Source organism: Pseudorca crassidens, chromosome 9, assembly GCF_039906515.1.
Source record: "Pseudorca crassidens isolate mPseCra1 chromosome 9, mPseCra1.hap1, whole genome shotgun sequence".
NCBI classification, from domain to species: Eukaryota; Metazoa; Chordata; class Mammalia; order Artiodactyla; family Delphinidae; genus Pseudorca; species Pseudorca crassidens.
Window position 1 is genome coordinate 414,674 of NC_090304.1, and position 56,523 is coordinate 471,196.

General features: G+C 55.9%; 4 protein-coding genes across 4 annotated transcripts; 2 read left to right on the forward strand and 2 right to left on the reverse strand.

The window, feature by feature from the left end:
* The first annotated feature begins 1,280 nt into the window (after nucleotides 1-1,280).
* On the forward strand, nucleotides 1,281-10,615 carry NLRP6 (NLR family pyrin domain containing 6). The gene is given in 13 exon segments (XM_067750390.1): nucleotides 1,281-1,339; nucleotides 1,403-1,683; nucleotides 1,916-1,952; nucleotides 2,227-3,080; nucleotides 3,083-3,319; nucleotides 3,322-3,420; nucleotides 3,423-3,972; nucleotides 4,837-4,929; nucleotides 5,971-6,123; nucleotides 6,202-6,206; nucleotides 6,209-6,368; nucleotides 6,811-9,632; nucleotides 10,478-10,615. Coding segments are annotated over 12 exon segments (2,667 nt in total). The 3' UTR covers nucleotides 6,950-9,632; nucleotides 10,478-10,615.
* PGGHG (protein-glucosylgalactosylhydroxylysine glucosidase) lies at nucleotides 9,641-22,575 on the forward strand. The gene is given in 14 exon segments (XM_067747714.1): nucleotides 9,641-10,159; nucleotides 10,478-10,688; nucleotides 10,765-11,200; nucleotides 12,032-12,151; nucleotides 12,580-12,711; nucleotides 12,933-13,044; nucleotides 13,253-13,325; nucleotides 13,418-13,554; nucleotides 13,695-13,828; nucleotides 13,955-14,050; nucleotides 14,125-14,222; nucleotides 14,297-14,508; nucleotides 14,611-14,687; nucleotides 14,689-22,575. Coding segments are annotated over 14 exon segments (2,445 nt in total). The 5' UTR covers nucleotides 9,641-9,900; the 3' UTR covers nucleotides 15,037-22,575.
* IFITM5 (interferon induced transmembrane protein 5) lies at nucleotides 18,175-19,607 on the reverse strand. The gene is made up of 3 exons (XM_067747715.1): nucleotides 19,435-19,607; nucleotides 18,995-19,283; nucleotides 18,175-18,387 (listed from the first exon to the last, which is right to left on the reverse strand). The coding sequence occupies exons 1-3, from the start codon at nucleotides 19,605-19,607 to the stop codon at nucleotides 18,175-18,177; spliced, it is 675 nt and encodes a 224-aa protein (XP_067603816.1).
* A 15,477-nt stretch (nucleotides 22,576-38,052) lies between the features above and the next one.
* LOC137229779 (interferon-induced transmembrane protein 3-like) lies at nucleotides 38,053-39,286 on the reverse strand. The gene is made up of 2 exons (XM_067747716.1): nucleotides 38,932-39,286; nucleotides 38,053-38,337 (listed from the first exon to the last, which is right to left on the reverse strand). The coding sequence occupies exons 1-2, from the start codon at nucleotides 39,187-39,189 to the stop codon at nucleotides 38,146-38,148; spliced, it is 450 nt and encodes a 149-aa protein (XP_067603817.1). The 5' UTR covers nucleotides 39,190-39,286; the 3' UTR covers nucleotides 38,053-38,145.
* Nucleotides 39,287-56,523: the final 17,237 nt, after the last annotated feature.

Sequence of the window (56,523 nt, forward strand, 5' to 3'; positions counted from 1 at the left end):
CACACACCCACATTACACACAGGCAGACGCTGTCAGTAGAAACCCGCGTTCCTGGGGTCCCACGCGGTCACCCATCAGTCACACACATGCCTCACGTCCAAAGCTCTTCCCATCAGCCTGCTTAAGCCAGGTTTGGGAGGCCGCAGGGCACTTCCCTGTCCCATTTTCTCCTGGCTCCCGGGTGACAGCCTTCCTTTCCCCAGTGACACTGTGCATGTCCCTCCTTTGCCCCCTCTACCTAGGAAGCCCTCGCTCACCTCTGCCTTCAGAATTTAACCAATCTTGAGGCCTTAAAGTTTAAGGTCTTGTTCTGAGCCAGCCACCTCCTCCATACAGCCCACCTTGCTCTGCAGTTACCTCTCACAACCATGCCTCGCTGCCACACCCCATGGGTTCTTAGAGAACGTGAACTGAATAAAGGAACAGTAGAAAACCAAAGGTCACTGAGCAGAGCTCTTAAACACCGGTCGTGCGAAGGTGCCACGGTGCCTGAGTTTGGGAGCTTGGTGACTGTCGGACAGACATCTCAGTGTTGGCCAAGCTAGAGCACCTGGGTCTGGGGCATGGACGGGGCCAGACAATGCCCCCAGGCTATGGCTCCAGTCAGGCTAGGGAGGGGTCGCCTCTCTGATCCCCACCTCTGCCCCTGAGTGCTAGACCTCGGGGCCAGACTCTGGAGACCAGCCAGAGGCTCCCGCTCTGGGTGAGTGCGGCTGGCCTCAGCCCTCTGGGTCCTCCACCTCCCCCTGCTGCCTTCCTGGGGCTTCACGCCCCGTGTCCTTCACACATCCTTCCTCCGCCGACTCCATCCCCCCAGAGGGCATCTGTGGAGTCTGTCCTCCACCAGGGGCTCAGTCTCTGCCTCTGGTGCAAGGCCCTCAGGCTGGGCCTCACCAAAGGGTCCAGTGAGCACGGATGTCCTGGGCAATTCCGGAACACAGCCTGGACCAGGTGGTGAGTCCAGCTCCCTGCTGAGGCCAACTGCTCCGGGCTCCTGGGTAAGAGAACGGAGGGAAAGGAGGGAAAAGGAGGAAAGGGGAGAGCACAGGCCCTGGTAGACATCTTATCTTGGACGTTTGACCTGGATGCGTGGAAAAGAATGAGCAGAAAGGTAGGTGCGGAGCAGGAAGGCACCCCCTAACTCTGGGGTCAGAGGAGGCCAGTGCCCGCCCAAAGCTTTGGAACGCCTTGGAGCGAAGTCCTCCGTAGGGGTGCTGGGAGGAGAGGACGACCCTCCCGGTAGAGCGCTATCGAGCGTTGGCCTGGAGCCACCTGGATAGATGGGGGCCGCGTCTAAGCCCCTGCCGCTCGTGGGCGCCCGGGGCTGGGGTCCGGAGCGGCGGGGAGGGGCCGGGGTCACCGGGGCACGGCATGCGTGCTAACCCCGTGCGCCCGCCCTCAGCACGGAGGCCCGCGCTGCCGCCGCCCGGGAGGTGCTCCTGGCTGCGCTTGAAGACCTAAGCCAGGAGCGGTTGAAGCGCTTCCGCCACAAGCTGCGGGACGCGCCGCTGCACGGCCGCCGCAAACCGTGGGGGCGGCTGGAGGGCACGGACGCCGTGGACCTCGCGGAGCACCTGATCCATTTCGACGGGCCGGAGCGCGCGCTGGACGCGGCGCGAAAGACCCTGAAGAGGGCGGGCGTGCGTGATGTGGCGACGCTGCTCAAGGAGCAGCGGCTGCGGAGTGAGCGCGGGGTCCCCGCCCTCCGTTCCCTCCCGCCTGGGCAGAGTCCTGGCCACAGGCCCCCATCCTTCCACTTCCCCAGAAAAGCCCCGGAGCTCTTCCGGCCTGGGCGCGCTTCGTCCACAAGTTCGCGGGCCCCAGGGCTCCGATCCTGCGGGTGGCCCCGACCCCTGATTGCGCCCCTCCCCGCACCGCACAGTCGGCGGGGCCTCACAGCAGTCCTCCCTTCCAGGGCTCGGCCTCAGCTCCTAGGCGCTGCTCTCCGCGTCCGATAGGTCTCTCTCGGCGGGAGGCGCAGGCCCCGAGCTTTCCGGGCCTTGAGCCCTGGGTTTGGAGTACGAGTGTCCTCGAAGTCACTCGGAGGTTCCTGACAGCTGGTCCCAGGGAGGAGCGCGGATGGGAGGGGGACTGTGGCGCAACAGGGGAAACTGAGGTCTGAGCCCGGCGGGGAGGGAAACAGGCCCCTGAGAGTCGGCTGACACAGCCCGCCTCCTCCTCGACCCCCTGTTCCCCTCTCCTCTGTCCGGCCCTTCCCTGCCCCCAAGAGTACAAGAAGAAATACCGAGAGCACGTGCTGCGGCAGCACGCCAAGGTGAAGGAGAGGGACGCTCGCTCCGTGAAGATGAGCGAGCGCTTCACCAAACTGCTCATCGCGCCCGATAGCGCTGCCCTGGAGCACGAGGCTCCGGGGCCCGCGGAAGAGCCGGAGCCGGAGCGCGCTCGGCGATCCGACACCCACACCTTCAACCGCCTGCTCGGCCACGACGGGGAGGGCCAGGGACCGCCGACCGTGGTGCTGCAGGGCCCGGCGGGCATCGGCAAGACCATGGCGGCCAGGAAAATCCTGTACGACTGGGCGGCGGGCAAGGTGTACCACGGCCAGGTGGACTTCGCCTTCTTTGTGTCTTGCCGCGAGGTGCTGGAGCGACCGCGCACGTGCAGCCTGGCCGACCTGACCCTGGACCAGTATCCCGACCGCAACGCGCCGGTGCGGCAGATGCTAGCGCAGTCCACGCGGCTGCTGTCCATTCTGGACGGCGTGAACGAATTGCCGGCGCCAGGGCCCGCCGAGGCCGCGCCCTGCACAGACCCCCTTGAGGCCGCGAGCGGCGCGCGGATGCCGGGCGGCCTGCCGAGCAAGGCGCTGCTGCCCACGGCCCGCGTGCTGGTGACCGCGCGCGCCGCCGCCCCCGGGAGGCTGCAGAGCCGCCTGTGCTCCCCGCAGCGCGCCGAGGTGCGCGGCCCCTCCGACAAGGACAAGAAGAAGTACTTCTACAGGTTCTTCCAGGACGAGTGGAGGGCGGAGCGTGCCTGCCGCTGCGCGAAGGAGAATGAGACGCTGTTCTCGCTGTGCTTCGCCGTGTGCTGGACCGTGTGCCCCGTTCTGCGCCAGCTGCTCCAGGTCCTGACCTGTCGCGCACCTCCAAGACCACCACGTCCGTGTACCTGCTTTTCATCGGCAGCGTCCTGAGCTCGGCGCCCGCGGCCGACCGACCCCGCCTGCAGGAAGAGCTGCACAAGCTGTGCCGCCTGGCCTGCAAAGGCGTCCTCGGGGGCAGGGCGCAGGTCTCTGAGAAGGACCTGGAACGACTGGAGCTTTGCGGCTCCAAAGTCCAGGCGCAGTTTCTCAGCAAGAAGATGTGACAGGCGTGCTGGAAACCGAGGTCACCTACCGGTTCCTCGACCAGACCTTCCAGGAATTCTTAGCCGTGCTGTCCTACCTGCTGGAGGACGAAGGGCTCCCCAGACACCTGCTGGCGGCGTAGGGGCACTTCTGCGGGGGCACCCGGAGCTGCGTGGCCACCTCGCGCTCACTACGCGCTTCCTTTTCGGGCTACTGAACACAGAGAGGATGCGCGACATCGAGCACCACTTCAGCTGCGCGGTTTCAGAGCGCGGGAAGCAGGATGTCCTGAGGTGGGTGCAGGATCAGGGCCAGGGCTGCCCTAGGGTGGCACCAGAGGAGACCGAGGGGACCCAAGCGCTCCGGGGCGCTGGGGAGTCAGAGGAGGAGGAGGGCGAAGAGCTCAGCGACCTGCTGGAGCTGCTGTACTGCCGGTACGAGACGCAGGAGGGCGCCCTTGTGCACCAGGCCCTGCGCGGCCTTCCTGAGCTGGCACTGGAGTGAGTGCACTTCAGCAGAATGGACCTGGCCGTCCCGAGCTACTGCGTGTTGTGCTGCCCGGCGGGGCAGGCCCTGCAGCTGGTTAGCTGCAGACTGGCCACTGCCCAGGAGAAGAAAAAGAAGAGCCTGATGAAGTGGCTACAGGGCAGCCTGGGAGGCAGCTCGTGAGTCCCCAGAGCAGGGCGGCCCTCTCCTGCAGGCCCTCTGTGTGCGGCATATGTGCATCTTATGCACTGAAGTGTCCATCTGGGCCTGGGGAGTGTGTCCAGACCTGACACCTGCTCCCCAGAGGAGAGGCACGACTTCAGGCTGGTTTTCCCACCTCCTTGCAAGGCAGCTCCCAGGGTGTCCTCACCATGCCCCGCACCTCAGCACCCACATCCGAGGCAACCCTCCCAGCAGCCCCCCACCCACCACGATGCCTTCTCATAAGAAGTCCTGGCGTATACCACGCCCTCTGTGCCCTGAGCCTTTGCTTCTACTGTTCCCTCCACCCAGAATACTGTTCACTGCCTATCCTCAAAGCCTCTCCAAGCCATCCCAGCTGGCCTGAGACCATTTTGGCCTCAGAAATGCCCCACTGACCACCGTATGCCATGACATCTGCCCGTGCCCATCTCCTCCACCAGACCCTCTGCTCCTCCAGGGGCAAAGCTCGTGCCGTTGTTTCTGTGCAGTTAATTCCAACCCAGCACCTGACTCAGGTGCTCAGCATCTGTTGGGAGAATGAATGTCAGGACGTTGACAGGGGCTGGGGCTGCCCACTGCAGGTGCAAGGACAGGCCTACCTGGTGTGTGCAGGTGACATGCCTCCATGGGACTCACATAGACAGCTTCAGTGGGGAGGTACTTGTGGTCACAGTTGAGTGGTTTCACTCTGGGCTTGGGATGAAGAGGGAGGAGGGTCCTGGCCCAGCTTGTGGGTGAGGGCAGAAGCAGCTCCAATACCTCAGGACCATAGGAAGGAGTCCTTTGTGGGAGTGAGGGATTGGAAGGGGCTGGGGCCTTCACCTTCCTTTCTCTCTTAGTAGCTCTCGAACCACCATGAGAAAACTCCTGGGCTCCCCACTGCATCCACTCTGTGAGTGGACCGACCGACAGTGTGGTCTGAACACCCTGATGTGAGTGAACATGCCCCCAGCCCTTCCCCTGGAAGGGATGCAGAGCAGGACACCCTGGGCAGGGACAGAGGTGTGGCCCTGTCTGGGGATGGCTGAGAGGACAGGCTGAGAACCTGTGGCCTCTGGTGTCCCTTGCTGGGGTCGACAGGCTCTGCCCACACAGGACAGAGGAGGGAAGAGGGGATGGGGGCAGGGCTCCAGCACCAGCTTAGGTGCTAGTTAGGACAGAGGGCTTGGCCCCGGTCTGAGTGGGAAGCAGAGTCCAGCTGAGCATCCTGGGGGAGGGATAAAGGGGGCGAGACTGTATTTCCCTCCCCAAGGAAGGCTGCTCAGTGCTATTGTGAACTGCTGGGCGGTCCCTCTGGATTCTTACAAGCAGATATGGAAGGCGTTCAGGGCGCGGGCTCTGAGGCCTGTCCGCCGTCTGAGCTTCAGTTTCCTCCCCTGGGAAATGGAGCCAGTAGCTTCCACCTCAGAAGGTTGATGCGAGGATTAATGAGGCAGTACTTAGTACATAATCTTTCCAAGGACTGTTCACCACCACCAAGTAAGCAGAAAGTAAGAAAGGCTGTAGGAACTAGTACCGAAGGGGCATGTGGTGAAATAGGCACAGTCCTGTGTCAGTGGTGACACAGGGTAACTTAACTTGGCATAAACGTCAGGAGCCGAAACAGTGATCAGCTCACTTGGCCCATTAGTTCTGCTGCCCGGCTAAGTGCGTGAAGATGTTCCTCGCAGCATTGTTTATAATGCCCAGCTAACTAAATGAGCTCAGCCCACCTGCACTTGGTGGGTGACTATATGGAGTTAGACATATTAAGAACAAGGTCTCTTATTGGCTCATCCAGAAGCTGGTGGAGAATGCCCTGAGGGAAGAGGGGAGTGCAGTCCAGCAGGGACACACATGGTGACAAAGGGCAGGAGAAGCTCTGTGGGGCCCAGGGAGGCAGGTGTGCAGCCAGCACGCCTGCAGACTGAACCTCAGCCCCCAGGGAGTGGGCAGCTTGCACGGCTGGGGACCCATGTACCTCCTGACCACAGGCTGTCCCGCTGCAAACTGCCCGACTTGGTCTGCAGAGACCTCTCTGAGGCCCTGACGGAGCTGGGCCTCTTCCACAGCTGGCTCAGCGAGGCCGGCCTGCATGCTCTGAGTGAGGGCCTGGCCTGACCCCAGTGCCGGCTGCAGACACTCAGGTGAGGGCCGGCCTGGAAGGGACCAAGGGGGAGACGGGGGCTCCCATGGCAGCTCCTGCGGTCAGCACTGCCCGCGAGGGTGCAGCAGCTGGGCCTCCAGGAGGCTCCCAGTATGTGTTTGGCCTGCTCCAGCAGAGCCCAGCGCTGACTACCCTGGACCTCAGTGGCTGCCAGCTGTCGGGGACTATGGCGACCTAATTGTGTGCCGTCCTGCAGCTCCCAGGGTGCCGCCTGCAAAGCCTCAGGTGGGGGCAGCGCCGGGAAAGGTGCGGGAACACAGCCTCTCCACCCTGGCTTGGGGTGGGCGCCAGGGGCTTCCCCCAGACCTCACAGAGGAGTCCCGCCCAGGGCCCTCCCGAGGGACCCTGCTGAAACTCAGCCCCTGGAGACCCACCCCCTAAATCCCTGGCCCCAGCCCTGGGCTTCAACCACTCCGCCAGACCAAATGTCCATCTAGTGTCTGGTGCACATGGCCACAGTCTGGACCGGCACGCTTTCACTCCCCTGGAGGCTCTGGCCCCTAGGCCCTACCCGCTCCCCCAGCCTCTGACAGCCCCCTTAGTGGCTGCCTCCCGTCCCTGTGTGCCTTTGGCCTAACCCAGGTCAACAGCTCCCCATCGCTGCCTCCCCGAGCCCTGGCCTCCTTCCCCCACCAGCTCCACTGCCATCCTCTGCACACGGCTACAGTCTAACGTCCGTGGAGCTGAGCGAGCGGTCACTGCAGGAGCGGCGGGCCCTGGGGACAGCAAAGGCGGGACTGGCCGTCACCCACCCAGCATTGGACAGCGACCCCCAGCCTCACAAAGGGCTCGGCAGTGACCCCTGAGGCCCTGGGGGAGGGCTCTAGTCAGCCCTACGGAGTAGCCCTCCCCACTCCAAGGGCGAGAGGTTGGTGTTCTCTGCTGTGGGCAACTCTTGAGCCTGAGGGGCCCTGGACAGGCAGGTGGGAGACCCAGAGAGACACGGCCCCTTACCTGCTCCTGGACATCCCCCGAGACCTCCCCACACCCTGGGGACAGGTATGTCTCTGTCCTCCCCACCAGGAGGAGGGGGTCCCCTCCCCTAACCCCACTGCTGCCCCACCCACGTTCCTCTTCTGGGACCTCCAGCCCTCCCATTGCAGGCGCCCCTCAGCAACAAGGGTGACGCTGAGCGCCCCCGGGAATTGAGGACCTACAGTGTGTTGGCCTTTACCTGGTGCAGGATGACCCATTTGCTGATCCTGTGCCCATGCACAGTATGGGCACCCAGAGCCCGCTACTCGGCTCCAGCCATAGGGCATCAAGCAGGGGCTGACCCGTGGCTGAAGGTAGGTGGGTCACCGTCCCTCCTCAGGAATTTGGGTCTCAGCATTAGGAGTGAAGCCATCCCTGAGGCTGTGTGGTCTGAGCCCAGAGGTGTCCACTCGCTGTCTGAGGACTTCAGGAACAGGCCAGAGGAGAGTGGACAGGAGCAGTAGCCCCTGCTCCGGATGGGAGCTGTGATGGCGCATGTGGTGGGCAGCGCCCCCGTGCACTGATGATAAATTCTCCTTGGGATTTGTTTTTGTCGGTTTCTGTTGCCCTTAGCCAGGCATCCTAACAGGTGTTCATACTCTTTCCTTTGGTCCCCAGCCCATCTCAGTGGGACAGGGTTGTAGCCCCCGTTTCCTGGGTGAGCTCAGGGGAACACCCTGATGCAGGAAGCTCTGACGTGAGGCTTGGCCTCCATGGGCAGGGCCAGCGACTGACAGCCCCCGAATCCTGAAGTCTTCTCTGCTCAACCCTGCTGGACTTGGCCAGCTTCTGGGACCCCAGTCAGCCCCTCCACTTCCCCAAATTCCCTTCCATAATCCAGTTATTCATTCCACAGAACAGACCAAAAATCCCTGCCCTCCTGGAGCTGGTATTCTAGGGGGCTGGGGGGATGGAGCCCGTGGTTTCCTCTTACACGTAAGTAGTCTGGGAACATCTGGTTGTGGACGAGGCATTTGAAAACGGAAGGAAGGGAGGGACCAACCCTAAGGATGTCCTGAAGAAAAGGCAGTGGGATGGCAAGTGTAAAGGCCGCAAAGGGGCCTGTCTTGGTTGGCTGCTGCTGTAACAAAATACCATATACACCGGGTGGCTTGTCAGCAAGATAAGTTTATTTCTCGTAGCTCTGGAGGCTGGGATGCCCGAGGTTAGGATGCCAGTCAACTTGGTGTCTGGTGAGGAGCCTCTCCCTGCAGATGGCCGTCTTCTGGCTGTGTCCTCACGGGGTAGAGAGAGGGCGAGCTCTCGGGCCTCTTATACGGGCAGAAATCCCGTTCTTGACAGCTCGTGACCTAATTACGTCCCAAAGGCCCCACCTCCAAATACCATCACACTGGGGATTAGAATTCAACGGATGGGTTTGGGGGGATCACATTCAATCCATAACAAGGAGCGAGCTTGGTGCAGAGGCAGCAAGGAAGCCAGGGTGGCAGCAGCGGGATGGGGGAGGGGCTGAGGGCGGGGAGGCGGCCCTGGGTAGCTTGTCCTGCCGGTGAGGTGGGCACCACTGCAGGCTGTGAGAACTTGCCCACTCCTGGGGTAGATGTGGCTCTGGCTCTGCTGACAAGGGCTGTGGGGCCAGAGCAAGGACTGCACTAACCCAGGAGCACGGCCTGGTGAGAGCGGGCACGCCCTGGAAGGGGGACGCGCCGGTGGATGTAGGTGGGGGGACAGCGGGCCTGAGCAGCGGGATGGGTGAAGTCACCACGGCCTGTGCTGGGCAGGCCACGGCAAGGGCAGATTTCAGGGACACGTTGAATTCGAGTGTCTCTGGCTGGGCGAGTGGTCAGAGCACAGTCATTCGGGTCAGACCAGGGCCAGAGAGACGAGGTCCAGACAGCCCCAGGGCCTGGAGCCTCCAGCGGGGCAGGGGGCAAGTGGGTAGAGGCTGAGAGACGAGGCTGGGAAGAGCCAGAAAGTGGGGCGGGGACAAAGGAAGGCGGGGCTCCAGGAGGGGGACCTGCCTCACCCCTCCGGGGCGGACGGGGGTTCAGGGAGAGAGGCAGGACCCGGCGGCAAGAGAGGGGACACCTAAGCCGAAACCCCGCCCCTCTCAGTTCCACCCTTGGAGAAGACTCAAGGGAGAGTTGGAGCTGGGCTCCTCGCAGCCTCGCAGGCACGACTGGTCGAGGCAGCCCGCCCCACCCGCGCCCCGCCCGCCCCGGGGGTGGGGACGTTCCATCCGGCCCGCGCTGCGCGCCCTGGGGCGGGGACCGCGGGGCCTTCCGGTGACAAGGCCGCTCCTGGCTACTTCTCCCTCCGGTCCGGCGGCCACCCGCTGGAGCCGAGGGACGCTGCTGGGCTGCGGCGAGCCCCAGGGACGCGGCCGACGGCCCGCCTGCCCCCCAACCCCCAGCTGCTGCCGGCACCCCACCCCGTACCCAGCCGGCCTCCTGGAGGGTGAGGCCCGCCGGCTGAGGCCTCCTCCCTTCCCGCCAGCTGGACGGCTTCGAGGCAGTGCGCCCGGAGAGAGCTGGAAGGGACTGAGGCCCTAAGGTGGGAGTCCGGGGCCTCTGCTGTGTCCCTGGAGATCAGTATTGGGGGCGAGGGTCTCTGAGGGTTGAGGGTGTTTCCTGGGGTGGCTTGAGAGGGGGGTTCTGGACAGTCGGGGCTGCCCAGGTGGGTCACACACGTCCCTCCACCCGTGGGGGCATTAACCAGGTTCCAAGGCAAGCTTCGGGGTTTACAGAAAAGGGAGGCCCAACCAACGGTGGGGGCCTCTGACTCCCCCTTTTGCAGGCCCGTCCGCTGAGCCAACCTTGCCATGGAGGATGCTGGCAAGGACGCCACCAGATTCACTGCCCATTCTCTGCCCAGTGATCCCCGGCTCTTGGCCACCGTGACCAATGCCTACTTGGGCACACGCGTGTATCATGAGACACTGCATGTGAGCGGAGTGTACAATGGGGCTTGGGGGGATACGCACCGGGCCATTCTGCCCAGTCCCCTCAATGTCCAGCTGGAGGCCCCTGCAGGATCAGGAGAGCAGCTGACCAAGACCTTTGTCCTGGACACTAACACAGGTAGCCACTGCCTGACCTCCCCCTCCCCTCCGCCATTGTTCCAAGTGAGTGGGAGACCCGACAGAGGTTCCATCGAGAGGATGCCGACTCCCAAAGAAAAGGAAGCTCTGAGAGGCCACTTTGTGAGGCCTTCAGCCCGACGGGCCTCCTGGGCTGGCAGGAGCTGGCGGCGCCTGTGCAGCTGTCGCTTCCCAGACAGGGCATCTGGGGCTTGGAGGTGACTCCACTCCCCGCCGGCAGCTTTGGAACTGTCCTCGGCGGCCCTGAGTGGGGTGTGCGAGTTGTCCTGTCTTCCCCTCCCCACCCCCGCCCCGCCAGGCTCCTTTCTGCACACCCTGGAGGGCCCCAGCTTCCGGGCCTCCCAGCGCATCTATGCCCACCGCACGCTGCCTCACGTCCTGGCCTTCAGTGTGTCCATCACCCGCTTGGCCACAGGGAGCTGGCCCATCACCGTGCTGCTGCAGTCAACCTTCTCCCCAGAAAGCCCGGACCTGGACCTGCATCTGGGTCCTGACTTCCAGGGAGCCCGGTGAGGAGGGGGCGGGGGGCCGGCTGGGTAGCCCGAGGAGGGAGCCCGTCCCTGAGACACAGCCATCCTGTTGCAGGTACCTGTACGGCCACACACTCACCCCCGAGCAGCCTGGGGGGGCACAGCAGGAGGTGCACATGCTGTGGACGCCAGTGCCCCCAGCCTTGACCCTTGGGGAAGGGGAGGAGGATGGGACGTGGGAGTTCCTGACGGTGGTGGGTGGCAGCCAGGCCGAAGCCCAGGCCTGCCTCGCCGATGCCCTGCAGCTGCAGGCCAGGCGCACTCTCTACATGGCCCATGCACAGGCCTGGGCCCAGCTCTGGGCAGGCTGTGGCCTGGATGTGGAGGGGCCCCTGCGTCTGCGCCAGGCCCTGCGTGGAGCTCTCTACTACCTGCTCAGTGCCCTGCCCCAGCCCGGGGCCCCAGGATACGTCTGCCACGGCCTCAGCCCAGGCGGCCTCTCCAACGGGAGCCGTGAGGAATGCTACTGGGGCCACGTCTTCTGGGACCAGGTGCGCGCCACCCACCCTTAACGCACACCTGCTGCAGAGCCGGCTGTACACAGAGCTGCTGCCTCTATCCTGCATGGGGTGGGGCTGTGGTTGGGGAGGCCCAGGGACCGTGGCAGACGGAAGGCTTCCTGGAGGAAGTAGTGTCTCGGCTGAAGGCTGTGTAGGCATTTGGTGAAAACGAGTGATGTGATTCAGGCAAGGGGACCAGAAGGTTCAGAGGCCCAGAACTGAGCAGGTGCGGCATCTGTGCAGGGCATCTGTGCAGGGGGCCCTCACCGCTGCAGGGAGAGCGGTTGTAGAGGGGGCTGAGGAGACTTTAACTGGGGAAGGACATGGGCAGCCGTGGGCTCTGGGAAGACCCCTGTGGCTGCTGAGTGGAGTGAGGGTGGAGCGAGGTGAGGCAGCCAGGACCGGCTGCCGGCTGCGCTTGGGAGGGTCCGGGATGCTGCTGCACGTTTCCTGGTGCCGGAGAAGCTGCTGCTGTGCTCCCTTCACAGGAGAGGCTCAGAGAGGCCGAGCTGCTCACTCTGGGTCGGCCAGCTAGTGAGCAACAGAGCAGGCACCCCCCCACCCCCACCAGGCTGCCCACACCCAGACTCTGGCCTGAGCCCTGGGCAGACGCAGATGCCCGCTGGGGACCAGGTCTGAGGATCATCTGGGCTGGGGATCGGACTGTGGGGTTGGCAGGCAGAGGGCCCAGGACAGACCCAGATGAGGCAGGAGAGGAGGGAGCTGGGTGTGGCCCGTGGGGAGAGAGGAGTGAGAGCGCCAGGATGAGGGGCCCCTCGGCTGTAGCGCCAGGACGAGGGGGCCCCTCGGCTGTGCTCGCAGGACCTCTGGATGTTCCCCAGTATCCTGATGTTCCACCCGGAGGCCGCCAGGGCTCTCCTGCAGTACCGCATCCGGACGCTCGGTGGAGCCCTGTACAACGCCCAGAACCTAGGCTACCAGGTGAGGGGGACTGAGCACCTACCCTGCGGGGCCCCCCCAAGGGCTGACGCCCCATACCACCCCCAGGTCTTCATCCCTCACCCCAGCCCCCTCTGTGGGTGTGGCTGGATTCTCATAGAGGCTCTGTGGCATCCCCCAGCCTGTACTGTACGTGTGGGAACAGCAGCCTGACCGGGACCCCGCAGGACGTCCCCTCACTGCCCTGCCGCAGGGCGAGTACACAGTGGAAACGGGGCAGAAGCCACCTGGCCCACGATGGGGCCACACAGAGGGCACTCAGAGCCCACAGGCCCCCACGAGGTCACGCGGGACAACTGGTGCCCCCGCCTCTGTCTGCCCTCCATGGCTGAAGGCTGAGAGCGTTGAGAACCGGGGTGGGCTACCCCCGGCCCCCCGAGAGCGGAGTCAAGTCTACTCCAACCCCGCAGGGAGCCAAGTTTGCCTGGGAGAGCGCGGGCTCCGGCCTGGAGGTCTGCCCTGAGGCCATTTATGGGACCCAGGAGATCCACATCAACGGGGCCGTGGTGCTGGCCTTCCGGCTGTACTACCACACCACCCAGGTGAGGTGTCACTGTGCCACCACGTGTGACCTCCTACCTAGCGAGGCCACGCCCTCCACACTGCCATGACTTCCTGTCCGGCCGGTCCGGCGGAGCATCTCAGAGCCAGGCCTTCACTTCTGGGCACTCAGAAGGGTAGGCGTTGGCAAGAAATGCAGTGACCAGTGGGAACTAGAATCACAGGTGCCACGGCCTCTGATGCACCACCTCCTGCTCTCCAGGACTTGCAGCTGTTCCGAGAGGCTGGGGGCTGGGATGTGGTCAGTGCCGTGGCTGAGTTTTGGTGCAGCCGCGTAGAGTGGAGCCCCGGGGAGGAGAAGTTCCACCTGAAGGGTGAGAGCGTGGCCATGGTGGGAGGAGTGTGGATGACGGGGAAGGGGCAGGGGGAGTGGATGGTCACAAGTGGGGAAGCAGGTGGGTGCTTCTCAGTTCAGCATGTGGTCACCAGCACCTGATGCTGCCAGGCCCACACTGGCGACTGGCATCAGGGGCAGGTCCCTAAGACCCTGCACTGAATACCACCTTGTACTTATGTGCCCAGGAGTCATGCCCCCTGACGAATACCATTCAGGGGTCGACAACTCCGTGTACACCAATGTCCTGGTCCAGAACAGGTCAGATCCAAGAACCCGCCCCACCTCCACCATGCAGGGGGCCAGCCAGGAGTGCAGGGCTGCAGCCCACCTCTCCCCATCTCTACTCCTAGCCTGCGCTTTGCTGCTGCCCTGGCCCAGGACCTGGGTCAGCCCGTCCCCAACCAGTGGCTGGTGGTGGCTGATAAGATCAAGGTGCCCTTTGACCCGAAACTGAACTTCCACCCTGAGTTTGATGGGTACCAGCCTGGTGAGTGGACTTGGAGCTCCTTCAGGGCCCTTCTCCCCTCCCACAGGACCTCGTGTCCGCCCTGGATGCCCCCTTTCCAACAGGGCAGCCCCTGCCCTCCCCACCTCACCCCATCAGCAGCATCTCCCCCCTCCCCCCAGGAGAGGAGGTGAAGCAGGCAGATGTTGTGCTCTTGGGGTACCCCGTCCCCTTCCCCCTGAGTCCTCAAGTTCGCAGGCAAAACCTGGAGATGTATGAGGCTGTGACGTCCCCCCAGGGCCCTGCCATGACCTGGGTAAGGAAACTGCAGGGTGTGGGGTGGTGGTCCCCAGGGCAGCCCCGGCCCTGCCCCACTGGCCTCAGTCTTCCTTCCCCCCGCAGTGGGCCTCACCCCAGCGTGACCTCTGATCTCTGTCCCCAGAGCATGTTTGCAGTGGGCTGGATGGAGCTGAAGGACCCCGGGCGGGCGTGGGGCCACCTGCAGAGGAGCTTCGCCAACGTCACGGAGCCCTTCAAGGTCAGCCTGGCCAGAGCCTCGACCTACACGCCGACCACGCCCACCTCCCGCACTGACTGCTTTGCCCCCTGCAGGTGTGGACGGAGAATGCAGACAGGTCGGGTGCCGTGAACTTCCTGACAGGCATGGGGGGCTTCCTGCAGGCGGTGCTCTTTGGGGTCACGGGATTCAGGTGAGTGCAGTGGCAGGCAGAGGGCAACCACCTGCCGCCACCCCCCTCCTCACAGAACCTTCCCCTCGCCGCAGGATCACTGAGGCCGGTTTGACCTTCGACCCCATGTGTCCAGCGGGGATCTCCAGAGTGTGCGTTTCTGGCATCTCCTACCAGGGGAGCAAGCTTGACTTTTCCTTCTCTGAAGGGTCTGTGACAGTTGAGGTCACTGCCCGAGCAGGGCCCTGGGCCCCCCCGCTGGAGGCTGAGCTGTGGCCATCACAGAATCGGCTCCCCCTGTCCCCAGGTAGGCCGCCACTCCCAGACCCACCCAGGGGTCCAGGGCACGTGACCCCCAAGGTAGCCCCCAGTGTGTGCCCTCACCCCACAATGCTTCCTCTCCCTGCAGGACACAAGGTCTCCTTTCCCTGCTCAGCTGGCCGGATACAGAGGTCACACCTGTAGGAAACAGGGGCAGCAAGTTCTGCCCCAAGAGTTTCCTGGGAAGATTGTTTGAAGACATTAAGCATCTGCGCAGAGCCCACAGGACCCCCTCTGGGACACCCTTGGGCCCTCCAGCCCCACCGAGTCCCCCCCGCCCCCCGCCCAGTCCTGCCCCCTCCCCCAAAACGACCAGGGCTATTGGCTTCAGGGATGTCTCTCAGGCCTCCCCCCGGCCACTCCCTCTGCGGGTGCCCCTGCTGGCTGCACCCACCCCTCCTCAACGCCCTCCCAGCCTGCCGCCCCCTCCCACCCTCCTCCACACGGCAGCCAGGCTCACGGGTTCCAAGGAAAGTCTGGACTCTTTGGCCCAAGTTCAAGACTCTGCCTCTAGCCTGAGACCCTCCCCAGCCTAACCCCCCATAGACGGTCAGCTTTCTTGCAGCCTCACACAGCATGTCTGTTCCCGCCCTCCCTCAGTGCCCCTTCCCTAGGACCCCACAGGGTGAGGTGGGAGAAGGGCCAGCGGTTCTGCGAAGACAGAGGCAGATGCCGGCCTTGATGGGGAGCACGGCAGGATGAGGGGCGTGGGGGAGACTCAGTCTCCTGTGGGATTACTTGGGACACCGCATCGCAGCTTCACAAAGGACCCTTCTGTGTCACACGAGGGAGCATCAGGTATGGCTGGGTCCAGGTGCTCCTGGGCTGCTGTGAGCACTCGGCATCCTCAGTCCTTGGGTCCTCTTGCCTCTGGGCCACTTCAGTCAAGTCGGACGGTCTCTGTCACGTGCCTTTCCTCAGCCAGGAAGGCAGGGGCGTGGGGTGTGGAGCAAGACCCTGCATTTCCTCTGACCAGCCAGAAGGGCTGGGGCCGGGTGTGCGTGAGTCCCAGGCCATGGCCCTGGGCCCAGCTGTCCTGGGCAGGCGGCCCTCAGCCGAGGCTCTGCCCACTGTCTCTTCCTGGGCTTCAGCCCCTCAGTTGGCACAGCAGACTTGGGTTTCCCCAGGGTGAGGCGAGATGGTGTCTGCCATGGAAATCCTGGCGAGGGCCGAGCCTGCTGCAACAGATCTGCCTGAGGAATGGGCAAGCTTTGTCTGCTGTGAGGAGCTGGCGCACTCCCTGCTGAACGTGAGGGTTTCGTAAAGGATCAAGTTTCCCTTCCACGCGGCTGGGAAGCACAGTCACTTGCTCGCTAGAGCAAGTAAGCGAGTCCCGTCAACGTCTGCGCCCCTCCTTCATCTGCAGACCGTGCTCTCTGTTCTCAGTGGAGAGTTAGCCCGAGTTCTCCAAGAAGCAGACACCAGGCAGACAAACTGTGATGGACTGAAGCCCCATGAGGGAGAGAGGGAAGGGGGTGGCTGCAGGGAGTGTGGCCGAGCTGCAGACCAGCTCCCTGAGGGCCTGTGGCCTCAGAATGGATCCCGCGACTTGGTGGGGCTCCCCCAGGGGCCCACAGGCTCTCGCTCAACCGGTGGCAGTGCCGCAAAGGCCCAGGCCGGTCTGCTGAAGCACAGCATGGTGGCCAGGGACTGTCCCCATGAAGCAGACATTTGCCTTTGCAGCCCTGGAGCCAGATGTGGGCACAGGCATCAGGTGGGGGTGGTAGGTGGCCCTTCACCCACAGGACTGACGTAGCTTGATACGTGCCGCGTGTGTGTGTGCGCGCGCACGCACACCTACCTGTGCCTGTGGAGGGGCAACCCTCCAAGGGGCCGTGACGGTGGCAGCATGTGTGTGCTGGCCTGGCTGGTCCGGCCCATGACAGCCAATTGCCTGAACCTGACCAGGGTCCTTCAACCTGCCCAGGACACAGGCTGGAAGGGTTTCTGGTGACCTTCTGTGCCTGGCTTGACCGCGTATTCTCTGTCCTCAGCAACTGGGCAAGGACTGGACAATGTCTGCTCCCCTCACCAAATGTGGAGACCAGAAGACCATCCCCTGCTTGGAGACATGTACCCGGCTACACACAGGCTGACCCCTGCTCCCAGCCTCTGTGTCCAGCATGGGTTGGTCCCTTCCTGGGCCAAACCTGGAGCTCAGTGTTGGAACGCCGTCTCCATCCTAGTCCGAGCGCTGGCCTTGTCCTTAGTCCAATGTAGGGCCAGTGCCCAGGAAGGGGCACTGCTCCATCTCCACCCCAGGCCCCGGCCAGCACAACCTCTGCCTCAGGGGCTGGCTCAGAGCAGCGCACACTCAGCAGGGGGCTGGGGTACTGCCAGCCTGCGGCCGGGACTCATCTCTGCTGGCACGCTTTAGAGACAGCTGGACCAACTGTTGGCCGTCACAAGAGGGGGGCTACTCTGGGGGCTCCAAGTACAGGAGCTAGACAGAGACCCACGCCCCCAGCCCAGGCAGGGTGGGCAGGCAAAGGGAGGGAAGGGACCATGGGTGGGGTATTCAGAGCCCTGAGCCACCCTGTGGTTAAGGCCCCTGCAATTAGCCTGCCCTGTCATTGGCCTGGCCACAGCAAGGCCCAGGGGCCTCACCCCCAGCCACACAGGGTGTGCGTGTGTCTTTGGCAGCCCCCACTCTGCCAGGCTCTGCTGGGGCTGCCGGGGGGTTACATAAGGGAGGTAACTGATGCGAGGACGTGCACCCGCACCCCCCCACGCCTCCCTTTCTGTACAATCGTGCGTGTGCAGAAGGTACTCCTGTGCACCTGTGCGTGATGGACGTGTGCACGGGTGACGGCGTGACCATGTCTGTGTGCCTGTGTGTCTGTGTCCAGCCCCACTGATCCAGGAAGGAGGGAACCCACTGCCGGGACAGATCAGAATTAAAGGGATGCAGGGTCACAAGGACAGAGTGACCCAAAGAAGTAGGTCAACACAGGCCCAGCCCCAGACAGGAACGTGCACGACAAGGACAAGTCTCACTGGTCAGGGACTCCCCTTAGCACGTGTGCACACACGCTGACTCGGGGATGGGCAGGCACGTGGACGCAGAGACACAGCACACACATTCTGAAAGACAGGCCGCTAAACCACAGAGCGGCAGAGATCAAAGCCCGACTTCTCAAACTTCATTCTAAAATACTCAGGCACCTCCACCCAGAAGCCGCAGGCCGCCCAGTGCCTGAGCAAAGGGGACAGTCGGGGCACCAAGCCGACAGGGCAGGGCGTCCACCATGGACGCTGGGGGCAGTCCAGGGGGATTTGGCTGCAGTGGTCCCTAGGGTAGCTCCCCTCAGGAAGATACCCTCCCCCACCCCAGCCAGGAACAGTCCCGGAAAGCACTTTCTGGAGCCAGGCGCTTTTAATTGTGAAACTGAGGCTGAGCCTGGCGGCTGGGGAGGGAGGAGCTGGCCTGGGGGCAGGGGTGGGGGGTGGGCTTAGGGGACTGGGGGCATCGATCGAGGTGAGGGTAAGGCCCTGGGGTCCCTGTGGAGGATCTTCAGGGTCAGTGTTAGGTGCCCAGGCTGGGGCTGGAGGGTGGGCCTCAGGCCCGCAGGCAAGTCAGGGTTCCAGGCCATTAGGATGGAGCCCCTGGGGTTGGGGTCCCTGGATCAGGGCGGTGACAGGGCCCAGCCTGTCAGTCATAGTCTGAGTCGTCGAACTTGGTGCTGAAGAAGGCGGCGGAGCCCTGGGCCAGCCGGGACAGGTGCAGGGCGCCGGTCACCACCAGCACCAGCAGCAGTAGAGGCGGCACCAGAGCCCACACCGTGGCCAGGATGTTGTAGCACTTGGCTTTGGAGCCGAGCCGCCGGGCTGCTTCCAGATCTCCAGTCACCTTCTGGTCTCGGGCCTGCGGGCCAACAGCAGGGCCAGCTCTCTACACCTGCCTGGGGCCTGGGTGGGGCCTGCCACCCAGTCCCAGGCAGCCGCTGGGTCCACACCTTGGAGGACCCGAGCTGGACCCAAAATCTAGATGGAGGGGTGTGGCCTGAGAGGATATTGCCCGGGCTCCACCCACTCCCTTCACTGTCCCCAGCTGGGCACATGGGCTTGGCCCGCCCAGGGGGCCTTGGGTCATCAGGGGCTCAGCCTAAAGTGGGGCTGAAAGGAGACCCTGCATCTTCCCACTCCAGCTATGGACCCAGTGGCCCTCCCAGGCCAGCATCAGCCTCCAAGGACCTCCGAGGGTAGGGAGTTCTCAGAGGTGCTGAGAGCGTTTGATGGAAGAGACGCCCTTGGATAAGGCCCCATCGACCCTGGGCTCTTCGGGACAAACTAGACCCCCCCATTTCGGTTTTATGAACAGCACCCCAGCCTCAGTGGAGAAGCCCTCATGAGGGAGGGGCTCCCACCACCGTCAGGCTGACGGATGGCCCCGTGGATACTCCTGCACCCCAACTTGATAAGCAGCCCCCGTGAGATGCTCTTGGGCCCCCTCGAAGCGCCCCAAGGCCCACCTTGATGGAGTAGGCCAGCGCCAGGAAGCCGAGGCAGCACAGGTTCAGGTAGAGGGTGCTGAACACCGACCAGATCAAGTGGTCTCGAGGTGGGGGTAGCGGCGCCGCCAGCGTGAGGGCCGTGTGGGCGGTGCCGTCGGCCTTGTTGGGCGTCGGGGCCCGGGGGTCCTCGCGGGGGTACGACGTGTCCATGGGTTCCAGCGCCGTCTCCTCGCTCGGACTCCTGCTTCGAGGGTGGGCGCCCCGGCCGCTTATAGTCCCCGCCGCCGCCCGGCTGACCGGCCCGCCGCTAAATTTAACGACAAATGACAGCCCGGGGCTGAGCGGTCGCCCCGCCCGCCCCGCCGCCCGCCGCCCCGCCTGCGCGAGCCCACCCCCCCAACCCCCGCAGAGTCCCCCTCCCCCCCAGAAAGCCCCGCTCCCCGCGGAGAAACACTGACCCCGTAGAGGCTGGGGGCCGGTGCGGGGCCACCAGAGCCCCTCCTGTCCGGGTAGTCCAGCCGAGGGAGCCCCCTGCAAGGCTGCTGCAGGGGCCATGCGGTGGCTGCGGTCTGCCCCTCAGAGCCCCCGCCCCCGCCGACGAAAGGAGGCGGACGCACCAGCTCAGGGCCATGGTGGGTGGGCCGCTGCCTCGGCTTGAGGGCAGGGCTAGGCGGGGCTCCTCAGGACCAGGGCTGCTGAAACCACAGCCCCTCTGTCCCCAGAACTGCCCGCATCACCTGGTCATCAGTGCCCACCCTGCCGGGTGGAAAAGAACAATGCTCAGGAGAGAACAGCGGGGAAGAGGGAGAGCGGGGGTGTGGGGGGGGGGGTGGCCTGTTGGGGGACCAGCTGTGACCTGGACTGTTACTGTGCGGGCGCTACAGTGAGCTCTCCAGGGCCTGCTCTGGGGACTGCCCTCCTCCCTCCCAAGCTGTCAGCTGCTTCTCAGGCTCCTTTGCTGGTTGCTTCTCCTGAATCCAGAGCTAGGGGGCTGGGAGGGCTGGGCTGAGCTTGTGTCCGCACCCCGGTCTCATCTCCCTCCAGAGGGCCCAGCCGCCTGTTGGCTAAAATGCCATCTATGTGCCCGTCAATCACATTTTATGTCAAAGGGCCAGATTGCCGTGCTCCGCGGAGGAGGGCTCCCAGGGTCTCCAGCCTAGCTCCTCAATAGGAAACCTCAGGCTCTCCCAAACCTTCTGTCTGAGCTGGGACTCCCATAGCAAAGTACCTGGACTAGCGGCTCACAAATAATAGAAATTTATGTCTCACATTTCTGGAGCCTGAAGGTCTGAGATCAGGGTGCCAGCGTCGATGGGTGCTGGTGAGACCCGCTTCCTGGTTGCAGAGGGCCGACTTCTCAGGGCTCCTCACTGGTGGAAGGAGCTGCGAAGCTCTGTGGGGTCCCTTTTATAAGAGCACTGACCCTACCATGAGGGGTCCACCCTCATGACCTAACCACCTCCTAATACCGTCACTTTAGAATTTCAGTGGGGGAGGGGGACACAAGCGTTCAGTCCACTGCACCCTCTGCCCGGTCTCTGCGGGCACAGCTGGTGGCCGCTCCACCCGGCCAACTGCTCAGGACAAAAGCATTGGCTTACGCCTGCACCTTCTGCCACTCACGCCGGATCCATTTGGTCCCGCCTTCCAGAATGTGCAGAATCTCACCCCCACTGTGACCTCTGAGGCCAAGCCACTCTCACCTTCTCCTGGGTTAGCGGCCCCCTCCTCGGCGTTCTCACTACTCCAGCCAGAGTGATCCTGTTACAACAGAAAACAAGTTGTGCCCCCTGCGCCCCCCAAGGGCCCCACCTCACCCCAGATCCAGAGTCACTGCAGTGGCTCACAGGCCCTGCAGGGTTACTCCGGGCCACGCTCCTGGACTCTGAGAAGGACGTTGAATAGGGAGGCTCTTTGTGTCCAACCCTGAAGAAGGGAGGAAAAGAACAGGATGGGGTGGCAGTAGAAGCTGAGCTGCAGTAAGGCCCAGCAAAGGCCTGAGCTGAGCCCGCAGGAGCTCTGGAGCTTGGAGGACGTTTGAGACGTGTCCAAAGCAGGGCGACATTCTGCTCACCGTCAGCTACCAGCTCTGCTAGGCCCAGTGGGTCACGGTGTGATGTGGCCCCTTCTCCAGGAGACCTAGGCCTTGGTCACCGTGACCGTCTTGGGGCAAGAGTGCTGCACTTGGCCATTTACCATAACACTGGGCAAGAGGGGGCCCAGTGTGGAGCATCCCTCCCTCCTCCTGCGGACCAGAGTCAAGTGGCCCTGCCTGTGACCCAGGCGTGGGAAACAAAGGGGCATCCAGAGATCGTAGGTCAACGGCACCTTTTTGTGTCGCCTGAAGGAAGCTTTGGGAGACAGAACTTCTGAACCCACAAAGCCCAGAGCAGCAGGGCTGGAGAACGTGAAGGCACCAGTGGTCCAGGAAGTGAAGAGGCAGAGCTGCCCGGTCCTGCCCTGGGGCCCTGGGCCCATGTACTCTACCCACAGCCACACGGCACCTCCTAACGGCCTTTGACCTGAGGGCTAACTGCGGCCAGGAGGGGTGCCCACCCTCTGCTTGGTGCAGTGGGGTGGTAAGGTGTGGGACGTGACTGGCAGACCTGAGCCTGTGTTCCCATCCCTGGGGATGACATATGACGTGGACTCCTGTGCAGGGTCGGTGCTCCGAGTTCCTGAGGGCTACACGCTGCCCCTCTGGGGACAAGGGTCCAATGAAAGTAACTCGCTTGCAGCTCTGCCCCTCACCCCGGTGTTCAGGCCACTCCTGATTGGGCTGGAGTGCAGGACCCATCCTGTGGCCAGCCGTCTCCCTCACACTAAGCTGACCAATGGAGAACCGGGCTGGGAATTCTTCCTTCCCCATCATCTGGTCCCAGAGGGATCCCCCTGCAGCCCCAGGTGTGAGCAGAGAGACAGGCCTTGGGAAGCAGTGGTGGATGACACAGGGTCAGGACAACCTGCTTGTTTGACCTGGAATGTTGCACGTCCAGCCTTGAATGCATTGCTGCTGGACTAAACTGTCAACTGAAAGACAAACACACAATGCAAGAACTGTGAGGTAAGTTTTATTAACGGTGTTACTGAGGACTATAGCCTGGGAAGCAGCCTCTTGGTGCCTCTGAGAAACTGTAACAGGAAGAACAGACCTGGCACCACCTCCCCCAACACCCATTCTTCGGCCCATGTAGTCCATCACTTTCGTCCCCACACACCAGGAGTTAAACAGTAGAGAAATGTTGTTTGTTCCCAAATAGCCCATTAAGTTCCCTGAAGAACGTTCCCATCCCACGGTCCTGGGTTACTTATGGCCATTACTTGTTGTAGATAAGTTTGCTCTCAGCCTGGAAACCTTGCAAATAAGCAGAGATAAGACTGTAAAGTAAAAATAACTGCTAAGGACTTGAGGATTTGCAGGCGCCTTGTGATCCAGCCTGCGTGAGCAAGCAGAAGAACGAAGCAATGCTGCGCTTCCTTGAAGGCCAGGTGGCTCTGAGAAGTCTGCAATCTGCCTTCACCCTCTAATCTCAGATGGTTCTTTAGGAACCATCTTCTTGGTTTGCTGGCCTCTGATTAAAGTCACTACTTCTTCCCCATCACCTTGTCTCTTGCCTCATCAGCCTGTCGTGTGGGAGCAGCGCGAACTTGGACTCTGCACTCGGTAACAGAACTGCTCCGAAGAGGTAGGGGAGAAGCCAGTGCACGTGTGGTTTTAGCTAGGAAATGCGTGCAGTGAAGCACACAGCTCGGTAAAAGGTTCCCGAGAGTCACGAGGATCAGACATCTCAGTTAATGATCTTAGTGCTTTTCTATATGAGAAAATGCAAGAAATTGGGTTCATTAAAATTTCTTCTTGGGACTTCCCTGGCAGTCCAGTGGTTAAGACTTCATCTTCCAATGCAGGGGGTGCGGGTTTGATCCCTGGTCGGGGAGCTGAGATCCCACGTGCCTCGGGGCCAAAAACCAAAACAGAAGCAATATTATAACAAATTCAATAAAGACTTTAAAAATGGTCCACATCAAAAAAAAGTCTTAAAAAAGAAAAATTTCGGGCTTCCTTGGTGCGCAGTGGTTGGGAGTCCGCCTGCCAATGCAGGGGACGCGGGTTCGTGCCCCGGTCCGGGAAGATCCCACATGCCACGGAGCGGCTGGGCCCGTGAGCCGTGGCCGCTGAGCCTGCGCGTCCGGAGCCTGTGCTCCGCAACGGGAGAGGCCACAACAGTGAGAGACCCGCATACTGCAAAAAAAAAAAAAAAAAAAATTTCCTCTTGCGATTACCCTGCCTAAGGGGCCTGGTTTTCCAAAGCACAGACAGCCTTTTCGTCCTGTTCTTCATCCTGAATTGCCCTCAGGGTGAGCTGTCAGTCAGAGACTCCAGTGGCTAATGGCCTGATCCTTGTAGAACTGGATGGTGGGCAACAGTATTTGTTTTACAATTTGCCCCTCTTGGTCATAAATTTAACCAAGGTTTGGGAGGCATGTCATGACCATCCGCCCCATGGTGCCCAGAGGGCTCCATGTGCTATTGCTGGACCAGGCCCTGTCAGAGGTGTCCGTGAAGTCTCTGGACCCCCCGTCACTCTAGTCTGTTACAGTCCAGAAAGTGACTCTCCCATGTTACTTCTTCCCATATCTAGAGTTACATTATTACGATCATTGTAACCTCATATAGAACTATATATTTGGTAGACTATTTCAAGTTGCTTAGTTATTATTTTTGTTGGAAGCTCACTTACACTTTGGTCAATACAAGAAACAACAATCTTGTAGAACAGGCAGAAGACAAGTGCTATAGCTAGTAGCATTAATAAAATCGTAAGTAAGAAGTTAGGCCAAGAATTTCCATTAGGTGTGGCCGAGTGTACTCCCAGTCGGCTGACAGTTTGCTCTGAACCAATCGCTATCTTTAGGGGTAACGACATATTGGCATTGTTCATAAGACAGCCCAATTTCCTAGTGTCATCAGGCTGATGACCCTTAGTATGATTTAATTGTTCCCAGCACAAGGGGACCCTTAAACTTAAATGACTGTGACCTGGTAAATCTACCCCATAACTGAGGGAGGGTCCCTCCTAATAAGCAAGTGATTATGGTTTTTGACTGAAATTTAGCTCACTGCTCTGATTGAACTCGAGTAACTTTTAAAGAAAATTCATATTTCTGGCCAGGGTCAGAGCAAGTATGATTAATTAGCCAAGTGAGGGGATCCCACCTAGTAATTCGATAGTGGCCTGAACAGAACTATAATTTTTTTCTTCTAGAATAGATCTCCTAAGGACCATTCAGAGCCAGTCAGAGCCGCAGGAGAAATCCACCAAGATAACCAGATGTACTGAATGTAGTTAATTGACCATCAACCCAACAACTGGACTGATTTTAGAACTCTGCATAGGACTGTGCCCATGATAGGAAAACATTCGATTCATGTGCAAAAGTTCAAGAAGTTAAGAAAACACTATAAATGATCATATGGGTCAGGTCTGGCATCTTGGGCCAGCTGCCTACTTCTGATGTCATCTTCTTCTTGTCCCCGTGTGGGCATGGTTTCTCTTCTGATTGAGCATTGTTTTTTTTTTTGTTGTTGTTGTTTTTACATCTTTATTGGAGTATAATTGCTTTACAATGGTGTGTTAGTTTCTTCTTTATAACAAAGTGAATCAGTTGTACATATACATATGTTCCCATATCTCCTCCCTCTTGCGTCTGCCTCCCTCCCACCCTCCCTATCCCACCCCTCTAGGTGATCACAAAGCACCGAGCTGATCTCCCTGTGCTATGCGGCTGCTTCCCACTAGCTATCGGTTTTACGTTTGGTAGTGTATATATGTCCATGCCACTCTCTCACTTCATCCCAGCTTACCCTTCCCCTCCCCGTATCCTCAAGTCCCTTCTCTAGTAGGTCTGTGTCTTTATTCCTGTCTTACTCCTAGGTTCTTCATGATTATTTTTTCTTAAATTCCATTATGGGTGTTAGCATACGGTATTTGTCTTTCTCTTTCTGACTTACTTCACTCTGTATGACAGACTCTAGGTGAGCATCGTTTTAAGGTGAGTTTGAGATCAGCAGTCCTCTATAGACCAGTCAGTCGGGTGCAAGGGCCCTTTGTAAATGGGAAATATGAATCCAAGAACTAATTCCCTTCAGTCTTGCTGTGTGTGAGCTAGTTAAGAGCACCCAATGAGGGTCCTTCTATCTGGGTTGGAGAGAATCCTTTAAATGATGTCTTTTCCAGTGTGTATAATCTCCTGGTTGCAGGTTATGGGGCATCTGATGTTCATCCAAAGAGAGATTATTGTGATAAGCTTCAGAAACAAGCTTAGAGTGTCCTTTTAACAATTTAATTAAACCTTATGGTAATGCAACACAGTAACAAGGAGCCATCTAGGCAGTGAGTCTCAGGCAGTAAATACAAAACCTCAAAGACAACTAACAACACTAGAACTTAATATCCACTGAAACAAAATTTTTTTCTCTCTAAAATTACCCTCGTTTCTACAAAATATAGCCAAAGTAAGACTAATTTGCTTACAAAATAAGCCTGGTTTCAATAAACATGACCTGATTATTTACATAAGTGTAATTGATGCTATAGGCTCTTCTAAATTGGCCTTGCTGGAACTTTTTTTTATTTTTTATTTTTTTTATTTTTGGCTGCCTTGGGTCTTCATTGCTGTGCGCAGGCTTTCTCTAGCTGTGGCGAGCAGGGGCTACTCTTCGTTGCGGTGCATGGGCTTCTCATTGCGATGGCTTCTCTTGTTGCAGAGAACAGGTTCTAGGCGCGCGGGCTTCCGTAGTGTGGCACGCGGGCTCAGTAGTTGTGGCCCACGGGCTTAGTTGCTCTGCAGCATGTGGAATCTTCCCAGACCAAGGATCGAACCCGTGTCCCCTGCACTGGCAGGCGGATTCTTAACCACCGTGCCAGCAGGGACGTCCCTGCTGGAACTTTTTATAAGGACTCTCAGACTGAACTTTAAAAGTCCTCTCAAGGCCTCTCACACCAAACAGTTACCATCAGCTTCTGCCTGTAATACCTGTAGATTGGGGTAGACTCTTCTCTTCTCAAGGTCCCCCAAGATATCTTGAAATTCCTGCACCTGCCAGGAGGTGGCCTTCCTTATTCACCTGATAAGGCTGCTAGGAACCCCGTAAACAAGGTACCAGGCTGTTTGTCCAAGGGACTTCAGGCTCCATGAAGTTCACCTTAGTCCTTTAAAGCTGTGTGGTCATATCTGATTCTGATTGCATATTGTCCAATATGACATTTCAAAGCCAGGTTAATACAACCAGTGTTCCGAATTGCGTCTTGTTATAAGGAGAACATATTCTTTCTGAACTTATCCAAATAACTATATTGCCATGAAAATAAGAATACTCACTAGAAGTTTCCAAACTCTGGAGGGATCAGGTAGAGAGAAAAGATAAATGATTCAGTTCTGCTTACAAAGGTATAATTTACCAAATCGCCATAAGTCATAGCAACCTTCAGGAGAAGGGTTTCCTTAGATCTGGAAAACAAAGATGAAAAACCAGTAATATTTCAGACAGAAAGTCATAAAAGTTATCATTCAGCCTATGTACTAATTCCTCTTGATCTTGACCTTCTGTTAACAGCTTTATGAAGCCATCAGGTTTTTCGTTAGAATTCTGTCATTTCTTGCCCAGTTCAGTGGTATGACCTGAAAGTTATCGGAAATTTTTTACCTTCAGATTTTGTCCTATGCTTTCCCCTTTTCTCTCTCTCTTTAGAAGAAAATTACTTTCTTTTCCCTTAACAAAATGCATTTCCATTACTTACACTTTCTTTTTCCTTGCATACAAAGATGTTTTCCTCATTAATTTTTAGTAGTTTAATTACATTTTTAATTAGAATCCTTAACCTTTAAAAACCTTAATTTCTAGTGAGAACTAAGAAGTAAGCAATTATGAACTTTTACCTTAGCACTCTGTAAATTGGCAAATTTATAAATATTATTTATAATTTCAAAAAATGTGTGCTTTCTTATAGAATATGCCTTAGTATGGCGCCAAACATATCTACTAATATCTTTAATTTTTCTGTAAAAGGAAGCCTATGTTTTGTAATTAATGTTTCAGTATTTTATCTTATTTGGAAATAATACAGACATTCAATAAATTTTCATCATGTAACTTTATTTAGCAAAACTCTCAAGTTTCAAGTTATCAAAAATCTGGTAAGTAGACATATCATAAAACCTAATTATTCTTAAAAGGTTTATCTGAAAGCTCTTACCCCATTTATATCTCTTTAATTCACTTGTTCCCAACAATTATGTTTAGATGACCCATGAAAACTTCATGAGACATCAGAACAAGTCAGCCATCATCTGAAGCTATTTTTCTTGCTGACAAATTTTGTAACAGAGGTAACATAAACTTATCTGACTTTTAGTAAATCTAGGTACAATAAAAGTAGTATACTTAGTGTTGATGACTCTAAAGACATGTCTGTATTAATTAAATGAAACAGACAAAACTTAATACTGAATATTAATTTAATACTGGATATTTCCCTGATCACATAACATGAGATGCATTTGGGTTAGTTTCTATTATATTTCTGAGAATTTATGTAAGCACTTAACTTCTTTTAAGTCAATTAAATAGAGCTCATTTACAAATTAAATTTGAAAATACCACCTGGAGGTAGAAACATTTATAATGTACATACATTCAGATGGACAGAGATCTCATCATCTTCATTTTAAAACAGTCATGAATCAGGTATTAAAATATAAAACTCACTAGTTTATAAATAACAGTTGAAATAGACTAAGTCTACTTGCTTGAGTTTTTAAAAAGGCTTCTTCCCTTCCCCCTTTTTTCCGTTAGTATCAGGACTTGGAGATGGCCCGGATATGTGTTCCCTGACCTGGTGCAACATATTTCAGTATATGTTACCGCCCTTCTGCTGATTTGAATGAGCGCTATGACAGTCGTAGTTTGACCTCATAAGGTCAAACACTCTCCTGCCTGATACGAAGGAAGAGCTAGTGACGTCTACTCAAAGAATGAGGAAGAAGGCGGTCTTCCCCCCTCCCCGCTTCCCTTTGGTTATAAAAATGTAGCCTGCTTAATTCTTGGGGCAGAAGCCCCTCGCCTGCCCGCCTGTACCCCTCACGAGCGTCCTATATTAATAAGCCCATCACTTTGCCTCTCACTGAATTCCTTCTGTGCTGAGCCTCAGTAAGTCCAGACACCAGGTGGGTGATTCTAATTAAGAGACCGTGGGCTCACGTCCCAACCTGAGGTGCGCAGTTTCAGGAAGATACAGGAAATTGGGTTCATTAAATTTTTTTCCAGAGGTTTCTCTACATCCAAGGAGCCGCCTCCTGACCTTTGTCCCGAACTCCTTTCAGGACGCTCTGTTGGTCCGCAAGTGCCGTGGCTGGCAACCTGAACCGTGTGCGTTGAGTGGCGGGCATTCTTTGTTTCACAAACAAAGCTCTGTTTTGGTGGGTCTGACACAACCCTCCTACGGCTGGCAGATCTGCCACGAGGTGGCCGGGTGGCCATGTCCAGCTTTAGAGACAGGACAGGAAAGGCCGCCTTCCCCAGACCTCTGTCCACACACCCTAGTCCCGGGCCCGGTTGATGTACGTCTGGCACAGCAGCTGCACTTGGACTCCCACGGCTTAGTCTGCCGCGGCCCCGAGTCTCCACCAGCTCCATCTGGGTCTGGGGCCAGACAGGTGAACGAAATGGAGGTTTGGTGGGGGTGACACCCCTGCACCCTTTAGGCTTTGAGGTGGCTTAATTTCTGCTTCACTCCCAGTCTGGGATACAGTAAGTCCCTTACATACGAACGAGTTCTGTTCCAAGAGTGTGTTCATAAGTCCAATTTTTTCTAAGTCCAACAAAGTTAGCCTAGGTACCCAACTAACACAATCAGCAATATAGTACTGTACTGTAGTAGGTTTATAATACTTTTCACACAAATAACATATAAAAAACAAACACAAAAAAGAAAAGATTTTTTTAAAGACTTTAAAAGATTTTTAAACTTACAGTGCAGTCCCTTGAAAAGTACAGTAGTGCAGCACAACAGCTGGCATGCAGGGGCTGGCATCGAGGGAACAGGCAGGAAGAGTTACTGACTGGAGGAGAGAGAGGTGGTGGGAGACGGTAGAGCTGAAGGGTCGTCAGCAACAGGAGACGGAGGGCGAGCTGCACTTTCACTCACACCTGACGCTGATGGCACAGGCTCTGGTTCCTTGCTGGGTTCAACTCTATCTACCCTCTTGAAAAAAAGATCCAGTGATGTCTGGTAGCTCTTTTTTTCTTATCATAGGTGACATGGTAGCACTGGATTATATTCTGAACGGCTACTGAAACCTTCATGTACTGTTCTATATTCAGGTCCTGTGCCTCAAAAACTAACAGTGCCTCCTCAAATACAGAAAATCCCCTTGCCATTTCCTGTGCTGTGAATCTCTTCCGTTCTTCAGTTACTTCTTCCTCTTCTTGTCTCTCTTAGTCCTTTCTCTGGGCCTCCAATTCCATCAGGTCTTTGTTAGTCAGCTCCTCGTGATGCACAGCAACAGTACCGTATGGTACAGTACGCAAAAGCACCACCACTTGGAGAGGACGCACGCACATGACAATGTACGCCAGACACGTGACCTAACTTACGTGACTGGATATGCGAACACACCTTCGCATCATTTTAAGTTCGCACCTTGAAGATTCTTATGTAGGTGACTTAGTTATTGGTTTTGATTTTCCTCCCTGCTGGGGTGGGCACTGGGGAGCAATTCCAGTGTCCCCACCAGCCAGCCCCATGACCGTGGCTCCTACCCAGAAGCCACTGATCCCATGTGAGGATGTGCCGAGCACCACTTGCTTCCATTCCCATTCCACCCCAAGGGTGGGAAATGCCCGGACGGGGTCGGGCCCCACTCAGAGTTTGATTAGGGCCTGGAGCCCCCTGATTCCTTAGCCCCACGTGCCCTGCGTGAAAGGGCAGCCAAGTGATACTTTGCCTGTTGAGTTATTGTGATTTATATTAAGAAATATGTATTCGAAAATAAAAAAAAGAAAAAGAAAAAAAAAAGAAACATGTATTCGACCTTCTTCCTGTTTCTTGCAAAGAACTCCTAAAACTCTTACAATTTCCTAAGTGATGAGAGTGACAAAGGTATCCTCGTGTGTAATGAGGTGACTTTTGGACCCCACCTGAGGATGAGCACTTCTCAGGGGAACCAACCATGTGTTTAGACTGTTGGAATTCTCAGTCCCAGTCTCCAGGCCTCCAGGGAGAGGAGAGGGGCTGGAGGTTGGGTCAGTCGCTAACAATCTATGATTTACTCAATATGCCTGTGGAATGAAGTCTCCAAAACCCCCAGAAGGACAGTGTTCCAAGCGCTTCCAGGGTGGTGAGCACATGGAGATGCCTGCAGAGGGCAGGGCAGCTCTGTGCCCCGTCCCCCATAACTGCCCTGTGTGTCTCTTCCCTCTGGCTGTTCCTGAGTCATATTCTTTATAATAAATAAGTAAAATGTTCCTCTGAGTTCTGCGAGCTTCTGTGGCAAATCAGTTGAACCCAAGGAGGGCCTCGTGGGCCCCTCTGGTTTACAGCCGGGGTCAGAAGCCCAGGTGATAACCTGGTGTCTGAAGTGGCCGGGGGGCTGTCCTGTGGAGCTGAGACCCTAGCCTGTGGGATCTGGAGCTGTGTCTGGGCAAACAGTGTCAGAATTCAATTGAACTGAGTACAATTCTCAGACACCTTGCAGGAAGCCCCCTCCCCCTCCACACACACACACATTGAAATTGGGTCCAGGAACCTATTAAATACCAAAAAATTCAACGGTGAAAATTCGAAGATCTAATTGGCTTTACTGAATGATTCACGAATGGGGCAGCATCCCATCCAACAAGTGGAAAGGAGCTCCAGTGGGCTTGCCAACTACAAATCGGCACTCGCCGTCTGCCTCTACGAGGATTAAATCATGAGCCACTGAAGCTGCTGACTTCCATTCAACACCCCCTGAAAGGAGTTCAGGGTGGAGACCAGGAATGAGGCCCTCTGTGCTCTGGGAAAAACTGGCAGGACAGGTCTTCAGATAGTTAGATACTTTCAGGAGATTTTAGGAGCCCTATTCTTGCACCTCCTCATATCTAGAAAAGCACTAAAATCCTTCAAGGTGACTCTGTTCCTCGTGACCAGCAGCAAGCCTCTGCCAGAATGCGGGCTTGACTGCATGCCGCCCCCCGAGCCCTTCACTAAAGTCGCATATAACGCTGACCTTCCCCGCCCCCCGACCCTTCACTAAAGTCGCATATAACGCTGACCTTCCCGCCCCCCCGAGCCCTTCACTAAAGTCGCATATAACGCTGACCTTCCCCGCCCCCCCGACCCTTCACTAAAGTCGCATATAACGCTGACCTTCCCGCCCCCCCGAGCCCTTCACTAAAGTCGCATATAACGCTGACCTTCCCGCCCCCCCGAGCCCTTCACTAAAGTCGCATATAACGCTGACCTTCCCGCCCCCCCCGAGCCCTTCACTAAAGTCGCATATAACGCTGGCCTTCCCGCTACCTCTGTGGAGCAGTGTCTCAGAGCTGTCTGGGACGCTGTCTCCCGGGCTGCAGTCCTCACTTTGCCCCAAATAAAACTTCCCTCGCAACTCTTCACAGTGTGCATTTTTTCCATCGACAGGCTACAAAAATGGAAAAGATTTTAAAGGCAAGACAAGGAAGTCATAGACAAAAAAAAGTCTTAGATAATTTAGATTTCAGGCTTAAATAATTCACCTATGGGGGGAGGGAAAGGATCTTATTGGGGTTTCCTCCTAATACTGGCCAGGAAATTCCAGGTTGACTGGCTAAAGGTTACTCTCCCGGGGAAGGTTGAAACTGCAATTAGGTTGGGTGTTAAGTCTTGGTTGGCTGGTGTGGGGCTTAGCACATATGACTCCATTTGGGGCCTGTTGTTTCTTTTTAACAGTCCCCCCTTTTGCTCAGACTCTCAGCTTAGCTGGGAGATGTCATCAACATTTAAGGCATTAGCACTACCCCCAGCTACCGCTCTGAAGATCCTTCCTGTGATGTTCACAGGTCACAACTTCAGATTCCAAATTTTTAAGAAACAGGTGAACTTTGAACTGTGTCTGGAGGCACATTTCTGGTTTTCCAAAGATTTGTAAGATAAGGACACTTGTTTTTAATTCCTCAAAGAACTGGGTTGCAACTTAAATGACACCATAGGTTGATCCACTCATAAATCCTTTTACAAGGGCTTCCCTGGTGGCGCAGCGGTTGGGAGTCCGCCTGCCGATGCAGGGGACGCGGGTTCGTGCCCTGGTCCGGGAAGGTCCCACATGCCCCGGAGCGGCTGGGCCCGTGAGCCATGGCCGCTGGGCCTGCGCGTCCGGAGCCTGTGCTCCGCAACGGGAGAGGCCACAACAGTGAGAGGCCCGCGTACCGCAAAAAAAAAAAAAAAAAAAAAAAATCCTTTCCCAAGAGCTTTAGGAGGTTTTTCCCTTCCTCTTGGTAGATTTAGCTTAGGGGAGGAGGCCTAAAAAATTTCTATCAGGCTTTGAACATCAGCTTCCAATATAGCCAAATTTCTTATCCTAGTGTGAAGTTAAATTCACATTTTATGGCAAGACAAGAAAATCTTAAACATAAAAAACTTTCTCTGCCCTTTGGCCTCCTCTCTCCCTGCACTGCGCATCGTGTATCGACATTACGCATCAACCAACCTCCCCCAGCGGCAGAAATATTGGTTCAACCATAAAGAGCAATATTCACCCGTCAGCAAGGCAGCTCCTTAAAGATAACACCGCTTCCTGACCTGGTAAGGGGCCACGCTGTCGCTTAGCTCTGGATCGTGTAACTGTCGATAACACGTCATTTAACGTACAGCGCTCTTGTCTCAAAAAACTTATGTAACTGTGCCTGGACTTCTAATGGGCAGAACAGTTCTCTGTACTTTCTGAGACGTTCTTCCCAGGATATAAGCCTCAAATTTGGCTCAAATAAGACTTTCCATTTCTTTCTTAGTTTGATTAATTTTTCATCGGCACTAGAGTATCCTTTTAAATATCTTGTCAGGTCTCAGCCAGGACAAACAGTAAATATTCCTGGCAATATCAAACAACTCCGTGGACCCAAGAGGCATCCTCAGAGAAGGTGTACAGGTTACCACCTCCCCAAGATCCAGAGTCACCCTCAAAGACAGCCAGAAAAAGAGCTGACAACATGCATGTCCCAGGCAGGTAGAAAGCCAAGCCCCCCTCCTAGGACACAAAGTGAGACGAGCAAGAAGACAACGGCAGTCCTTGGGGGAGAAAGATCCGTAATCTGTAGGTCTGGTTTGGAAAGGAAGGAACACCATGACATTTTGTTTTCCTCTCTCGACCGGGCAGTAAAGACAAAGACATGGGAGAGCTGACTCTGCTAAGAACCCTCACCTTTCTCTGGCTTCCGTCAGCTTTCCCAGGATCCCCTGTGCAGGCTCCAGTTTTGCATTAATTTTAATTTTAGTTTCCCTGGCTGTTTAAGGGAATAGTGCAGCAGTTTACCCGAGACCGTCAGAGTCCCATCAGCTCTGGGAGGGGCCCAGATGGGGCCCCCTTTGGGGGTAGATAGGAGGGCGTCCGAGTTGGTGTTGAAAATCCCCTTTGAGGACAATCTCTTTTCCGTCGCCACAGCTGGCTACAACTGACACAGCATCCCCTGGGCCCCTAGGCGTCTGGTCTCGGAGCTGTGGTGGCTGTAATGTTAATGCTTTGGTGGACTTTTGATTATGACCTGTGTCTTTAAATTTTCATTAGCTTTTTGCAAATAATTTTTTAAGGAAGGTATTTTGGAATTTTGAAGGCTTTTGGAAGCTTCCACATACCAATAAAAACAGGTATCCCATTTGCTCTGTTTGATTTGGGAAACTTTGCTTTCAAGTACACCTCTTAAATGATTTTATCTAATTGGAATAGTCCTTATAAACGCCCATTGTGACTCTAGGTTGTTTTAGTAAGACTTTTCCCATTTTTGTGATATCTACAGCTTCTGGGACAACAGTTCTTAGATATACAATAAACGGTTGTGCCGGCAGGTGGCAAGTTCCTTTCTTCTAGCTAAGCCTTGGGTTCTCTCTGAGCCAAACTAAAACCTCAAAGGGATGTTTCTCTGGGATGCAGATTGTGTGTGGTTCATGGTGCATCTCGCTGCTCGGAAATTTTCTTGACGTTGGTGGGTGACCTGGAGTCAATATAACCTGTTCCACGACCAACCGACCCTAACATGGGAGTCCTTGGGTTAGGGGACAAGTGGTCGAACAGCTCTTAAATGCTCCACCTGCACTGCCAATGTTTGCACCTTTTTTTTTAACTTGCAAATTTCGCATTCGCTGTTAGCCTTTGCTTAAGATTTTACTCGCCCGAGGACCTGCACTGGACCCAGTCCAGCTTAAATTGGACCTAGTTCATTTCGAAACCCCGTTCAGTTTTTAAATCAGACCCAGTCTGACTCCAGCTGGTAAACACCAACAGTTCCTACTGTGGAGTCTGAGGACTCGTGGAGGATTGTACCAGCAGAACTCCACACATGAGGACCGCAGCCTGGGGGCTCCACGTGGATGGGAAACTGCACTGCCACTTACAGTTCCCAAGTAGACGTAGACGCAGATTCAAGGGAACTGTGGAACCTGTGGCTTGGGGGATCACTCCCAGTGAGAGTTCACAGCGAGGCTGCAGGGGCACACACGGGGATGGGGGGGAGCTATGTCTCCACCACCCCAAGAAGTTCTCCTTCCCAGTCTCATTAGAGAAGTTACATCCTTCACACTTCGGATTCAGACCTCGAGTCTGGTCCAGAAAAGAAAAAGGTACTGAAAGGGCACTGACCACTGGTGGGGTGAGTGGCCAGCAAAGGGGACAGAGCAGAGGGAGGGTGAGCCCTGGGGCCTCCCGGAGAGGCTGAGAGTCCGTGAGGAAGCAGATCGAGGCCCAAGGAGGGGACGGGGGCCCACCGGGCACTGTCCTGCTTGGGCTCCGGGGAACGGGCAGGGGTGGGTCCCCATGTGGGTGAACGGGCCCTGGGGGACGAGCAGGGGAGGGCCTGAGTCACAGCACCTGGCTGTCACCTGGCCCAGCTCCAGGACCCCTCACCGTCTCTTCTCCCCCAGTCTAGGGACCGGAAGATGGTGGGCGATATCACTGGGGCCCAGAGCTATGCCTCCACCGCCAAGTGCCTGAGCATCAGTGCCCTGGCCCTGGGCATCTTTCTGATCGTTGGATTGGTGTTTGCTTACCTGAAAGCCTACCAGATGGCTTTACAGATGGCGAATAATAGAGGCTACTAGCCGCTGGACATGGAGGCAACCCAGTTCCTCCACCATCCACGGCCGGCCCTGCACCTGGGGCGGTGGGCCTGCCCCCTCCCCCCACCCCTTTATACAGCAATTTATGGAGACAGAGCTGTCGACAGCTGAATTCAATAAAGTGCACTCATCTGTGAAGGTGCTGTGATGTCCCCTGCGAGGGGACACTGCTGTGAGTCCCCGGTTGCCTCGGGGAAGCACAGAGCGCTCAGCTGTGGGCTGACAGCAGAAGCCCAGAGCAGAGCTGGTGACCCCGCCCCGGTCGACAGAAACCCCCAGAGGAAGGACCACTCCCTCCCACGCAAACGTGGCTGCCCTGCTGGGTGGAAGTGTTTCACAGACACTGGGGACCCTGGGGCATTGGGTGTGAGCCTGGGCTGTACATGGGGAGGTGGGGACCCGCCTCAGCCCAATACAGGGAGGGGCACCCCAGGCAGGTATTCCTGTCTCTGAGCCCCAGAGGGAGTGGGCGCAGGGGACGCACCCTACCGGCTGGCCCACCGCCCCCTGCACAGTATCCCAGGTGCGCTGTGCATCACCCAGGAGAGGCTGGAGGAGTCCAGGCGGCCACAGGCTGGTGCTGGGGCAGTGACCCTTCTCCACAGGCCCCTTGGGGATCCAGGCTCTTCTGGGCTCCCTCACGGGGCTGAGGTCCAGTTCTGTCCGGCTCTCATTGAATTCAGCACTCTTCACAGTGGATTTCCTTCCATCCTGGCACCTAGGACTCTAGACCCCAAACCCTCACAAGGCCCTACCTCGGGGGCTATGTAGGTTGGGGTCCTCCCTGGAAGACGGTGACTCAGACGAGGTTGCCCGCTCTCTCTTGGGTCCCACATGTGAGCTCGGGAGGCTCGGCCCCAGGGAAGCTGGTTCCCGGAGGAGGGGAGGCTGGAGGACCTGCCTCTCTGAGTCCAGGAAGGACACTCCCCCAGGCAGGGGGTGGGGGGACAGACGTATGACCCCAAACCCCCAAACCCCCGACCCCGGCTGGCTGACTAGGCACGTCCCACACCCCCCTGTCGGGTGGACAGCAGTCGCAAAGGGTGGGTGGCACTGACTGTAACCCCGTCAATCTTCACGGATTTGGGGTGAGGATCCTGCTAGGTGGCAGGCCAGCTTTGCCTGGAGTCTGGCCTGGAGGAAGTCTGCCCTTAGGATTCCTGAAGATGCCCCGCCCAGGTCTGGTCCCGAGGGAGTGAGGGCAGAGCAGGACAGACGCGCTCGGGGTGGGGGTGGGGGGAACGATCATCTCTCCTGGCCTCGCCCCTGGCTCCCTTCCTGAGCGCTGCTGGTCCGGGAAGCTTCCATCTGCCCAGCCCACCCAGCAGGGGTCTGAGTCGCTTGGGCAGCGCCCCCTGCCGGACTCCAGGGCTTTACTGGCTGCGGGCCCCTCCTCACCTTGGCGTCAGTCCTTCCCAATCCAGAGGGGCAGGTCTGCCAGCCTCCCCTCCTCCCGCACTTCCTTGGGGCTGTCCCCTCCCTGCTCACGTGTGACAGACCCCCGGGGAGAGGGGCTCCCTCATGGCCACCCTGAGACCCCAGCCCCTTGGCCATCTCCTGGAGTCGGGACTGCAGCTGGGGACAGATAAAGGGGCGTGGGTGCGGGTCGGGAGGGGATCCACAGCTGGGGTCGGGTGTCAGGGTACGAAGGGGAGGCTAGGGCCACCCCACCTCACACCGCACCTGCCCAGCTGGTTGTGGGCAGGGTCTGCCCTGGGGCACCCCAAGTGCCCACACATCTAGAGGCCTGACAGAACCAGGGATGGGGGCTGATTTCCGGGGCAGGGCAGGGGTTTCTCCTCCTCCTGGGGGCTGTCTCTGCAGCGGTGGCCCGCGCACTCTTGTAGCTTTCCTGAGCTGACGGGGTCCTTGGGGCCATGGACCAGGAACAGCAAAGTGGAGACACATGTCAAAGGGTCTGCAAGGGAGCAGGGGAGCCACTGCGGACCTGGAATTTGCACACGTCCTGGCCGTCCTGGGACCACTTGGAACCTGTTGTCTTTACTCCCTGGAAGCCTCAATTTAGCAGCCCATCAGCTGCTGACATGTGACCCACTGCCTGCTGGCACCGATCCCGCTTCGTAAACAAGCCCTGTAACTTCTCTGGAATGTCTTTGTTGTGTTTAGAACCCCCAGCGCTTGTACTTTCCTCGCAGCACGTCTGACTTGCTACTTGAATCTGCACTTCTCCGATTGCAAATCCTAAAACTCCAAATAAACTCTTTTCTTATTTGCGGGCTTCGTTTGTTTTGTTTTGTATTTTGTCAACAGGGTCAAGGGTGTTCTGGACCTGGCATGACCCTTCCCCAGAGGAAGGCACCACCCCAAACCCCTGTCCAATTGCTGCTGCCCCAGCTCAAGGCCAAAAACAGGCAAAGCCTTAGGACTTGGCAGGTCCCACTCAGAGCAGCAGAGCAGATGGGACGGGGGGGGAGGGGCTCAGTCTCAGGGGCAGGCTGGGACTCTCAACAGGGCCCCCTCCCCAGGTCAAAACACAGCACCCGGGCTTCCCTGGTGGTGCAGTGGTTGAGAGTCCGCCTGCCGATGCAGGGGACACGGGTTCGTGCCCCAGTCTGGGAGGATCCCACGTGCCGCGGAGCGGCTGGGCCCGTGAGCCATGGCCGCTGAGCCTGCGCATCCGGAGCCTGTGCTCCGCAATAGGAGAGGCCACAACAGTGAGAGGCCCAAGTACCGCAAAAACAAAACAAAACAAAACAAAAACACACAACACCCTCACATACAAATGCTTTATTTCATTCAGCTGTGGACAGATGCGTGTATAAACTGCAGTGAAAAGGGGTGACTGCCTCGGGCTGCCGGCAGCTACTAGTTGCCTCCATAATCCTGCATGAGCTGGGAAACCGCTTGAAAAATCATCACGGAGCCAGTGGCGAAAACAACGATGAAGACGGTGATGAGAAGGATGCCCAGGACCAGGGCGCAGATGTTCAGGCACTTGGCGGTGGAGGCATAGCTCTGGGCCCCAATGACATCGCCCACCATCTTCCGGTCCCTAGACTGGGGGAGAAGAGACGGTGAGGGGTCCTGGAGCTGGGCCAGGTGACAGCCAGGTGCTGTGACTCAGGCCCTCCCCTGCTCGTCCCCCAGGGCCCGTTCACCCACATGGGGACCCACCCCTGCCCGTTCCCCGGAGCCCAAGCAGGACAGTGCCCGGTGGGCCCCCCTCCCCTCCTGGGGCCTCGATCTGCTTCCTCACGGACTCTCAGCCTCTCCGGGAGGCCCCAGGGCTCACCCTCCCTCTGCTCTGTCCCCTTTGCTGGCCACTCACCCCACCAGTGGTCAGTGCCCTTTCAGTACCTTTTTCTTTTCTGGACCAGACTCGAGGTCTGAATCCGAAGTGTGAAGGATGTAACTTCTCTAATGAGGCTGGGAAGGAGAACTTCCTGGGATGGTGGAGACATAGCCCCCCATCCCCGTGTGTGCCCCTGCAGCCTCGCTGTGAACTCTCACTGGGAGTGATCCCCCAAGCCACACACACACAGAACAATACACACAAGGGCTCTCCACACCCCACATGCCAGCCAGGCGGGGGGGGGGGCCTCTCCAGGCTCACACACACTTCCTTGGAGAACCCCCCAGGCGCCCACCCACCTTCACGGAGTAGGCGAATGCCACGAAGCCCAGGCAGCACCAGTTCATGAAGATCGTGTTGAACAGGGACCAGACGATGTGGTCGGGCACCGAGGTCTCGCTGCGGATGTTGATCACCGTGGTCGTCACGGGGGCCTGGCTCTGGGGAGCCCCCAGCATGGCCACCTCGTGCTCCTCCTTGAGCATCTCATAGTTCGGGGGGATCCCGCTGTGGGCACCATTGAAGAACGGTTGGGATGTGTGGTTCATGGTGGACATGAGGCAGCTGTGATCCAGGCCCTGGACAATCTCAGGGGTCCTCCCTTTCCCCAGTAGTTTCGATTTCACTTAAGTTTCCTTTTCCCGGAAGTTGGGGAATTGGGGATGGGCTGGTCCTAGGAGGCGGGATGAGAGCCTCCGCGTGTCAGGTTACACCAGCGTGAGTGGGAGGAAGGCTGAGGGCTTGGAGGGAGCTTCCCGCCCAGAGGCTGGAAGGGGCAGGAGACTTTCCTCCTACCTTCCCAGGTCTTGGTTGAGACCCCACTGTAATAAAAAGACAGTTTAACAGAAGAAAAACAAATGAAAGTTTAATAACATGTATACCTCCTGTATACATGGGAGAGACCCAGGAAAACTGAGTGACTCCCCGAAATGCTAAAGCCACCACCTTAAATGCCACCTCCAGCTAAAGGCAGAAGGTGTTGCGGGGTAGGGAGGAGAGGCCCCTCTGGGAGGTGACAAGGAAAAGCACGTAAACGGTGGTAAGGTTTCCTGCGGAGCCTCTCCATCCACAAGAGTCTCTAGAAATGTGGCCGTCCCCCTCACCCCACACGGGAGGAGACACACCTGCATGGAGGTTTCCCTTGTACGTGTAAATGTCTTTCGAAAGGCTGACTTCTCCCAGGTGTCCTATTGCTTAAAAATAAGCAGCTTAAAGTAATCAATATGGCAAAGAGGCACATTTGGGGTAATGAGTTCTGCTTCCCTTCACACCCGAGCCAGGCCCTGTCTCAGCCACCCCACCTCCCTACTTAGGGGTGTGGTCGGGCCCCGGGACGCTTCCCCAGCCCGGGGGTCTCAGGCCCAAGCCTGCTGCAGCCCCGCTGTCCTCACGCAGGGCCCCTCCCAGAGCCTCACTCAGCCTCCACACCCCAGCCCCCAGAGCGAGCCCTGGCCCACGGCCCACCCCTCACTGCACCGCCCTCCCCTCGGAAATGCACTGGCCTTCCTGGCCCTGAGTCCCTGCTCCAGGCTGGTCTGGGTCCTTCCTGGTTGCAGGTCAGCAGCCAGCAGCCTGGGTGGCCTGCCCCAAAGGAGCCTCCCATGATCTCCCAAGGGCTCCCGGGTGTGGGGACACTGGGCTCCGCGTGACCTGAGGAGGCAGCTGTGGTGGGAGACCCCAGGGTCCAGAGCATCTGGTGGCAGCTAGGAGCCCAGGGCCTGCATATTTGCTCAGCCCTGTCATTCCTTCCTCCCTCCCGCCGCCCCCCCCCACATTTGATATACCGACCAAGGAGCTTAAGGGGCAGCATGGAGGGGCCTCGGGAAGGGTCAGTGCCTCCACCGCCCAGAGCCTTCCTGAATTACACGCTTTCCTCTTACTGACTCTGTCCACCCCACAGCAAGATGGTGACATCGGAGCAGAGAACGGTGTGTGTCTTGCGGTGAGGCTGTTCCGGTGTCTCAGGGGCAATGAGCACTGTGCTGTTTCCCCGTCACAAAGAAGTAACGCACATAGTAGGCCTGGCCCCTGACCCGCCTCTCCCGCAGCCCCCCTCCATGCCGATGTCCATCTGGCTCCCCCCAGCCCCTCCTGCTCTGCCGTCTGAGAGCCCCCCACCCAGGGCAGGGTGGCTGCCTTTTCTCCAGGAGCTTCCAAGTCCCCTGTGCCCTCCCCTTGTCAGGCTGGGGGAATGAACTTGGTGGCCGCCCTCCTGCTGCCCCACCTGGGGGTCCTCCCTGCCAGCTCCCACTCCTACAACAGCCTCCAGGGTGGCTCTGCTCCAGCGCTTCACAGTGGCCACCAGGCCCGGGAACGTGGAGGGTTCCAGTGGAGAAAAGATGTATGCATAAGTCTCATATCAGCTGTCCTTGAAAGCTTGGTGAGAAAAAAAGAATTTTTTGTTAAGATATAAAATATTTCATCAATAATATCGTTCATGGGGCTTCCCTGGTGGCACAGTGGTGAAGAATCCGCCTGCCAATGCAGGGGACACGGGTTCGAGCCCTGGTCCGGGAAGATCGCACATGCCGCGGAGCAACTAAGCCCCCGCGTGCCACAACTACTGAGCCCGCACGCCACTACTGAAGCCTGTGCATCTAGTCCACAATAAGAGAAGCCACCGCAGTGAGAAGCCCGCCCGCCGCAACGAAGAGTAGCCCCCGCTCCCCGCAACTAGAGAAAGTCCACGCGCCACAATGAGGACCCAACGCAGCCAAAAATAAATAAATAAATTTATTTATTTATTTAAAAAAATAATACCTTTCATTAATGATATGTTGTTATAATATTTTCTATATTTAGGTTCAAAGAAAACAGATCCTTAAAATAAACCTCACCTGTTCTTTTTCTCTCTTAACGTGGCTACTGGAATAGTTTAAATTGGGTTGGCAGCTCACACTCTACTATGCGCATGCCCTGGTGATCTGTAGGCAAAAGAAAAGAGGGTCTGACCCCTTCTACTTGCAACAGTAGGCCCCAGAAGGGACATGTCATCTTGTGGAGACGCCCCTCCACCAGCTCCCCAAGTCTGAGGTCCTTTCTCAGGCGGGGCAGGGTCTCTCGGAGTCTGTGCTGGGTCCCTGCGCAGCAGGCGAGGTGGTGGAGGCAGGAGGGGATGGTACAGCTGGCCAATCCCCTTGGAAGGTGCCATTCCTCTGCAAAGTTTTAGGGGTTTTACACAACTTTTCCTAATGAATTTCCAAGGACCAATAATCAGAGAGACCAGAACAACCTGTAACAGTTAGGGTCACCTAGCTTTCTAACTACACAGGGAAACGAGATCCATCTGTGAACCTGCTCAGATTAACACGGTATAAATCCAGATATTGAACATGTCTAGGATGTAGAAAGATATCTCTTCCTTTTGTTAAGCCTAGCCTCTGGAGTTGCATGAATTAACATTTTAAGGAAAAAGCAAGTCTCTACAGGGCCTCTTGCTGGCCAAAATGGAGTAGAGAATCAACAGAGTTCTGCTTCACAGGGAAATCAGGAGCACAGAGCATCCGCCGTGGCCACAGGCACTCTGACACGCTGTCCTTGAGGAGGTCCCCTCTCTTGGAGGCGTGAGGGCCAGCCCCTCGGGGTGGTGCTGATGCTGCAGCGCCCCGTCGCAGCTGGTACACGGCGGAGCGACAGCGGGCAGGGAGCCCGCGCTCACAGACCAGCTGCCCCGGGACCGCAGACAATCAGCACAGACGTGAGAGCAGCCGGAGGCAGGGCCGGCGGGGCCGCCGTCTTCCGGGAGTTTCGGGGGAGGCCGTGGCCCCTCACACCCTCACTCCCAGTGCGCGGAGCGCGGAGCCGCACCCCGCCACCCCTCCCCCACCAAGTCCCGCAGCACCTGGGACGCGGGCGCAGGTGCGGGGTCACTCGCGGGCATCACGCGGACTCCGCACATCCCTGTGGCGGTCACGAAGCCCGCGATGGGAGCTTCACCCTGGGCCCCGGGGGTGAGGGGGACCCGCCGCTGACGGCCGCCAGCCCACGTCAGGTGGCAGCAGAAGCAGGAACAGAGCTTTCTTGGCCGCCGTTAAGATCCCAGATCACTCGGCGTCAGAGCACCGTGCAGCTCGCCCCGACCGCCGCGGCGCAGCGCCGTAAGCGCGCCTCGGGCCCGGGCCCGGAGGCCGCAACGAAAAGCTATGTTCCCGAGGCGGGAGGGATCCAACCCACGTGGAGAAGCGTGATGTGAATTTCCTGTGTCAGCCCGGCCGGGGCGCAGGGCCCAGACGCCGGGTCAGAGGTTATCCTGGCGTGTCTCGGGGGTCTTCCTGGATGAGCTTCACTTTGAAAGGTGCGCCGAGTAAAGCAGACCCCCTCCACAGTGTGGGCCGTCTGTCCAACCCCTCCGAGGGCCGAGTAGGACAGGGCAGAAGAGGGGAGAAGCTCCTTCCGACTGGGCCCTGGCCTCAGCCTGGCAGCCCCGCGGCTGCCCTGGTCCCCCTCCTTATGACAAGTCTCATCTAAGTATACGGGGGTCTGTTTCTCCAGGGAACCCCGACTAATACAAGCAGCGAGGAAAGGGAGGGTCAGCTGGCTCCCTGTGATATTTGGAAGGCGGACCAAGAACCTAGAACCCTGTAGCCCTAGAACCCCCGCTGCTGGCTGCCAAAGGCCCATCGCATGCTGTTCACTGTTGGCTGCGTGTTCTGGCCTCTGGGCTCAGAGAGAAGGGCTGGCGGGTGGGCAGGAATGAACGGAAATAGAGGAAGTCCAGGGCAGGGACTTGGGGGGTTAGAAGAGCGATAGCTTCTCCACCAGAAGCAGTGAAAGATAAAATCACAAAGCTCTCGAGTTATACTCCAGTCAGGGCGCAGCTTGTCCACGTCAGCCCGACACGCCCGGGTACCTGCCTCGCGCGGGGGGGACGGTGGGCGGGAGGGGTAGGGGGTGAAAATGCAGAGAAAAGCAGCAGAAACGAGAACTGTGGGGAAAGGAGCTCCGGGCATGACTTTGACATCTGAACCTGACTGAAATTAAGTCCAAGTTTTAAAAGTCGATTACACATATGAAAGAGTGATACTGTCCCCCAAAAAATCATCGGCCTGGACCCGAAGAGACTGTGCTGGCTCGAGACTTAAAATAACCCTGGGACCCCGACTCTCTGTGGGCGAGAAGGGGATGGGAAAGATTTGGGGTCTCCAGTGCCCACCTCAGCACCCAAAGGCCATGGAGAACGGCAGGTGGTGTGCCCCCGCCGGTCTAGTCCAGGAGTGCATCCACCCTGGGCCGGGGTCCTCAGCACAGCCACCCAGAGGACTTCGGACCCCACGTCCGTGTCCACCGCCTTTCTGCTGCTCAGTTGACACTGCGGGTTTGGGGGTCAGTGATCTGGCCTTTTAGCCGTGCTGCTTGCCAGGAGGCATGGCTAGGCCTCCTTCGCATCACTTTTGACCTTCGTGGGGCTGGAGGAGACTTTGGGATGGTCCCCCTGGGGGAGAGTGTATTTCGCACACAGGAAGGAGCGCCCCCAGGTCTTCCTGACCAGGTGTGAATGTGGGGTTCCTTAGTGCCGCCCAGTCCAGGCGTAGCCAGGGTGTGAGTCCCCGAGTGGCCTTCCTGTGCCTCCAAGCTGGAGGTGGCACCTCCCCTGGTCGCTGCCTGACCGCGGGAAGCAGCGGCCCCGCGCCCCTCCTGGGGGTGTGGTCAGATCAGGACTTAGGGATTTGGGGTTGTCTGTTGCAGCCTGTCCTAAGCAATGCGTCCTTCCAGGCGGCCGCCTGCAAGCCCCCAGCTCATCCCCCACCCACGGGAGACCCTAGCCTTTTGCCTTCACATGTTTCCCAGGCCTTTTCCTGGCAGAATTTTGATGACTTCAGAAACACAGTTACTAACAAGTGCACTGCTCCCAGCGTTTCCATTTGCTGGTGCCTGATGTGTTCGGTCTGTGTTGTTAGGTGCATATACTTTTAACCTTTCCTTATTGTGAAATTTCACAAATACACAGCAAAATGCATGAAACATGAACGTTCTGCCTAGCAAATTGCTAAAATGCAAATGCCTACAAAACTACCGAGTCACAAGCAGCGCACTGCTGCTACCCTGCCGGTACCCGCCATGCCTGCCCCAGGAAGGCCACTACTCTCTGGGTCATTATGCTGTGTACATTCTTGCTTTTCAAATGCGGTTTAACCCCCAAGTGTGGGCTAAACTGAACATGATTGAGTGGAGGTTGAATCTGAACACCATGGTTTACTTCTGCCTGTTTTGAACTCATGTAAATGAAACGATGCTGTCTTCTTTGGTGCCCGTAGTCCTTCACTCAACATTACATTCTTGAGCCGCGCCGAGGTTGCAGCTGTAGTCCATTTATTCTGATCTGTGTTGTGTCCATTGTATAACAGCTTGTCTGCTCTCCTGTCCATGGGCAGTGTCGCTTGCCGTTTGTGGCTACGAGGGACAATGCTGCTGTTGAGAGTGCCCCTGACCCCAAGGGTAGCCGCTCTGGGGGTTGTGTAAAGCTGTCTCTTTGTGATTTCAATTAGATTGTAGCAGTTAGCTATTGCCACAATAAGGTTGCATAATGACAAACCCCCAAACCTCAGTGGTATATACCAATAAGCATTTGCTTTTGCCCAAGAGCCTAGGAGCTTCGGCCGACCTGGACCGCCTCGGGTGGCCTTGGCCAGGCTCCTCATTTTCTGCTGTCAGCTGTGGGTTGAGGGGACAATGCCAGCTCTCCTATGGGAGCCCTCACCTTCCGGGATGTCAGGCTGGGCTTGTTCTTAGGGCCACGGCAGGGTCCCCACAGAGAGCAGAGGTGTGTGAGGGGCTCTGGAGTCCGGTCTGGGAACTGGTCGTGTCACTTCCTCCATTCATTAACCAGACAAGTGTTGAAGGCTGTTTGCAAAAATGGCCACAGTGGCTCCCAGCCCTGCATCCAGGACCCTCGTTGGGGTGAGCGGGGTGGGCTGGAGACTAGGGGCCACTTCTGCGATCCACCCACCGAAGAAGTTTGACACCTTTCGTTATGCCAGATGGCCATTTGCTGGCTAAAGAAATACAAGCAGTGTTTGGATATGAACTTTGCATCCCGCAACTTCGCCAGACTCTCTTACTAATTCCAGTAATGTCTCTACTTTGGCTGGTGTTTACGGTTTTATGATTTCATCCGATAGTGTGGATACTCAACACTCCTTTCCTATTATCTTACTTGTTACTAAAAAATTATGACATTGCTCTGAGACCCTTAGGTGCTTCTACCTGCCCAACGACACAAGGCCCTTACCTCCCTCCTGATGATGCCGCTGTTGCCACGCTCTTTCATTTTTCATTTTCTGACAAATCAAGATGTTGTCATTGTTTGGTGCAACTACTACCCTACTGACACTGACCACACGCAGGTTTCGCAGCGTCTCACCCCTTCCTGCATGCCCAGTCCATCCAGGTCGTTCTCTTCAGCGTGAAGAGCTCCCTTTAGTGGGGGCTTACTGGTGGCCAAAGCCCATCAGTTGTTGTTTTCCAAAAAAAGATCTTTATTTCACCTCATTCTTGAAGAGTGTTTTCACTCGGTAAAGAATTTTAGGTCAGCGCTGAAGATACAAATCCACTGTGTTCTGCTTCTGCAGTTACTGCGAAGTCAGCTACCAATGAGCTGTTACTCCTTATTAGGAAATCTGCGTTTCTATCAGGCTGTTTATGATTTCGTTTACACCTTTTGTTTGCTACAGATTTACTGTGATGTGTAGAGGTGTGGATTCATTTTTAGTTATTCTGGTAGAGACTTCTTGGGTTGCTTACACCTGTGGGTTAATGTCTTCCAACAGTTTTAGAAAATTCTCATCCATTGTATTTTCAGATATTGATTTTCCCCCATCTTCCACATCCTCTCCTTCTGGAACTCCAATTAAACATAGATTAAAGCTTTTCACCGTCCTCAGTATCTCTTCCTGCTGTCTGTGGTTCCCTCCACTGTCTGAATGGTTTCTTCTCATCCATCTTCTCCAAGTGAGGTCCTTGAGCAGCAGCGTTGGCCTCACCTGGGAGCAGTATTCTGAGAGATCCAGGACTCACTGCGTGTTCTCTCCAGGTGTGCTCCACATGTTGTAAACCGCCCACTGAGTTCTTAATTTCTGTTACCGTATCTTGCAGTACTATGATTTCTAATTAATTCCTTTCCAGATCTGCAATATCACTTTTTATGGCTTCCCATGCCTGCTAAAATGTTTAAGTTTACCTTTCACCTCCAGGAGCTTAGCAAGCGCAGCTAGTTCATTATCTGGAGATTCCAGTATCCAGAGTTTCCGTCGTCTGTTTCTCCTGCCGATCCCCGAGCAAGTTTTCTTGTCTCTTGGGGTGCCTATTTATCTTTCGGTTCTGGGTTCAGAGCTAATTTCAGGCCTGAGATGGTGTCTCACCCCAGAGAGGATCCTGATGATTCTGGCAAGGAATCACCCAAATCCGATTTCAGGGACTTCCCTAGTGGTCCAGTGGTTAAGACTTCACCTTCCAATGCAGGGGGTGTGGGCTGGATCCCTGGCCAAGGAGCTAAGATCCCACATGCCTTGGGGCCAAAAAAAAAAAACAAAACAAAACAGAAACAATATTGTAACCAATTCAATAAAGACTTTAAAAATGGTCCACATCAAAAAAAAAAAGAAAAAGAAATCCAATTTCAGAGACTGAGATTTCTCCATATTTCTGGGTCTTTTCTTAAATTGTATCCCTTTTTGGATCTCTGTCTTTTAATTCACATAATAATTCTTCTGTTAGGACTTATTTCTGTCATATTTTTCATATTTGCTATTTGCTCTACTTTTCTGTTTCTTTTTTCATTTCTGTTGATTGTCATTTGGTGGATTTTTTTTTCTTCTTATAACTTTTTTTTTTTCCTGCGGTACGCGGGCCTCTCACTGTTGTGGCCTCTCCCATTGCGGAGCACAGGCTCCGGACGCACAGGCTCAGCGGCCATGGCTCATGGGCCCAGCTGCTCCGCGGCATGTGGGATCTTCCCGGACCGGGGCACGAACCCACGTCCCCTGCATCGGCAGGCGGACTCTCAACCACTGCGCCGCCAGGGAAGCCCTCTTCTTATAACTTTGCCCAGAGCTGTGGCGGACATGAACGTTCTGGCCGTGTCTGCTGGCTTCTGTCCACTCCCAGCACTGAGCACCCGGGCCCCTGACACCTTTGCCCTTTGGTGGCCCTTCCTGTGGCCCTTTATCTTCCCTCCTGTCATGTTGGCGCCACCCAGAATTTTAGGTGGGGTTTGTATGGCTGCACATCCTGCACTTTTTTAAAAACTTTATTTATTTATTTATTTGTTTGTTTGTTTGTTTGTTTTTTGGGGCTGCGTTGGGTCTTCGTTGCTGCACGCGGGCTTTCTCTAGTTGCAGCGAGCAGGGGCTACTCTTCGTTGCGGTGTGCGGGCTTCTCATTGCAGTGGCTTCTCTTGCTGCAGAGCACGGGCTCTGGGCATGCAGGCTTCTGTAGTTGTGGCTCGCGGGCTCTAGAGCGCAGGCTCAGTAGTTGTGGCGCACGGGCTTAGTTGCTCCGCAGCATGTGCGATCTTCCCAGACTAAGGCTCGAACCTGTGTCCCCTGCATTGGCAGGAGGATTCTTAACCACTGTGCCACCAGGGAAGCCCACATCCTGCACTTTTGCCCTTTGTTCCTGCCTTTTCATTGGTGATGGTTTGTTCCTAAAATAAGAAAAGGCTTCACAAAGGCATTTGGCCTCCTCGCTTCCTTTATGACTCATGGATTTTCCTGGGTGTGTTTTTCCTCTTTTTCAGTTCCTGCTCCAAAAATGTTATCAGTGTAGGTGTTTGGGAGGGGCACATGCTGAGGCTTTCTGGAAATATCTTTATTATATTCTTACATTTGAATAACAATTTGGCTGGATATTAAATTCAGTTCTTTAAAATATCACCCTGTATCTTCTTATATGATTTGCTCAGAAATCTGGTATCAATATGATTCTTGTTCCCAGGTAGGCGGTCTGTTCTTTCTCTGTGGAACTTTCCTTTCTGGAAACTTTCCTCTGATACTCTTAAATTTCACTGTAGCATATCTAAGTGTGGGTTATTTCTCATCTTGCCTCTTTGTGGGCTGAAGCCCTTCATCTTTCTTCAGTTCTGGGAAGTTTAGCTTCGTTGTTTCGTCAAGAATATTTCCTCTCATTTCCTTTCCTCTTCTGTCCCAGGACGTGGGGACTTCTTCCCCGACACGGCTCAGCTCCCTTGTCATCCCACTATGTGCCTCTCCATCACCTCCCAGGACCGCTGTAGCTTAATGTCCCACACACTAAGCTGCCCTTCGGGGGGTCCACCCCTGTTTACAGTTATGCTCATCATAAGAGTGGTAAGTCTGCACCAAGCACTGTCCTAAATGCTTCACATATATTAATAGATTTAAACCTCATAACAACCGGATCAGATAAGTGCTGTTATTTTCCTCATTTTAGAAAAGAAGAAATGGAGGCACAGAGACATTAGGTAAACTGCCCAATGTCACACAGCTGGACAGTAGCAGAGCAGGCTTTGGCACCGAGGCAGGCTGGCTCCAGGCTGCAGCCACAATGCTACCTTCCTTATCCCACCTCTTTATTACTTATTTCAACAAGCCTAACATTGACTTTTTCCTGGCTTTGTATTTTCAAGAAATTTCAGACATATGGAAAAATTGCAAGACTTTACAGAGAGAGCTTCTGTACCTCCTCAGCCAGGTTCCCTGTGGTACCATGATCAAAACCAGGAGGTTAACATTGGTACGATGCTATTGACTAAACTGAAGACCTCATTCAAGTGTCACCAGGTTTTTGCCTAACATCCTTTTTCTGTTCCATGATCCCACGTTGCATTGAGCCGTTATTTCTCCCAGCCTCCTCCAGCCTATAATAGTCTTCACTCTTGCCTTTTGCCCTGAAACGTTTGAAGAGTATCGTGAGTTATTGTGTAGAATATTCCTCAGTTTGTGTTTGTGTGCTGTTTGGAATGAGGCGCTAATAACAAAAATTCAACAAAGTAAACTTGAGATCTAATTGGCTTTATTAAGTGATTCATGAATCAGGCAGCATCACATCCAGCAATAGAAAGAAACTCCATTATAGCTGCAGAGAGAAAAGGTTTTTAAAGGTAGGAAGGGAGAAGAAAAAAGGAAATTATTAGCAAAGAATGCATTATTTTAGGCAAGGTTGCCCCCCTAAGGGGAATGGAAGGGGTCTATCAGCATATTTCCTCCTAGGACCGACCAGGAAATTGCAAATTGACTGGTTAAAAATTACTCTCCTGGGGAAGGTTGAAACTGCAATTAGGTTGGGTGTTAAGTCTTGGTTGGCTGGTGTGGGGCTTAGCACAAATGACTCCATTTGGGGCCTGTTGTTTCTTTTTAACAGTCCCCCCTTCTGCTCAGACTCTCAGCTTCACTGGGAGATGTAACTAAAATTTAAACACCACCCCCAGCTACCGCTCTGAAGTTCTTGCAGTGTTTGTGGCTCCTTCATGTCATATTCACAGGTCCTGACGGTTTTTGCTCAGTCTCTGTGATATTCACAGGTCACAATTTCAGATTCACAGTTTTTAAGTCAATAATGCTCTTTGTTCTTTTTTTGACAGTCCAGTCTTAGGAAGATCATTTGCTCCGTGGTCAGCAGCTGTGAACGTGTATGTAAAGCCTTTGAGAGGACGTGGAACACCAGGGAGATACTATGGTTATTATAAGCAGGAATATTTCCAGTGTCTGCAGGGCACTTTGGAGCTTGGTCCCTAAGACCCAAACGAATCAAAATCACATAAATCAAAGACCCATGGAAGAAGTCACCTTTTTAAGCCACGCGGTTTGCTCAGTGATCTTATGTAACTGAGTTTCAACCTCCCCAGGAGTGTGAACCTGGGTGGGCGGGTGGTGATGGCCATGCACAGACACCTCCTGCCTCAGCTCGAAGATACTCAGGGGCTGTCCTATTACCAAGAACAACACTGCCCAGACTCTAAGGATGCCTGTTGGGCAGCTCTTGACCTAACAGCAGATTCTGCAGTGTCTTCAAGCATTAAGGAGAGATTTCTGATCATATCCTCATTTACATTTACTCCTAACCAGGGAGGTACGAATCCTGACTCATGAAGTCCTCCTGGTAGGTCCTTCCTAACTACAATGTGAATCCAGGGGAGTCACCAATGAGGGGTCTTTGCTTGTGGAAAGCTAAGGGCACGGTTACATAACCTAAGAGGCATTACCTGGCTGTGTGCCAGCCATCTGGACAACCAAAGGCCCAAGAAGAATGATAACCGTCACAGACAGAGATAAACCCAGACCATTCCCGTTAGGGCACATTGTTCATGGATTTGTTCACAGGACTTGCTGGCTGCGTTTACCCGTTTAAGCCAGGGGTCAGCCAGATTTTTAGCACATATGGTAAGAAATCTCCTAGTCTGAAATAAGGAGTCATTCTGAATATCTTGCAAACATGAGTGCTGCTGGAAAGATCTCTTAGTTGGTGGGGGCAGCCCTGATCTAGATAATCATGAGAAGGTGAGGATGCAGACGTGCTAAGATTTATTTAGGTATTTGTGTCTAACTGGGCAGGTACAGTTATAACTGGAGAATGGTTAAAAACAAGGCACAGGTGTTCTGGCATAAGGTAACAGAGAAGAACAAACCTGACTCCGTGTCAGATCTATTCCTTTAGCTCTAACCTTTGTGCTCTGTCGCCTGTTCTTAGTCATGCTGGCTCTGCATCCTGTCTCCTCGAACACTAAGTGAATGTTGCCTTGGGAACTCCCTGGCGGCCCAGGGGTTAGGACTCTGCGCCCTCCCTGCCGAGGGCACGGGTTCAATTCCTGGTTGGGGAACTAGATCCCTCAAGACAAGCAGCATGGCCAAAAAAATTTTTTTTAATTTTTTTAATTAAAAAAATAAAAGAATGTTGCCTGCAGCCTGAAATATACATAATATTTGAGGCTTGGGCCTCCCCAAGGCTCTGCCTCCCAGGTTTGCACTTTAAAGGCACAACCATTTTTCATTCATATAGAGATAAAAAGTTGCCGAATAGAGAATAACACTTGTCTTGTTGGAGGGTTACAGAAACATTGTGACCAGACCTACACAGTGCTGCAAGAGCAAAGAATTTTCACATCCCCTCCAAGGTCTGGAAGAAGTTTGCAACAGCCAGCCACACCCCCTCCCCTTTTAGTATAAAAGAAAACCGAATTCTAACTCAGGGAAGGTGGTCCTTTGGGACATGAGTCCGCCGTCTTCTCCATCTGCTGGCTTTCCAAATAGTCACTATTCCTTGTCCCAACACCTCATGTCTTGATGTGTTGGTCTGTCATGTGGTAAGCAGTATGATACTGGACTCGGTAACAGTAAGAGTTGAAGTCAATAGAGATTTCTAAGGAGTCAATTGTAGTTTGCGGTGACATTTGGAATAGAAGAGAAACTGGCCTCAGGGAGGACCAGGGGTCTCCAGCATCATAGGTGGGTCAGAATCTTTGATGACGGAGCCAGCCGTCTAAAAGGCCACCCCCTTAGCAAAGCCCGGGAGATACAGATGAGGGTGACACCTGTAGCTATAACCGAGTCCAAGCTCACACAACAGGCCAGTGAGTTGAGAGACAAGGTGTTGGGGAAGAATAGCGACTTTATTCAGAAGCGAGCAATCCGAGAAGATGGCAAACTAATATCCGAAAGAACCATCTTAATTCAGGCTTCTTTCATGCCAGGGAAGGGGGAAGCGTGCAGAGGTGAGGTCAGGAAGCAGGAGAGGCTGCAGTCCAAGGTCTTTGTTCTTGGTCAGTTGACTCCGGTTGACATTAACCTGGTCTTGTCATGATGTTCCTTCAGAGAAAGATAAGACATGTTAATTTTTCTTGTTCATATTTCCTTCTCACCATGGGGTTTTCTTGAAAGGGGGCTGTCACATACACCCCAAGCTGTGGGCAGAATTCCTTTAGTGACTAACGTGTGTATGTGCACGGCTGAGCAGAGGCTTATGTCTCAGAGGTTAAAGCAGCAGAGGAGGGGATGTCCAGATTCCACAAACAAGAGGCGGGCAAGGGCTTAGCTCCTGAAGAGCAAAGAATTCTGTCAGACTGTCGTGTACATCCCTTGAGGAGGCCGGCAAGGGCTTAGCTCCTGAAGAGCAAAGAATTCTGTCAGACTGTCGTGCACATCCCTTGAGGAGAAGCTATGACTCTGTTTTATCCTGAACGATTGTCATTACTTTTCTCATTTAATTGCTTTTCCTCTGCTTCTGCATTCCCTCACTTCCTTAATTAGTAACTGCCTGTCCCTGCTCTTTGGAACTCAGGGAGGGCCTGGGAGACCAAAGCCTTTTTCTACAAACAAGAAACAGGAGGACACAGAGGGGTTTTTGTACTTGGAAGGGCCCCACAGGACCCTGCTTAGTTTCAATCCCCCCTTTTCTTTGATACTCCTCTATCCTGAGGGAAACAAGGGGTGGGACAAGAAAAGGAGTAAAGTTTTGGAGAGAGAGGTTCATTATAAAGTCTGCAGAGAAATTCGGTTTAAGGGGGACTTGGTTTCAATGCCAGAGTAAAGGAAAGAATAAGAAAGCGTTTTGCGTTTTAATTAGAAACCTTGATCCAGCGTCTTGGGTGGCAGCCGCCGCTTCTCCTTGTCTGTTTGATCCTGAGGTCCCCAGTGTCTGCACAGGACCAGATGTCAGGTGGGACCTTCTTTAGCTGTGAGATGTGTACCCAAGGCTCAGTACCTTCTAATTTTGCAGCAGTGTCAGTGGTCAGGAGCACTTAGTAAGGTCACTTCCACCAACATCGAAGGCTGTCTTCCTCTGGTGAAGTTTCCAGAAGACCCAGTCATGAGGCTCCAGACTGACCAACAGGATTCTTTGAATTGGGACTGGGAAAGTTTCTTTAAAGTGTTGATGAGAAGCTTGAGCATAAGACAGTGGAGACTTACAGTAGCTGATCGCACTAGCGTGGGACAAGGGATCAGCAGAAGGTCAGATACCAATAGACATCTGTCTCCCGGTGACTCTCTCCTGTGGAGTGAGTTTGTTTCCCAAAGGGGGTCCTATGAACAGCCAGTGAGCCCTTAGGCCCGCGGAGTCCAGTAGGTTTGACAAATTTAGACATTTGAGGATCCCTTTAGCTCTCTCAACTTTGCCTGATGATTGAGGGCGAGAGGGACAGTGATAATGATGCCAAAAACTTGGCCTCTGTGCACCAGTGCTGAATGGAACCTCCAAGACAGAGTTCTGGGTGAAGTAGAAGAGAATAGCTGTATTGCTTTGCCAGGTAGAGGGACACAGTGGGCTCATGCCCTCAGAACTGTTTTCCAGCCGGGGAGGATTTGGTGAGGAGTTTTATAGCAATGGTTCAAGGGCAGGGCTGCTGATAAGGATCAGGGTGTGCGCAGGGCCTGCGCTCCTTTAATCTGGCCTTGGGTGGTCTCCTGAAGAGCTTTAAAGGCAATCAGAGTCCAGCAGATTCAGGAAGAGTGCTGTGCCTCCCTCTCAACTGCCTAATTTACACTGGAGACCAGGAAGCGAGCTAAGAGACACCCTGCAGAGCAGCCTTTCTGCACCGACATCCTGCTGCCGGCCTTCCTCTGTACCCCAGACCCCACCCCTCTCCTTGGCTCAGGAAGCCATCAAAGCCACAATTTTCTGGCTGCCCTTTGGGTCTCATGTTTTTATGGGGCTCCTGTATGCACAAAATTTGTTTTTCTGCTGCTAAGTTGTTTTATGTCAATTTAATTATTACACAAGCCGAAGACCCTAGAAGGGAAGAAGGGAAAGTCTCCCACTAGACACAACAAAGCAGCCTTTTTTGACTGTCAAAGAAAAGCCTAGACTGTGAGCTCCTGCTGCCAGGAAACTGCAAACTCAGGCGGGGTCCGGCGTCTGGAATCCATCCCGCCTTCCTGACTGCCAGCCTCCAGCCCCGGGGCCACAGCCTCGCCCAGAGGAGGCGGGAAGTCACGTGACCTGTTTATCAGAAACTGCAACACAGAACTGATTTGTTTTTTGTTTTTTCTGTTTTTGCAGTACGGGCCTCTCACTGCTGTGGCCTCTCCCGTTGCGGAGCACAGGCTCCGGACGCGCAGGCTCAGCGGCCATGGCTCACGGGCCCAGCCGCTCCGTGGCACGTGGGATCTTCCCGGACCAGGGCACGAACCCGAGTCCCGTGCATCAGCAGGCGGCTCTCAACCTCTGCGCCACGAACGAAGCCCAACTGATTTGTTTGAGATTGTTTTCCTTCCTAGTACTTGAGCTTGTTTGGACTTGAACTTAAGAATTTTAGTTCAATTTCTTTGAGGCTAATATTACTTCGGGAAAGGGTTAATTCTTGTACCGTAATTTCTCCTGGAATACTGGATATTGGGAAAAGATTTATACTCAGATTTGGGCTGTCACAGCGTCAGAGCCTCTATGCTGCCGTTGACCTGAAAGTATAATTTCTGCTGCACTTAACGGGGTTAAGGGTAATCTGGGGTGGAAAGTAGGTGCAATGGGAACCGGGGCCAGAATACAACGTGGAGTTAATCCGATGTAGGGTATTAAGGAGGCAAAAGCCCCCGGCCCCCAGCAGCCCCAGGAGGGTTCCCACAGGGCTGCTGTGTGCAGGGAGGCCTGGCCCCCACCCTTATGGGTGAGGCTTCTGAGCAGGGGCACCCTGGTGGCGGGCTTAGCCTCAGGTCTAATTGGTTAAGAGAACAAAGGCCGGGCCGGGGGGGGGGGGAGGGGGAGGGGTGGCTTGGGGGGAGGGGGAGATTGCAGTAAAACCCAGGGTTCGAGGGTTCTTCTGTGAAGAATTGAAGGGTCTGAGATTTCGCCCACCTTGCAAGCTGACAAGTGAACCCACCACAGTTTTAGAGTACATGGACCCTGGGTCAGAGAGAAAGGACACTTCCCTTCTCATAACAATTTCCAGGTGTCCCCCACCGGGGGTCTGGAGACCGGAGAGGAGGCCTGGGCAGAGGGAACCAGACGCATCTACACCACACCGGCACCACCTTTGCCCCAAGGACGACATCCCCCCCCCACGCCCCATCTCCCCGCTCCCCGCACCAGCTAGCCCCTACTCTAGGGAGTCAGGGTCCCCCGAATCCTCACTCCGCAGGCAAGTCTGCGGCTGGCCTGCAGGCTCGGGATCTAAGGTTCCGGGCAAGCTGGAGGGGCTGCCGTCCCACCGGGGAGGTTGGGGCGGTCTCATCCCCAAGGCTCAGACCTGAGGGGAAATGTCAGGGCCCCAGCCGTGGCCGCTTTTCTAATCTGGGCTCTGTCCCAGAAGCGTCACAAGCTTCAGCAGAGGCGATGCCCCCTCTCCCCGCCGCCCCCTTCCTCAGCAGGGTCTCTGCGCAGAGCGGAGCGCTCCCACAAACCCACCCACGTGTCTCTCTACTTTCACCACTTCTCAGACACAAAGCTCTGCCGACCGCAGGGCCCATCTGTCCCCAGTGCCCGCGCCCCTCCCGTTTCCGGCCGCAGCCCCTGCCTCCAGGCCTCCCGCGCTCCCCCGCCCCCGCGCGCCCCGTCACTTCGGGGAAATGGGAGGCTCGGAGGCTGCAACCAGGCCATCGCCCCGCACGCCCCGGAGTCCCCGCCCCAGTCCCTGCGCCCCGCGCCCCCACCCCCGGTCCCCGTCTCCCGCCTTCCCCCCGCCCCGCTCGCCTCGCCGCAGTCCCCGCCTCCGCGGGCAGCCCCCCTCCCTTGGATTCTCCGCCTCTTACCGGGGCCTGGAGCGGTCGAGGGTCACGGGGCTCCCCCAGGGACCCTCTCGACAACCACAGTCCCGCCGGCGGCCCCCGGGGCGCACCAGGGAACGTGTCGCCCCCTCCGAAGACACCACCCGAGCCGTCCGGACGACTCTGGCCCCCTCGGCCGCTCGCCAGGAGCAGACCCTCACCTCCTACCCCGGCCCCACCGGCTCCCGGAAAGGCGCCCGGCGGCCCTGCGCCGAGCCCTCCGGC

Coding starts and splice junctions, on each gene's coding strand:
- LOC137229779 (XM_067747716.1), bottom strand. CDS start 39,189: ATGTCCACCATGAACCACACATCCCAACCGTTCTTCAATGGTGCCCAC. Junction 38,338..38,931: donor CATTCGCCTACTCCGTGAAG/GTGGGTGGGCGC, acceptor CTTCTCCCCCAG/TCTAGGGACCGGAAGATGGT.
- IFITM5 (XM_067747715.1), bottom strand. CDS start 19,607: ATGGCCCTGAGCTGGTGCGTCCGCCTCCTTTCGTCGGCGGGGGCGGGG. Junction 19,284..19,434: donor CGGCCCCCAGCCTCTACGGG/GTCAGTGTTTCT, acceptor CGTTAAATTTAG/CGGCGGGCCGGTCAGCCGGG. Junction 18,388..18,994: donor CGCTGGCCTACTCCATCAAG/GTGGGCCTTGGG, acceptor GTTGGCCCGCAG/GCCCGAGACCAGAAGGTGAC.